Here is a 72,089-nt window from a genome sequence, read left to right as displayed (position 1 = left end):
GATGAGATGCGTAGGCATAAGACACGATGTCTTATCGAGCACACTTCTCTTTCGCCCATAGGTAGCCGAGCTACGAAGACTCTGATTCTCATACTCATATGAGATACGTAGGCAGTGGATGCGACATCCTTGCGAGTCATTTTCTTTTTGACCTTCCTTTACTAGATAGTACATTAGATATACACACACCCTTTAGACTAGAACAACAAGAGTGGATCCCGTAGAGTACTACGGATGCGTAGGGGTGCTAATACCTTCCCTTCGCATAATCGACTCCCGAACCCTAGATTTGGTTGCGAGACCTTGTCTTTTCCTTTCTCTTCAGGTTTTCTTCGATCGTTTCCTTTCCCTCCTTTGGGATAAATAACAAACGGTGGCGACTCTTCTGTTTCTTCTTTTTTTTCGCCGGTTATTTTTTTTCGCATCCAGTTGCGACACACGTCCACACACTCATGTAGTAATTCGACTAATCTTTTCTTTACATATTTGTTCAAAGAAGCGTCGACGTTAACCTTTTTCTTGTCTTCTTCAGTTCCCAGATTGATCACGTCCACTGGTTCCTTAGGAGGTTGGATCCTTTTGTCTTCTTATTTCAATAGTATGACTAACTCTACAAGAAGCTCACAATTGTCCTCACCGTCTTCTTCTTCTTGGTTAATTGGGAATTTAAAGTCATAAAGGATCATAACAATGTTATTTTCAGTGGTTTGATTATTAATCTGCATGAGGATGATTTTTTTGTTTTTAGGAATGATAGAAATGGAAAAGAAGAGAGGTAAATGTGGATGGAACATTGCCTTATTTTTTTAACTATAAAAATGAAAGAAAATGAGCTAAGTTGAACACAAAATGCAATTTTATTGATAAATAAGTCATTTAAACAAAATGTGGACTTACAAAGTTATGCCTTTTCCTCAGGCTGAGCAAAGGTTTAAAAAAACAGTAAATTACTTTGAAAAGGAAATGACCTATGAAATCTCCACAGCTTTCCAGCTATTGAGAATAGTATATGGGAGACAATGGCACACCAAGTTGGCTAACTCTTTGTTCACATCTTCAATGGAATTGATGAATAAACCAGGGTGTCCAAGCAATTGATTATTCTTCACATTTGGACCTAATTATTTGAAGGTTAGTAGTTTGACGTCAATCAGCTCTTGTACTTTATATTTCAGGGCCTTACAGTTGTCGACGATATGCCCAGGTGACCCATCATGATATCCATATTTAGCGTTCTCATCAAAATTTGGTGGATATGGTGGTATCATAAGGGCAAGAGCCTTAGGTGTAACCCATCCTTTATGAATTAGGTATGGGAGAATCTGGCTATACGACAAAGGCATTGGGTCAACCCGGGGAGGCCTTATCTCATAATTATTTCTCATCCTCGGTTGGTTCCTTGGGGGATACCTTATTTCTTGTTGATGTTAATTCTGTTAAGGTAGGTTGCTAGTGTGGGGGAGCAGGAAATGCCCATGGTAGATATTTCCCGGAAGCAGTAACTGCTACATATAGGTATGGGTAGTAAATCACTTGAGTTAAGGGTACTTTACGAGGCCCCATTAGCGTATTAGTATCACCTTCATTCTTTTTTGAATTAAAGTTTAAGAATTTCTTTTACCAGTCTGGCCACTAGATACCCCTTGTATCTTACCATTTTTCAAATCGTTCTCAATTTGTTCTCCAACGATTACCAGATCGGAGAACCCATATGAAATGCTCTCTAGTATCCTTTCATAATATTAACTTTGTAGAGTACCCATAAATATATCCACTAACTCTCTTTCCAAGAGTGGCGGTTGCACATGAGCAACCATCTCCCTCCATCTTTGTGCATACTCCTTGAAAGACTCATGATTTTGTTGCGCATGATTCTACAACTGCATGTAATTATGAGACATATCCAAATTATATTTGTATTGTCATAGGAAAGCATTAGAAAGGTCTTCCCACGTTCGGACGTGAGTCCGCTCAGGTTGCATGTACCAATCAAAGGATGCCTTACTTAGGCTATCTTGGAAATAATGGATGATTAGTTTCTCATTATAGGTATAAGCAACCATCTTTCTATAGAACATCCTTAAGTGATTCCTTGGACAATTGATGCCTTTATACTTTTCAAAGTTAAGTAATTTGAATTTTGGAGGTATTACCACATTGGGAACCAAATACGTGTCGAGAGCATCAGTGTCAAATACATTGAAACCTTCTATAACCCTTAGTATTTCTTCAAGTACTTTGTACTTGTCAGTTACCTTGGATTCTTCAACAATGCCCCTAGGGTATGCCCCTAGTTTTGGCGCGTGAGTTATGTTGTCTAAGTCTTTGTCTCCATATTGCAAGCCCAAGTTCATAAAACTGTCATCGACAGAAGGATTAACAACCGGTATCTGTAGAGTGCGTGGTACCTTATTCTTCATAGGTGGTGGAATGAGCCCTTAATGAGGTGGCATGTTTGTTTCTGGCAGAGTCACGTTGGCCTCAATAGGCTTGTAACCATGAATGAACCATAGTACGGGGTTATTGTCCATGGGAGTGCCAATAGTATTGGCATGAGCAGTGTCTCTGAATGAGGCTTTACGGTCCTCGTTTTGCCTTGCTAATAGATTATTCAAGGCATACATCACTTGATCCACACTTTCTTTCACTTTGTCAATATTTCCCTTCATCGAGTCCAGGTCCTCTTTGAAGGCAACTTAGTTTTTCTCTATATGCTTCATTGCTTTCTCGTGTCAAGCTCTTGTCAACGGAGGTTGGAAAATCGGCTTTTTTCCATCAAGTCTGGAGGGAAGATGGGAAAAATGAATTTTTTCAACAAGTCTGACCGATGGAGGAATGAAGGAAGATAACAAGGTCGAACTGAATTGACCAAACCAATCACGTGGAGACTGTTTCAACCCATAAAAAGAGCGATGAAACCGACAAACAAGTCTTGAATTGCCAGGAACCGTAAAACCTGGAGGTTAATCCATATACACTTCATACTCCAATTCTCCATGTAAAAAGGAAATTTTAATGTGTAACTGGTGAAGTGACCAATGAATAATAACAACCATTGCAAGGAAGAGACGAATTAAACTAATCTTGGCCAATGGGGAAAAGTGTTACCATAATCAAGGCCAAATATTTGTATGTACCCCGTGGCTACCAAACAATCTTTGAAACAATTAATTTGACCATCTATTCCAACTTTCAATATATAAACCCGTCGACATCCTAGTGTAGTTTTTTTGGAAGGTAAAGTAATAATGTCCCAAGTGTTATTTGAATGCAATGCAACCATTTCTTCCACCATCACCTGATGCCAATTGGGATCAATCATAGCTTCACTTATAGACTTAGGAATAAACACAAAATCCAAAGCAAGAACAAAAGAAACATATGAAGTAGAAAGATGATCATAATTTAAAACACAAGCATATTTAAGATTTGGGTTATGAGATCAAATACCTTTTCGTAATGCTATTGGAAGGTCAAGTTCAGGTGACATAGTTGGAGGAACAGTTGGAGTATGAGGTGATGTTGGTGGATTAATATCATCTCTAACTTCAGATGGACGGGGTGCCCATCGTTGGTAGACCTACAATGGGGGTTTAATGGGCGTGGGAATGACAGAAGATATATCTCGAATATCTGACTTACAAATCTAATCGGATGACACTGAGGCAGAGAAAAAAGGGAACCTTCAAAGAATGTAACATCAGAGGAAATAATGTATCATTAAAGTTAAGGATAAGAACAACAATATCCCTTTTGTATAAGCGAGTAGCCTAGAAAAATACATTTGAGAGATTTTACGGAAAGTTTGTATTTACCTAGACTAAGATCATGAACAAAGCATGTGCAACCAAAAACGCGAAGAGGAATGGAGTAAAGATCATATTGTGGATCCAAGGTAAAGTATGGAATCTGATCTTGAAGGACCGATGAAGGCATTCAGTTGATAAGGTGAGATTCTGTGAGAAGAACATCACCCCAAAAACGATAAGGTACATTGTGGTGAAATAAAATAGTTCATGCAGTTTCAACTAAATGACGATTCTTCCGTTCAACAATATTGTTCTATTATGGTGTATGAGAAAATGATGATTGATGAATAATTCTCTATTATATTAAAAGGGATTGAAATTGGGATAACATATATTTATGAGCGTTATCAGTGCATAAATTTTTAATGGAAATGTTAAACTGGTTTTTAATTTCAGCATAAAACTATTGAAATATATGAAAGACATCTGAACAATTTTTCATTAGAAATAACCAAGTGCATTAAGAGAAATCATCAATGAAAGTTACAAATTAATAATATCCTAAAGTAGACTTCACACGACTAAGACCCTGAATATCAGAATCAAAGCAAATGGTGATGTAACAATTTTATGTACTCATTGCCAATAAGTATTACGAGTATGTTTGCATAATTGACATGACTGACACTCAAAAGATGAAAGCTTAGAAAAACTAGGAACTAAAAAACGCATTTTATAAAGACTAGGGTGACCCAAACATTGATGTGTAAGGTCTTGAGAGGCAATAGAAGTACATGCCACCGATGGAGATAGATGGTATATTCCTCCAGATTCACTTTGTGCTCCAATCGTCCGTCTTGTACGTCGATCCTGGACATAAACAAATTTATCATTAAAAAAGATTGAACAATTAAGAGTGAGAGTAAGCTTGTGAGCATATATTAGATTAAAAGGACAAGTGCCACGATCATGAAATACTTACTTTGTTGTTCAACATAAGTTGCTGCATTTTTTGTAAAAGGCATTAGGATTGTGAAATTTGCCTTTAACGCGCTAAGCTTACTCGGATAAGCTTACATATCCATATTCTCCATTTCAAAGAGTTGAATTTGGTGATGGCATTGTAAATATTGTGTACATCATTAGATAAGACTTTTTTAGCCTTTTCCCAAACCTCGTAGCAAATGGTAAAGGCTTGATATTGTGATTGGAGATTAGTTATTATGGAAAACCATAACACAATGCATAAATAAGTGTCATTTTATTTCCACTTTTCGCGTTTGACGATGTGAATACTATCATATTTTGTAGTTAAGTGATCTTTATATCCTTAACCGTGAAACCACATTTTGATAGCACCAACCCATATGTTATAGTTGTCTATTCCAATCAGTTTGTCACACAAGATAAGTGGAACCTTAGCGAGCGTGACGAAATCAGTATCACACATGATATTTGATGGCTTGGAACAAAAAACTAATAGCAAATCTGGTGAGAGCGCAAAAAGGAGATGCTGACAATGAAAATGGCGATGGCAGGGGCGACGAGACGCGCAACCATGCAAGGCTGGTAGGGCATGTGAGATTCATGTGAGGGTTGCGGAAGGGAGCGTGAGGGCGCGTCAGATGGAGGATCACAACGGGATTTTCGGATTCGGGCCAATCAGGATGAGATGAATCTGACGATATGGTTATCTCGTCAGAATGTCTTTGGGAGCGGTGGAGCGCTCGTGTTAGTGCTCTGATACCATGTTGTAATTGTATCTATGTGTATGTCGAATATGATCACACATGTTGTATATTTATATGCAAACGAGGTATAAACAATATGTAATAATATAATTTACACGTATAACTAGTTGAATATCCATCAATACTAATGGATTGATAATAGATTCTCAACACTTCCTATCCGATTTTTTCAAATTGAGAAAAAACATGTAGTTAGGAAGAGACAATGACATTTATCTTACTCTAAATTTGAATAATAAATATAGTGAGAGAATACTTTAACAATGTGAACAAATGAATTAAAGAGGAAGAAATGTCTTTGATTTTTTAAACATATTTATTAATTATTATTAGAGATTTTTATTTAGGGTAAGTTTTTAGAACTATTAAGGAAAATTTAAGAAGTCAATATCTATGATTTTATCACTGCTATGAATTGCACATTTAATAGTCGAATCAGACATATAACCACAGTTGATGGTCCATGATAAAGTAGTGTGTGGTAGTAAGAGAACTACTTACCACCACGATCTATATGGTCATGTTAATAAGCTGAGAAACACTCCACATATCACCACATCTGTAATAAAACAATTGTTTAGAAAAACTAAAAGGTCTTAGGTTCGATACCCAACAATGCTATTTTTGACGTTTATTAATCTTAATAACACACTACATATAACCACGGTTGAAAGAATCAACCGTGGTTAAAAAATGTTTTTTTTAATATAGTTTTTTTGATTTAACAAAATTCACATTTATATTTTTGTGAATCATAAATATACGAGAAACAAAAAAATAAATCATTTGTGAACTACACTTACAATTGACAACTATTGAGAACCAAAAATTATATTATATAAAAATTAAAATGACACAAAATAATATACAATTTACACATTATTACATCAAATAATATCTACAATGTGAGGAATATGTCTTGTCTCTTGGTGTCCAGACTTTAAAGACCTATAAGATCAAATAATAATACTTGTTAGTAAATAACCTTAAAAATTATACCATAAAATAAATTATGAATAAAGAATAAAATATATTTACTTGTTAATTTTCCCATATGCCTACTTCATGATCATTACGAATAATATGCACTTGAACTCTATCAACTTCTTTATATGAAATAAGCACTTGTGTTGCGTAAGAAGGAGTCGAAAGAATGTCAAAATTTAAATCATATTTTTCATCATTATGAGAAATGTATTTTCTCTGAAGAATAATTTATCATATTTTGTCAAAAGGGTCAGTCCCATAAAACATTTGTGTTTGCTTGGATAACCATGATGAATGGTTCAGTCATATAAGTCATGTTGCAAAGGTCAACCCTGTTGGGTTTGAACAGAAGTATAAAAACGATAAAGAGGAAGAGTGAATAGATCCTTCTTAAAATATTCAACCGCCTTTTCAAAAATATAATATCAGAGGTTTTTTAAAAATGCATGCAAAAGGTTTGAAGCGAAAAATATGAACACCATGCTTTTTGAAACTTAATCACATTAATGCTTAATCAATCTACAAAACCAAATTAATGATTTTATGATGATACACAAATGTATTAAATTGATTTAGTTGTATATTCAACCCGGTGTGTTTATACAACGATTCAATATCGATGAACTCTAACCTCAATTGTTTATTAGAATTTAATCACCAATTCAACTCGATTAAATACCAATTATAACAAAACCTAATCTTACGTAATAAATCACTACTAATGAATAAACGATAAACTACACTAGAATTGAAACACCTAAGCATGCAAATCCTACGAAAAGTAAATGCACGAGTAATGGAGAGATATGACACTAAGGTTTATAGTGCTTCGACCTTTGTCTTCGCTCTACCTACGTGGACTATTCAATTATTTCCCATTAAACCTACATTATTTCTTTTTATTTTGAAAAATATTGCAAGAGTTCACACAATCACCAATCTACAATAATGTTGAGAAAAATAAAAACTTATATCTGGATCTTGACTTGCATACAATATAATACCAAACTCTTATGCATACTCTTTACTCGATTAACACTATTTAAATCTTCCAATATCATAAATCAGCAAGCCTTCATGTGTAACAATCACCCATCGATACTATCAGTTCCTTGACCGATGCATTGTCCGAAGATTTGAGAAGAACTCCGCCTTGTCTTTAACCTTCCACACAACAACTACCAAGACAATTTAGAGAGAAAAATCTCATCGGAATTTATCAGCATCAATGACAACAACCTCAATCTTACAAGCTACCTGAATCTCTTAACCAAATCTTTAAGAAAAAATAGTTTTAAGACACCGTCTCCCTCAATCAATTACACATCTCTCATTATCAAAATCTGAGATTAAACTCGAGGTTGAAGAAGAAAGAAATTTAATTGCAAGAGTTTTTGAACTTTCAAAAGTGAGAGGGTGTTGGTTTAACAAAAAATCACAATGTTGATTATGAGATTCTTTCATGAAAAATTATGATAACAACATTTGATATCTCCTGAAGATGAAACACAAAAAAATGGATGGAAAATGTTAGTTAGATTCGAGTCAAGTGCATTTAATGATTTAAGTCGAGTGAGCAAGTAGTGTGAAACAATACCACATAATGAAAGTGACTCATTTTTCTGTAATTTAACTGTGATTCGAGACACACAGGTTCATGATTCGAATCATGTGTTAAGCCTGATTTGAATCAAACAAGACAGTGGCAAATAAAAAGTTTGTGATTCGAATCACATAGTTAAATGATTCAAATCAAATGTAATATGTGATTCGAATCACTGACACCAAAACTTTCATGTTTTATCTCTGTTTTGCTTGATTCGAGTCATGGATTGTGAGTGATTCGAATCACACACAAGAAATCTCAATTTTTAAGTTTTTTAAAATAGTTTGAGATTTCACTTCCCACATGACTTGAGTTGATATCACATATGAGTCTTGTTTCATTAACTTAGGCAGTACACTTAAACCATCATGATCAAAACTTAAATATAACAATTGGTTTATTCATGCTAAAAAAATGAATCATTTTAAACCAATGTTGAATGTAGCTAATATGTTTTTGGTTTATAATTTTCTTTTCAATAATTTTCATATTTAAATTACTCTAATATTATATTAAAATAAATTTTTTAAAAATATTAATAATTTATAAAATAAAAACAATTAATTTTAATTAAAAATAGCATAAAATCTGACAATAGTATTATTGTAGCAGTGTTCAACGTCATTAATATTGACATATCCAATGAAAATTAAAAAACATACAATTCACGGATAAAAAAATTATTTTTAAAATAGAAATAAAAAATTTAAAAACATAGATAAAAAAAATGCATTTAAACTTCAAAACTATTAAATAAAGAATTTAATTGAAATACACTGACAGTGTAAAAAAATTTTACACCGTCAGTTAATCTTAGACGTTGGATATTGAAATAAGTTTAATCAATCTAATGCTTAATCATACTTTTTGAAACTTAATCACATTAATGCTTAATCAATCTACAAAACCAAATTAATGATTTTATGATGATACACAAATGTATTAAATTGATTTAGTTGTATATTCAACCCGGTGTGTTTATACAACGATTCAATATCGATGAACTCTAACCTCAATTGTTTATTAGCAAAACCTAATCTTACGTAATAAATCACTACTAATGAATAAACGATAAACTACACTAGAATTGAAACACCTAAGCATGCAAATCATACGAAAAGTAAATGCACGAGTAATGGAGAGATATGACACTAAGGTTTATAGTGCTTCGACCTTTGTCTTCGCTCTACCTACGTGGACTATTCAATTATTTCCCATTAAACCTACATTATTTCTTTTTATTTTGAAAAATATTGCAAGAGTTCATACAATCACCAATCTACAATAATGTTGAGAAAAATAAAATCTTCTATCTCGATCTTGATTTGCATACAATGTAATACCAAACTCTTATGCGTAATCTTTACTCGATTAACACTATTTAAATCTTCCAATATCAGAAATCAGCAAGCCTTCATGTGTAACAATCACCCATCGATTCTATCAGTTCCTTGACCGATGCATTGTCCGAAGATTTGAGAAGAACTCCGCCTTGTCTTTAACCTTCCACACAACAACTACCAAGACAATTTAGAGAGAAAAATCTCATCGGAATTTATCAGCATCAATGACAACAACCCCAATCTTACAAGCTACCTGAATATCTTAACCAAATCTTTAAGAAAAAATAGTTTTAAGACACCGTCTCCCTCAATCAATTACACATCTCTCATTATCAAAATCTGAGATTAAACTCGAGGTTGAAAAAGAAAGAAATTTGATTGCAAGAGTTTTTGAACTTTCAAAAGTGAGAGGGTGTTGGTTTAACAAAAAATCACAATGTTGATTATGAGATTCTTTCATGAAAAATTATGCTAACAAGATTTTATATCTGCTTAAGATGAAACACAAAAAAATGGATGGAAAATGTTAGTTAGATTCGAGTCAAATGCATTTAATGATTTAAGTCGAGTGAGCAAGTAGTGTGACACAATACCACATAATGAAAGTGACTCATTTTTCTGTAATTTAACTGTGATTCGAGACACACAGGTTCATGATTCGAATCATGTGTTAAGCCTGATTTGAATCAAACAAGACAGTGGCAAATAAAAAGTTTGTGATTCGAATCACATAGTTAAATGATTCAAATCAAATGTAATATGTGATTCGAATCACTGACACCAAAACTTTCATGTTTTATCTCTGTTTTGCTTGATTCGAGTCATGGATTGTGAGTGATTCGAATCACACACAAGAAATCTCAATTTTTAAGTTTTTTAAAATAGTTTGAGATTTCACTTCCCACATGACTTGAATTGATATCACATATGAGTCTTGTTTCATTAACTTAGGCAGTACACTTAAACCATCATGATCAAAACATAAATATAATAATTGGTTTATTCATGCTAAAAAAATGAATCATTTTAAGCCAATGTTGAATGTAGCTAATATGTTTTTGGTTTATAATTTTCTTTTCAATAATTTTCATATTTAAATTACTCTAATATTATATTAAAGTAAAAATTTAAAAAATATTAATAATTTATAAAATAAAAACAATTAATTTTAATTAAAAATAGCATAAAATCTAACAATAGTATTATTGTAGCAGTGTTCAACGTCATTAATATTGACTTATCCAATGAAAATTAAAAAACATACAATTCATGAATAAAAAATTTATTTTTAAAATAGAAATAAAATGCATTTAAACTTCAAAACTATTAAATAAAGAATTTAATTGAAATACACTGACAGTGTAAAAGAATTTTACACCGTCAGTTAATCTTAGACGTTGGATATTGAAATAAGTTTAATCAATCTAATGCTTAATCATACTTTTTGAAGCTTAATCACATTAATGCTTAATCAATCTACAAAAACAAATTAATGATTTTATGATGATACACAAATGTATTAAATTGATTTAGTTGTATATTCAACCAGGTGTGTTTATACAACGATTCAATATCGATGAACTCTAACCTCAATTGTTTATTAGAATTTAATCACCAATTCAACTCGATTAGATACCAATTATAACAAAACCTAATCTTACGTAATAAATCACTACTAATGAATAAACAATAAACTACACTAGAATCGAAACACCTAAGCATGCAAATCCTACGAAAAGTAAATGCAGGAGTAATGGAGAGATACGACACTAAGATTTATAGTGCTTCGACCTTTGTCTTCGCTCTACCTACGTGGACTATTCAATTATTTCCCATTAAACCTACATTATTTCTTTTTATTTTGAAAAATATTGCAAGAGTTCATACAATCACCAATCTACAATAATGTTGAGAAAAATAAAATCTTCTATCTGGATCTTGACTTGCATACAATGTAATACCAAACTCTTATGCGTAATCTTTACTCGATTAACACTATTTAAATCTTCCAATATCAGAAATCAGCAAGCCTTCATGTGTAACAATCACCCATCGATTCTATCAGTTCCTTGACCGATGCATTGTCCGAAGATTTGAGAAGAACTCCGCCTTGTCTTTAACCTTCCACACAATAACTACCAAGACAATTTAGAGAGAAAAATCTCATTGGAATTTATCAGCATCAATGACAACAACCTCAATCTTACAAGCTACCTGAATATCTTAACCAAATCTTTAAGAAAAAATAGTTTTAAGACACCGTCTCCCTCAATCAATTAAACATCTCTCATTATCAAAATCTGAGATTAAACTCGAGGATGAAGAAGAAAGAAATTTGATTGCAAGAGTTTTTGAACTTTCAAAAGTGAGAGGGTGTTGGTTTAACAAAAAATCACAATGTTGATTATGAGATTCTTTCATGAAAAATTATGATAACAAGATTTTATATCTGCTTAAGATGAAACACAAAAAAATGGATGGAAAATGTTAGTTAGATTCGAGTTAAGTGCATTTAATGATTTAAGTCGAGTGAGCAAGTAGTGTGAAACAATACCACATAATGAAAGTGACTCATTTTTGTGTAATTTAACTGTGATTCGAGACACACAGGTTCATGATTCGAATCATGTGTTAAGTCTGATTTGAATCAAACAAGACAGTGGCAAATAAAAAGTTTGTGATTCGAATCACATAGTTAAATGATTCAAATCAAATGTAATATGTGATTCGAATCACTGACACCAAAACTTTTATGTTTTATCTCTGTTTTGCTTGATTCGAGTCATGGATTGTGAGTGATTCGAATCACACACAAGAAAATCTCAATTTTTAAGTTTTTTAAAATAGTTTGAGATTTCACTTCCCACATGACTTGAATTGATATCACGTTTGAGTCTTGTTTCATTAACTTAGGCAGTACACTGAAACCATCATGATCAAAACTTAAATATAATAATTGGTTTATTCATGCTAAAAAAATGAATCATTTTAAACCAATGTTGAATGTAGCTAATATATTTTTTGTTTATAATTTTCTTTTCAATAATTTTCATATTTAAATTACTCTAATATTATATTAAAATAATTTTTTTAAAAATATTAATAATTTATAAAATAAAAACAATTAATTTTAATTAAAAATAGCATAAAATCTGACAATAGTATTATTGTAGTAGTGTTCAACGTCATTAATATTGACATATCCAATGAAAATTAAAAAACATACAATTTAGGGATACAAAAATTATTTTTAAAATAGAAATAAAAATTTAATATTGAAAAGAAAATAATGATTAATGTATTTAAATTTCAAAACTATTAAATAAAGAATTTAATTGAAATACACTGACAGTGTAAAAGAATTTTACACCGTCAGTTAATCTTAAACGTTGGATATTGAAATAAGTTTAATCAATCTAATGCTTAATCGTACTTTTTGAAACTTAATCACATTAATGCTTAATCAATCTAAAAAACAAATTAATGATTTTATGATGATACACAAATGTATTAAATTGATTTAGTTGTATATTCAACCAGGTGTGTTTATACAACGATTCAATATCGATGAACTCTAACCTCAATTGTTTATTAGAATTTAATCACCAATTCAACTCGATTAGATACCAATTATAACAAAACCTAATCTTACGTAACAAATCACTACTAGTGAATAAACGATAAACTACACTAGAATTGAAACACCTAAGCATGCAAATCCTACGAAAAGTAAATGCAAGAGTAATGGAGAGATATGACACTAAGATTTATAGTGCTTCGACCTTTGTCTTCGCTCTACCTACGTGGACTATTCAATTATTTCCCATTAAACCTACATTATTTCTTTTTATTTTGAAAAATATTGCAAGAGTTCATACAATCACCAATCTACAATAATGTTGAGAAAAATAAAATCTTCTATCTGGATCTTGACTTGCATACAATGTAATACCAAACTCTTATGCGTAATCTTTACTCGATTAACACTATTTAAATCTTTCAGTATCAGAAATCAGCAAGCCTTCATGTGTAACAATCACCCATCGATTCTATCAGTTCCTTGACCGATGCATTGTTCGAAGATTTGAGAAGAACTCCGCCTTGTCTTTAACCTTCCACACAACAACTACCAAGACAATTTAGAGAGAAAAATCTCATTGGAATTTATCAGCATCAATGACAACAACCTCAATCTTACAAGCTATCTGAATATCTTAACCAAATCTTTAAGAAAAAATAATTTTAAGACACCGTCTCCCTCAATCAATTACACATCTCTCATTATCAAAATCTGAGATTAAACTCGAGGTTAAAGAAGAAAGAAATTTGATTGCAAGAGTTTTTGAACTTTCAAAAGTGAGAGGGTGTTGGTTTAACAAAATATCACAATGTTGATTATGAGATTCTTTCATGAAAAATTATGATAACAAGATTTTATATCTGCTTAAGATGAAACACAAAAAAATGGATGGAAAATGTTAGTTAAATTCGAGTCAAGTGATTTTAATGATTTAAGTCGAGTGAGCAAGTAGTGTGAACAATACCACATAATGAAAGTGACTCATTTTTCTGTAATTTAACTGTGATTCGAGACACACAGGTTCATGATTCGAATCATGTGTTAAGCCTGATTTGAATCAAACAAGACAGTGGCAAATAAAAAGTTTGTGATTCGAATCACATAGTTAAATGATTCAAATCAAATGTAATATGTGATTCGAATCACTGACACAAAAACTTTCATGTTTTATCTTTGTTTTGCTTGATTTCGAGTCATGGATTGTGAATGATTCGAATCACACACAAGAAATCTCAATTTTTAAGTTTTTTAAAATAGTTTGAGATTTCACTTCCGACGTGATTTGAATTGATATCATATATGAGTATTGTTTCATTAACTTAGGCAGTACACTTAAACCATCATGATCAAAACTTAAATATAATAATTGGTTTATTCATGCTAAAAAAATGAATCATTTTAAACTCGATCCTGATGTTACTCTTAATGAAAAATGTGTATTGTTTATTGAATTTGATGCAAATTTTACTCTTAAACAAATTTCATATCGATTTTTTTTTCCAAAATATACAAAAATGTAGCTAACCTGTGTCCTAGGGGCACAAGATAACAAACCCATTTATAGAAATTTGAATTGGAAAAAATAAATAAATTAATTTTATACTTTTATTAAAATCAATACACAATTTTCGACTCAACATTATTTTTTTTAATTATTAATTTGTGCCTCTAAGACACAAGTTAGCATTACCCTAACTTTTATTTTAAAAACCTATAAAATAATGCAAATGGATGATGGTGATGAATCAATAGTGTAAAACTTTTTATGTGAAAAGTGTATAGTAATTAATCCCATAAATAAAATTTAGAAATTTCATATTTATAATTTTGTGTTAAATGGTTAAATAAATAAAACCCTAAAACCCTAACCAACACAAAACTCAGCAAGCTCGGCTCTTCCGTTTTCAACAGAGACGCCGCAGAGACTCTCACAAAACTCAGCATCTCCATCAAGTTGCTCAACTCGCCGGTAAACGAAAGGTAGCCGGAGTTTCTCACCGGCCTCAGAATCAGTGTGAATTCGTCCATATTCATCTTATATATTTACATTTTACAATTAATTGGTGTTTCATATTATTCATATTGTTCAGCGTTTCTGCTGCTATTGATTTTGATTGTCCATTTAGTAAAGGTTTTATGTTTTCTGGATGTGTTGATGACCATTTTATTTCAATTCCTCTTTTGTTTCAGCTTGAACTTGCAAAATTGCTAATGTTAACGAGTCTTTTATTCAAAAGAAAAATAATGTGTTTTCAATTTTTTTTAAGGGTTTTGTGGGTATTGTTTATAACTTTTAGATGGAAAACAGGTTCTAGTTAGTGTCTTCTATCTATATGAAGTTGTGATGCCATGGAGATTATTTATATAGTTGTTACTATTGTTCTATACTTTTGGACCAATTATCTTTAAATTCTTTTTTTGACAAAGTTACAGATGAATTCTAAAATTCTGATTTAGTTTAGCATATGCTTTTATTGTTCCAGATAATTCCAGTTCAAGTCAATTTCTTATGCCCATCTATAAAGTCATCAGTTTAAAAACAGAAAAAGTTGCGTTTTATTACGATTAATTGGTGTTTCTGATATATGTTATGTGGCAGATTTGTAGCCAAAAAACATGGGGAAGAAGAGAAAGCGCAGCGAGAAGGCTCAAGCTGCGGCGGTTCCCAAAAAGGATGATGTTGCTCCCGAGAGACCGGTTAGGACTCTTTTGGGATGGAAGAATAAGAAAGAGAATGAGAATGAAAATGAAGTTGAGGTGAAGGATAATGGTTCTTCACCTATATTCAGGAACAAAGAGAAAGTTTTGGTCACTTGCTCTAGGCGTATTGTTTTCAGGTATAAACTACAAAACACAATTATATATTTTTGTATTCAATGTGTTTGTGCTTGTTTTGAGTTTGGATTTGTTTATTTCGTGCCCAGTAGAATAATATGTAAACAGAATGCTTTTATTCATGTGTGGAATTAACATTGTTGTTAAATAGTGGTGATATCGGAGTTTGAACAAACCACTATTGCTATATGAAACACTATTAAGTAGAAGATGTTGTCAAACAAAGTGGTTGTAGTAATGTTGCTTAGGAAATTTGATCAAACTTTGAATTTTTGTCATTCCCATTTGACAACACTAGGAATTATGCATAATGAACATTTTGTGTTTATCGTCGGTTAGATCTTGATTATGGTTTATTGATGAGGTGGAGTGTTTTTCATTAACTTATTATAGGTACCGACATTTGATGTTGAACATAGTATCACTTCTACCTCATTGCAAGAAGGATAACAAGGTTGAATCAAAAGAAACTAAAGGCGCCACATTGAACGAGCTTGTTGAGCTCAAAAACTGTTCGTCTTGTTTATTTTTTGAGGTATTATTTGTAACTTTTTTAGGCTATTAGGTTTTTAGTGCCAACTGTGGATTGTGCTATTAGCTATGCTACTGTTGTTGAGTTAGAAAACTCACTGCATATGTGTGGTGTTAGGAGTTATTTTATTTGTTGCAAATGTTGTTATTTAGATAGATTCAATGCATTGTTGATGGGTAGTTTCAAACACATAACATCTCTTTTCTGTTTGAGATTAATTGTACATTTGATTCTTTTATATTTTATGGATTTTTGTTTTAACCATATTAACTTTTAAAGTATAGCATACCTGCGCTCCTTCAATTTCTTTCCCAAATTGGCTTTTCTTCTGTAATTAAGCAGTTTGTTCAATTTGAAATCTGATTGTTGGAGCACCATTTTCCACTTAATCTTTGAGTTTGAGCTCCAGTTCTTAATCTTGGCCAAGTCTAGTCAACTTGTGTGATTCGGATAACTGTCTTACTTTCCCATTCTCTATATGAATTTCAGTGCAGGAAGGCAAAAGATCTTTATCTTTGGATGTCAAAATGCCCGAATGGCCCATCTGTTAAATTTTTAGTTAGTGCCGGTAATATTCTTATCTGATTGTTATCTCCAGGTTACTATAGACACCAATTTTGCTGATATGATTATATAGTATTGGTATCAGTATATAGTTCTTCATTCTTCCTTTTGAATTATGGTTAACTCTTTTTCTGAGGCCAATTTACTAGTTTCTCTTTTGCCCTCACTATTTTCCAGTGCACACAATGGAGGAATTGAAGCTAACTGGGAATCACCTAAAAGGTTCCCGCCCACTTTTGACATTTTCATCAAATTTTGAAAAAGATGCACACTGGAAACTACTGAAGGAGATGCTGTTACAGGTATTCAGTTCATCACTCTTCTATGAACTGTTTTGGATTAAAAAATAACAGTTATTTCAATAATATAATCTTACTTTGGTGCTTTGTGCTGTATGAATTGATGTTGTGATTGATAATTGCTTAATTTGCACTTTTCTGATGTTTATGTGATCTAGCAGTGTAGCTGTTATATATCTTAGGAATTTTCTAAGCTGTCAACTGTTTACCTTAGAAATTCTATTATCGTTATGTTTGGCTCTAGTCATATTTTAAATAGAGTAGAATGTGGACCAATCAAATGTTCACATATACAATTTTATCTAATTTTGGTTCTTGTACCTGAGATATGCATGAAAAGGGTCAGTGGTTAGTTGATTATTAGAATAATAAGTATACACAATTTTGAATATTGCTGACATACTCTTTCTTTGCTTCATTCAGATATTTGAAACACCAAAGGACCATAGAAAGGCTAAGCCTTTCCATGACCATGTTTTTGTTTTCTCAATAGTTGATGACCACATATGGTTCCGAAATTATCAGGTTTGTGTTTGCATTTGCACAAGATATAAATAATTGGCATACTGTTTTGCGAACATGGCTTTGCAATGTTTGTCTCATTCTACTTCATGATGTTTATTGAGCAATTTTAAATAAACCACATCTTTATTCCCATGCAGATCTCTGTTCCTCATAATGAGTCAGACAAATTACCTCGAGGAGGCCTTGATAAAATGACATTAATTGAGGTATGCAAGCTTGCTTATCAATTTTATATATTGATTTGTCGATTCCTAAAATTTCCTTTAACCTATTTGTGCAAATACTTGCTTAGGTTGGTCCACGGTTCTGCTTGAACCCAATTAAAATATTTGGTGGCAGTTTTGGAGGTCCAACTCTATATGAGAATCCATTCTACGTGTCGCCAAACCAGGTACCAACCAACGTGATCTCAATTTATACTCTTAATTTCTCTAGTTTTTTTACTGAAAATAACTACATCTTGTTTGTGTTTTTTAATCTTTTATGTCGGTTGCTGTAGATACGAGCTTTGCAGAAGAAGAAAAAGGCTGGAACATTTGCAAAGAAGGTCAAAGCAAAGACAAGGAGGAAAAGGCATGAGATGGCGAATCCTCTGGAGCCTGATGAGTTTGCAGATATGTGGAAAGATTAAACTTAAATTCACCTGCTTCTTTTCACCAAATATAAGAATGGGTTATTCACCTTAGAGTGGTTTTGTTTGGCAGCCCATTCTTTATATTGGTTTTGATGTTGAGAATCGCTTCATGTGTTGGATTGGAGATTTAGGATGTGTACTATGTTACCATCAAACTATCATCTGTATCACAAAAGATAGATTACCGTGATTCTGTAATATTTTCTTTAATTTATGTGGGGACTATTTCAGGATTTGCTCTACCCTTCCTTGTGCTATAACTATATTATAATGCTTGGATGTTAGTATAAATTAACAACTGATTTCCTTTTTAAAGTCAGTAGTTTGTTTAACAAAATGAAAAGAGATAGTCTTTTCCTTAGGGTTCTATTTCAACTTGTTTTATTTTTCATCTTCTATATAAGGAACATACAAATGGTTGATTATTGTTGCCAAGATGTGGTTTTTACACCACAACAGCTCTTTGCAAGATATATTGGTCTTCTTGTTTGCACAATATTTTGAATTACACTTTGTTTGGAGAAGCTCTATTTTGAATGAACTACCATTATATCATAAACTAGAAGGAGATTGTTCATTTCTCAGCTTTATTTGTTTCTAACATATTAGCAACATGAACAAAACAATTTTCTTTTCTATATATATGGTTCACAGACCTCATAAATATAATAAAATAATCACCGATCCTTTTAACAACTCTAACCAATCATATGGATACATATTCTATGAGTACATGTAACAGATGGGTAAGTTATAATAAACCCACACTACAAGTTGGAGGGAGATCACAAATAATTATTCTTAAAATTGTGCAGTTGCATGTACTCTAGTAACAATCCTGAGAGAGGAGAATGTGTGCACTAGATGGTACTAGTTAGAAGAGTCGTCTAACTTGGCCATAAAATCAACATATTGGTTGCCTTTATGGAAGGTATGAGTGATTTTGAGTTGATCATTTTCAAATAACCGTACCCTTGATGGCCACATGCTTGTGGTACTTATTTGCGAGAGTCTAAACAAGGTTGATACAAAGTAAATAATGTGTAAAAAACTGAGTCATTTGTTACTATACTCGTAGTGATGGAAAAGTCGTAATAGATGATATAAATCAGTGCCTGAAAAATATTCAATGAGCTTGATACCTTGTTTTAAAGTCATCCATGCCAAGATTTAGAGGAGTTTTTGATGATTCTGCCGAAAACAATAAAAAAGAGAATAAAAAAAGAAACGGGAAGAGAAATAAAATGACAAATTTATAAGCAACAAAGGGTATTTTTTATATATAATAGAGGTATTTTTTAATAAATAATAGAGGTATAATAGAAGTTTAGTTATACAAACAAAGCTTAAATGACATTTTTACCCAGTACCATTCTTTTTCGAAGTTGAGGACTTTCGATATCACTCTCATGTCGTTATCGGCAGAAAGGGAAACCCCTTCGTTTCGCGGTTCTGAACCTCACAATAATCTTCAAAGAATTCTCCAATCATGCCCTAAAGTGAGTTCATTTTTTCAACCTCTACTTTTTTTCTGCTCACCGTAAATTTGGATTGTTTGAGATTTCAATTTATTTGAAACTGTTAGGAGTTATGTTAGTGTCAATTTGGAGGTTGATCAACGATGATTATGCAATGCCTTTTGATTTTAGGTTTATTTCGCTCATGTCAGTATAGTTAATAACTTAATTAAGTGCTTAAAACATAAGCGCTTATCACAAAGTCAAGCTTTTTCTGATAAGTTGTTTTCATAGGTTATCCAGGAGAACTTATGGAAATTAACTCAAAATAATTTATCAACATGCCATAAGTTGTTTCTATAAGTAGTATAAGTGCTTGTATTGGTAGATAAGCTCAAATAAGTCAATTCATAAAGGGCATTATTGTGCTAAGTAGCAAGAAAAAAAGTTGAAAGGATAAAAATGGATGATTGTTTGTCTTGTTAGTTAGTTGAAAGGTTATTAACTTGCTGTTGACAGTGATGATTTTATATGCTTGGTAGTTGGCCGAAGTTGGAGATTCGAATGAGTCTAAAAACACCATCTCCGACCTTGTTAATTTCCTTGATTCTTTATTGGATGCGACTCTGTCTGATCCAGACAATGAATATAAAGAAAACAGTGCATTTGAAGCTCTGTCCGAGATCCATCAGTACATCTGTTCTCCGTCTCTTGACCAGGTGAGTTTACTCTTTTAGTCATGTTTTATAATCATTTCACTGTCATATAATATAGGGGGTGTTTGGAGTTTGGACACTTGTTCAATTTCAATAAGTGCTTGTCATATATGTGTCTGATTGTATTGATTTATTTGTGTTTATCTATTGTGATAAGCACCTGTGAGATTATATGAAAGAGTTAATGCAACCAACTTCTGACAGGTCCATAAGCTGTTTTCAGCTTATGACATTTCCATAAGTTGTTTTTAACTTATTTCCTCAAGCTTTCCAAGACAGATTATGAAAATACGCTCAAAGCTGTTTCTTTGCTTGTCATAAACTATTTTTATCAGCTCTTTTGATTAGCTACACAAGTGTTTGTGATATAAGCCCGAATAGAATTATTTCAAACGCCCCTATAGTCTTAGAATATAGAAACCAAACAACACGAGACACGGCATTATTATTCGGAGCATGATTATTTGGTGATTTGACAGGAAGTTGTTGATGCTCTTTCCTTTGAACTGCCAAAGGCGGTTTCAAAATTTGCTGGCATTTCAAGAAAGTTTTTGGACATGGCAATTAGCATCATTGATCAGTTTATAGTGAAATGTGGTCCAAGGGATATGCTTTCAATTCTCTGTGATGTAAGTCTATGTCTTTACTTATTTAAATTCCATCCGTTTCATCCTTTTAGGTACCGATTTGATATCCCTGTAAGAATTTATTTTACAGCATTAATAAGGGACCCATTTGATGTAATTTTCTTTGAATCATATCACAGTAAACATGTGAAAAACTAGAGTTCAGTGCTACTGTGACATTTATTTGTTTTTGGTTAATGTCTTGATCCTATGCTTCTGTAAATTTATTTGAAACAGACATTAGGTTACTCAAGTAAGGTGACCAACGCTGCCAGTTACATTGTCCCTCCTTTATCAGGGCTCTCAAAGGGTAATTTTGCAGTGAACTTTTTAATTACTGGATACCATGTATATCTTTAACCTTTGTTCAACAAAGAACAATGTCAGCATCATCTTGTAAATTCCTTGCTAATGCAGGGTTTTGACGGATTGTGTTATTTTTCTTGTTTCTTTTAGCATTTGAAACTCCTGATTGGATTAGTTTTATGGGCACATTTTTGGTTATCTTTAATCTTAGTTGCTTTGGGCTTAATATAAAGAAAACCCACCCTTTCTGACCATTACAAGCCAGGCTCGTTTTGGTTTTGATGACCACAGTAGCATCAAATTGATCATTACATTAATATTGATAAAGTTGAATACAATATATATTTTTTGGTAAGATTCATCGTATATATATATGATTTTTTTCCCACTCATACTAGCTAAGCAAATTATAAGATCAATTTGAAAGAGATGTATTAAGATGGGTAGATGCTGTGTATTAAAGTTTGGTCACATGTCTAAGTGACATAATGAAACAAGAGTAATTTCTTAGAAGATATTATGGGTGTGCTTCAGTATTTGTTTGAGTATTTCGTTTGTTTTTGAGCGAAAATGTTCAATATACATTTGGATGATATTCAAGTTGTTGTTTGTATCTGGGATGAGAGAGCGTAAATGAAATATGAATTTCAACCTTCCAATACAGTGAGGATTAAAAAAGTCATATTTTGAAATTAGAATTTTATATCAAACCACCCAATAATTTAAGGCTACTTGAAAATTTTCATTCATACCTACTTTTCCTTTTCAGTCCTTATTTCCATCCGGAGGCGTCAGTTTGAGCAAGTAAAAGAAACCGTTCCTATAATTCTTAATGTTTTGAAGGCTGTGTGTTTGGAGCCAGATGAAGAAGAACTTGATAACGTCTTTGACAGAGCTGTTGAGATTGCAAATTCTATATATGAAGTTTGTGACAAGTTGGTGGTCTGTCTGTTTTAACATTTCATTCTTTTTTTTTGTTAGGAGAACATAAATTATTGATTTATTTTCCATTTTTTCAATTTTCTTGCTGACATTTTTTCACTTATTCAACAGGATAATGCTGCAAGGGAGAAACTCCGAGCTCTCCTTGGTTTATATGTCCTGCAATGCTTGGTAGTTTCTTTGTACTATAAATTTTTTAATTTTTCTTAATTGTCTTTCTTTCATATCCATTGTAGTAAAATTCATTATTCACATTGCTATCTACTGTAGTATGATTTAATATGTTCTCGTGCACTGTTCAGGCTCTTGTTTCGGCTAGGATAGACTACAAAGCTTCCAGTTGTCATTCATTAGTATCACAACTATCACGAATTTCATCCTATTGTGGTTTGTCTTATCTCAGTCTAGTAACAACTTATGATTCCGATGCTGTGGCTAGCACCGTTTTTGGAGGTAGTACTCTTGGGTTACTCTGTATGGTCTGCTGTTAATTTTTTTTTAATGTTCACTTAGCGCGGTTTACACCACTTTTTTAATCTGTGTCAATTACTCAGAAAATAAAGATGATTGTATGGGCTGTTTATCTCATGTCAAGAATGGTGCCGCTCTATCAGGTTTGTGTTAGGAAAATTACTATTATTAAATAATTGTCTTTTGTTTTATGCATTCATTTTCACTACCCCATCAAATTCCATTTTCTTTTCTAGTTATTTGGGGGCATGTCTCAGAGGAGGTTGCTCAAGCTGCTAAAGAAGATATGATTGCGGTCAAGGATGAGTTACGTGATAACCAGATCAAAAGGTGGCAAGCAATAGTAGCATTAAAACACGTACTTTCCTTTGTAAGTCTGCCGTGGGAGTTAAAGAAACATACTATCAACTTCTTGCTTTGCATCACAGATGGAGATATCCGTGGAAAATGCGAGGATGAACGTTCCCAGTGGCCATCTTATATGCCAAATATTTTCTCAGCTCTACAAGTACTGCAGTTCCCGACTTCAGTTTGTTTGTCATTGCTCGATCTTTTACTTTTTCAACAAGATGCTGACATGCTCTTCACTTTTTATTACACTATAATCTTTCAGGCTGTTAAAATGGTTATCATGTATGCTCCGAACCCAGAACTTAGAAAAAATTCCTTTGCTGTGTTAAAAGGAGTGAGTTTCTTATACTATTTGAATTCCTTTGCATACAATATCTGATGGCATTTTGTGAAATTGGAATATAAGTTAATGTCTTGGCTGTATTTAGCTTTAATGTCATGTTCTCATGTTACTCAAAGGTACTCGCTGATATTCCAATTTCTCAAAGACTTGATATCTTGGAAGCATTGATTACAAATACCGACTCTTCCTCCATGGTAATTCTCTTCCGAGCATTTGTCTTCTCGAGGAGTGTTAGCAGCACCATCTAACCCTCCTTGTTCACCACATTCTCTTGTCTTTCCTATTGATGGTCTTGCTATTTTGGAAAAGGTTCTCACTAAATCATTGTCTTACATAAATTTGGCGGGACTCATAAACTTCAACCAATAGAAGAGTATTGAAAAAGGAATGTTAAAAGAGTGTTTCTAACATATATTTTCTCAATCACAGTTTGCATAACTACATTGTTTACTTATTTAACTGTCAGAGTAAAATCATCTAATGGCAATTTTTGCATCTCTGCGTAGATTGCCATTTTGGTCGATCTTGTTCGGAGGGAAATGCACACAGAAATCTACAATAGCACGTCAGTAGTAAAAGGCATCCAAGAGATTAATAGCAACAAACATTCAAATTTATCATTTTGGACTCCCAGCATCCTTGAGTTTGTGGAGCGGATTCTAAGACCTCCACAGGGCGGACCTCCTTCCCTACCAGATCAGAGTGACGCGGTACTCTTCCTGTTTCTTAGTAATCTATAAAATCCTGGTATCTTGTAATGCATCTATTTGAAAAGCATTATACGTTTTTCTGGTTTCTTTTTTTCGGTTATGCGTTGATTTGAATAGGTTATATGTCATAGCATTATGTTTACAACCTGCAGGTGTTATCAGCTCTCAACTTATACAGATTTGTATTAATGACAGAATCAACAGGTACGTAACATCAATGAATTATTATCTAAAGCAATCAAACGACGGTGATAACTACATTACACGAGTCCTTGTATTATTAAGGTTTCACAATAACTTTTTGTAACAGGAAAGACAAACTACACCGGAGTCTTGTCGAGAAGCAGTTTACCCAAGGTCTACAATGAATGGCTGCTTCCTTTACGTACCCTAGTGACAGGTATTATGGCAGAGAACAAGAGTGATTATGATGAACTTGCAGTTGACACTGTATGCACCTTAAATCCACTTGAGTTGGTGTTGTATCGGTGCATTGAGCTTGTAGAAGAGAAGCTAAAGCAAGTCACATGAATTTCTTGTTTGCAAATGTATCTTTGAAAGATTTTTTTAATACATGTTAGTTTTGAGACATTAAATTATTAATTCAAACCCATAATCTACCTAACATGTGATGACTGTTATTTTTTAACTCAATAGTCATATCATGTAATCTCACACAACTTTTCCAGGCACATGATTCTTAACTTCATGTCTACCCCAACTGCTCTTGTATTATATATATATAAAACCAGTGGTGTTTACTTATGTTAGATAGCATTTTGTTTTTAAGACAATTTGTTGGATTTTTATAATCCTAGATCTGTGACATTGACGTTTGAGTGTCACATTTTCCTACCAAATGGAAGAGGAAAATAATGTAGCAAGAGTATTACGCAATTGACTTATACAGACAGATAGATCTCAAACGTCATTATATACCAACGGCTAAAATTTTATACAATTATTATTATTTTTTGTACGAAAGAGGTAACTCGATTCTAATCTCTATATTCTGCCATACAAACAAAACATAATAGTAACACAAAAAATCCTACCTGCGACACTTTTTCAATTACATTCAAAATAATAATGGTTTATTAAATTTGGACGTTAGTGACTACATTAAGATCAAATAATTGGGGTTACAACTTCATGATTGAGGTAGGAGTTGAGTTATGAAACAACCTCGTTCCTTCTCTTGGACTAGACAATTAACATTAACACATATTCTCATAATTGAATTTGAATTTAAAATCTCTTATTTATGCCATTTCACTCAAATGTTTTTGAGTATTACACCTTTAATTTTATTGTATTTGCAATCATTTTGTCATTGTATAGAACCTCTTTGTTATAATTTCTTTAAAATGAGTTTTATAGTGTGAGTATTGGATCGAACTCTAGTATGGTTGAAGGGTAACTTTTTGGTTCGATAATCCGACAAGATCATTAACATGTTGTCGAAGTCTGCTCACATACTGTAGTCAAAGTATGTTAGAATTGTTAACACGTCGAATTGAACATGTTTGTTATGTCCAATTGTTTAAGTTAGTTTGTTCTCTAAGTTAGTTTGTAAAATGAGCCTGTGTAAAAGCCCATTAGTTTAGTGTGTTAGTTTTCTTATAAATATCATACTAGTCTCTCATCATTGCATAACGTAAATCCTAATTAGGTTGAGAGATATTATTTATTATTTTGTAACACTTATAATCTTGTTTCAAAGAGAAAGTAAAGAATATCAGTTTATAACCAATTTGTTGTATTCTTCTTGCTTCCCTTTTTCTATCCTTGTGGATTTCTTGTCAATCAAGAAACCAATTATACATTGTTATTCTGTTATCATTTTCACAACAAATTGGTGCGGTGAGTGTGGAAAAGATGCATTCAATAAAGTATGAGATTGAAAAGTTCACCGGAGTGAACGATTTCAGTATGTGGCACTTGAAGATAAAAGCCCTACTGGTACAACAATGTTGCTTAGAAACGTTGAAGGAAGCCGAAGCCATGGACGTTGCGTTAACAAATAAAGAAAAAACGATTATGATAGAGAAAGCCCACAATACCATCTTATTGAGCCTTGGTGATGAGGTTCTTCGACATGTTTCGAAGGAGACGACGACGTCAGGGTTATTGGTGAAACTCGAAAGTTTGTACATGACCAAATCGTTGGTCAACCGCCTCTACCTGAAGCAAGCTCTGTATTCATTCAATATTAGTGAAGACAAAGTTCTGGATGAGCAGTTAGATATGTTCAACAAACTAATCTTGATCTTGAAAATAAGGATGTCAAGATCGAGGATGAAGATCAAGCACTATTGTTGTTGTGTGTTTTGCCCAGATCACATGTTCAGTTCAAAGAAACTCTCTGCTATGGAAGAGAGTCTCTGACCTTTGAAGAAGTTCAATCAACCTTGTGTTCTAAGGAGTTGAACGAACGAAAGGAGCACAAGCCACCTTCTACTGGTGAAGGCTTGTCGATTAAGGCGAAATTCACAAAGAGAGATGGCAAGTTGGACAAGAAGAAGGGTAAAAGTCAGCAAAAGTCTTATAGTGGTGATGCATTTGGTATTCGACGTTATCAATGTAAGAAGGAAGGTCATACAAGAAAAGTGTGACCTGGACGCCTGAAAGATCATGGAGGTAAGGATAATGGCAATACAACCATTGTTCAAGATGATTTCGACTCATCTGATGTTCTTGTGGTTTCAAGCGACGACTCAAGTAAAGAGTGGATTGTGGATTCAAGTTGCACGTGGCACATGACTCAAAATAAAGACTTGTTCAATGAGAGAAAAGTATTCTAAAAGTCATGAAGAGGTCGAAGAAAGTCTTAAGAGGCGTGAAGAAACAAGGCTTGTATACCATTGAAGCTGAAGTAGTCAGTGGTTCTGTAGATGTTGCATCCATAAAACCTTTGTCGAAGACATAAATTTGACACATAAGATTGAGCCATGTCAGTGAAAGGGGTCGAGTCGAATTGGGGAAATAAAATCTACTTGGTGGAGACAAAGCCGAAAAGCTGAAGTTTTGTGAATGTCGTGTACTTGGAAAATCTTGCAGAGTGAAGTTCAATAAAGGCAAACAAATAACACATGGATCCCTTGATTACATTCATGCTGATCTTTGGGTGCCTGCAAGATATCCATGACAATGAAGAGTATCTGATAAATAGACGTCCTTCGACTGCGTTAGATATGAAAACACCTGAAGAATTTTGGTCGGGACACCCACCAGATCTCGACAAACTTAGAGTATTTAGCTGCATAGCCTATGCTCACATTAGGAAAGATAAGGTCGAACCTAGAGCTCTGAGATGCATGTTCGTAGGATACCCTGAAAGAGTCAAAGCTTATAGGCTATGGTGCCTAAAGCCATGTCATACGAGCTGTATCACCAATCGAGATGTAGTTTTCAATGAAGCTGAGTTGGATTTCTAGAAAATTGACGATGTTAGTCGAACTGCACAAATATTTGAAGAAGAGCTGGAACATGGAGATATTCCTGTTAGGGAGCATGTCGATGCTGAATTGTGTATCCCATATCAAATCGAAGAAGAAGCACAAGATACTGAGGAAGTTGAGGAAACTGTCGATGACTACCTATTGGCAAGAGATAGGTCGAGAAGAGTCATCAAGCCACCTCAAAGACTTGGGTATGCATATCTCATAGCTTATGCTTTAATCTCTGTAAGTGAGGTTCTAGATGAATAACCTAGAGACTATAAGGAAGTTATGAGAAGTTGAAATAAGACTAAATGGATGATAAGATGAAGTCTCTTCATGATAACCACACTTGGGAACTGACCAAGAAACCTCCCGGAACCTAGTTAGTCAGTTGTAAGTGGATTTTCAAAGTTAAGGAAAGAATCAAATGAGTGACATCGAAGAGATACAAGGGAAGATTAGTCACAAGGGGTTTCACTTAGAAAGAAGGTGTTGACTTCAATGATGTGTTATCTTCTATTGTGAAACACATGTCCATTTGAATGTTACTTGCTATGTTGGCACAGTTCGACCTATAACTGGAACAAATGGATGTGAAGACTGCTTTCTTGTATGGAGATCTAAATGAAACAGTCTTGATGAGGCAACCTAAAAGGTATGCAGAAAAGGGAAAGGAAGATTATGTGGGTAAGTTGAATAGATCTTTGTATGGACTGAAACAATCTCCTCGATAGTGGAATATGAGATTTGAAAAGTTCATGGCATACATAGGTTCATTAGAAGTCAGTTTGACCACTGTGTTTAATTCAGATTTTGACTTGGAAACTCATTTGTTATTTTGTTACTTTATGTGGATGTTATTCTCATAGCAAGCAACAACGTCGAGGATGTAATGAAGGTGAAGGTTGAACTCAGTAAGGAGTTCGATATGAAGGGTCCGGGAGCTGCATCCAGGATTCTTGGGATTGACATTCGAAGAGACAGAAAGCAGTCGAAATTATGCTTATCTCAAGAGACATACCTCCGGAAAATTCTCGACAAATTTGGTATGTCAAATTCAAAGCCTGTTGTGACTCTGACAAACTCTCAATTCAAGATGAGTACAGATCAATGTTCCATTACTGAGGTCGAAAGTGCTTTTATGAATAGCATCCCACATGTTAACATAATAGGTTCTTTAATGTATGTTATGGTTTGTACTAGACCCGACATAACATCTGCAGTGAGTCTTGTAAGTAGGTACATGACGAATCCTGGAAAGGCTCACTGGCAAGCATTGAAGTGGATTCTAAGGTACATAAATGGGTCTCTGAACAGAGTCCTGATTTATGGTGGAGCATGTGATGAAAATAGTAAAGCAGAAATCGAAGGGTATGTCGACTCTGATTATGCATGTTGTATGGATTCTAGAAAATCTATTTCTAGATATGTGTTCACTATGTTTGGCACATCAATTAGTTGGAAATCAATACTTCAGAAGTTTGTTGCCTTATCAACCATTTAAGTGGAATATATCGCTCTCACTGAAGCTGTGAAAGAAGCATTCTGACTTGAAGGTTTTGCTAAGGAGTTGAAATTTCAAGGTCGAGTTATCACTGTTAAATGTGATAGTCAAACTGCTATACACCTGTCGAAGAATTCAACTTATCATGAGCAAATCAAGTACATCAATGTGAGACTGCATTTCATCAGAGGGGTAATCGAACGTGGAGAAGTCCAAGTGCTGAAGGTTTCGACAGATCATAATGATGCTGATATATTCACCAAGACATTACCAAGTTGCAAGTTTTTCCATTGTATGTAGTTGATAAAGTTGCATGAAGAAAGCTAGTTTGTTCCCTTGATGTTATAGAGTTTGTTCCAAGGTAGAGATTTGTGAGATATTGGATCAAACTTTAGTATGGTCGAATGATAGCTTCTTGGTTCGACAATCCGACAGGATCATTAACATGTTGTCGAAGTCTAATAACATGTTGTAGTCGAAGTATGTTACGATTGTTAGCGTGTCGAATTGGACATGTTTGTTATGCCCAATTCTTTAAGTTAACTTGTTCTCTAAGTTAGCTTGTGAAATGAGTTTGTTTGTAAAAGCCCATTAGTTTAATGTGTTAGTTTTCTTATGAATAGCATATTAGTCTCTCATCATTGCATAATACAAATCTTAATTAAGGTGAGAGATGTTAGTTGCTATTCTGTAACACTTGTAATCTTGTTTCAAAGAGAAAGTAAAAAATATCAGTTTATAACCAATTTATTGTGTTTTTCTTGCTTCCCTTTTTCCACCCTTGTGGATTTCTTGTCAATCAAGAAATTGACTGTACTTTGTTATTTCGGTATCGTTTTGACAACATATAATATTAGATGTTTTTGTTAAAAATATTTTAAAAATTAATTTAAAAATTCAAATAATTTCTTATTTAAATATATTCTCATAAAAAAATATTTTAAGTATTTTATTCTTTTTCTATGATTTTTTATACAAACTTTATAAATTTAAATCTTTTGAGTAACTTTTCACAAAAATATATTTTTGAAATACGTTTTTTTAAGCATAATGTAATTTTATTATTTTAAAATATTTAATAATAAATATTTAACTTACTAGATGTTAGAATTATTCTTTTAACTAAAAAAAATTTTAAAATAACTTATATTTTTTCTTGAAATTTTCATATATTTTTTTAAAATAAAAAAAAAATACAATTTTTGTTAAATAACTTATACTCTTAATTGAATGTATGTTGTTCATTACATAATTTATTTCTCTTAAATCCTATTAATTTTTTAAAATTTATCCTTTTTACATCATCCAGATAATACAATTTGGACGCACTCTAATCAATCAACACTACATTGTTTATTTATATTTGTGAAACTATGTGTTTGCATATTTAATCAAAAATTGCTCAAAACTCATGTTTATCTCTAATAATATCATGGTTTTGATGATGACAATTCTTGAAGATGTGACATGCTTTAAAGTGATTTTGATGACAACAACAAACAAGTGCTAGAGCTAGTTCCAATGGTCAAAGATGGACAATATAGTTATCAAACTATTCCTCTGAATAAAGCTTAAGATTTAGGGTTTGATGATCACTAGTGTTATTCTCTAATGATGACATCTAACTTGAAGACATCTCAAGCCTCATCTACAAGAACATTCAAGTGAAGTATCTATATGATTGATATATCCGACAAAGGGACAAAATGTGAAAACTCGCATGATCGTGTATGTATGAGCGATGAATGTTTTGTAAAAACACAAAGGCGTTTTGTTTGCAAATTAGTATGACTAAATTACACACTCACTAAAACTTTTGAAGTCTCTATTTGTAATATCACATATCCTCTTAAATGTTAATTTCTCATTAAGTTGAACAAATTGAGTAATTAGTGAGTTAAAAAAATTAATTCTTAATCAATTCTTTTAATCCTTACTAATTAGTAAGAGAGGGCAATTTGATAATTTTGATAAGTGACATTTTAGAGAATATGAGGATTTCGCCAGGGTAGAATGATAAAAGCACAATTAAGTCCACTAAAGAACAAAAACTCATTATACATATCATTCCACTTCTCATTTCTTCATTAATTCTTCATTTTGCTAGTAAGAGAGAACGTGAAAAAGCGCTTGGAGTAAGAAGTTGAAGAAAGAAGAAAAACAAGGCTTGAATCAAAAAAGAAGAAAGGGATTTCACTTCATCTCATCACTAATTCATCATCTCATCCCTTCTAAGAGGCGGATTCTTAGTAATCATAGATTTTGGGAAAATTTTACATGAAAATTGGGTTTAAGGTTTTGGTAAATTCTTACTTGTTTGTGAAATAAATGATTGAAACATGATTCTTGCTATGTCTTTGTTATGGTTACTAAATTACGAAGTTATATGGTGGTGATTCTTGTACGGTTGATGTGTTATTATTGTATTGATGTTATGTTCATGTTGTATGATCATATGATGAAACTATGTTGTTTTTGTTGTTTCTTGATGTTGTTGTATGTTGATTACATGAGTTGTGTTGTTATGCTTAGAGTTGAGAAAACCATTCAATCACTTTAGTATCATAACATTTAATCTTGTAAAGATCATGATTTTCCATTATGTGATCATTGTGTAATGTTATGATGTGAAACTTGATCACTATATTGATTTGGACTTGTGTCGTGTGAAATGGCTGGAAAAATTGGTTTAATTGCATATCCCAAAATGTGAAATCGCACTTTTGAAACCCTTTTCTGAGCTCTGCTATGGGTACTAATAACTATTACGGATACTCGTAGCAGATCTCTGACTTTTATATGGGGAGAGGGCTTTCCTTTGCTATGCGTCATAATAGCTATTACGGGTACCCCTACCAGACCTCTGACTCGCCCATCTTGTGTAGTTTTGACCATAACTTGAGTTTCGTAATTCGGAATGAGACACACTTGGATTCGTTTGAAAGTTATTTCAATGTTCTAACGTAAAGTGAAGTAAAATCATGCTTGTATGCCTTATTTATAGCAGTAAGCTTGAAATTTTATGAATCTTAGTTGTATGATAGATGGTGTGATAACATGTTTGAATGTTTTATTCATGATTAATGATGACTAAATTATCATGTGAATTCCTCATTGGATTACTTAGTGTAGAGTTCTGTAATAGTATTAGAGATGTTATATCATGCATATATGTTGAATCCTTATTAAACCCTAATTAATCAAATTTTATGGTAATGAATCAGTTTAAACCTAGGATCTTAGTTAGGTTAAGATTGTAAGTAAAGATGAACTTGGGTTATAATGTTTAATTTATATTGTGATGCGCGATTATAAAAGGTACATCAGTGTGTACCTGTAGTGGTAAATTCATGATCATCAAGCTATGGATAAGCTAGAGATCAAATAACAAGAGTCGCCACCGCGCTTTTATTGTTTCCAAGGGAAAAGAGAAAAAGTACGAACAAAACCCAAAAGTAAGAAGTTTTCAAATAAAAACTAATAAAATGTTAGAGATTACAGGTAAGGGGGTTGGTTACACAGAGGGAAGGTGTTAGCATCCAAAGTGTCCTAGGTACTCCTAGGGAGCCCTTTTTGTGTGCATATGTATTTGGTACAAAAATGATGTTTACAAACAAATAGAATGGGGGGATGAGAAAATAATTCATTAATTATATTTTTGTGTTTGGCAAGACCTTCGGTCTTGTGCCTACGTACCAACATAAAAATGAGGGATCAAAACCTCGTAGTTCGTGATACAAATTTCAAAATGGATGCATTGTTTTTAACAAAAATTAAGTTTGAAAGGCACAAAGGCCTAAGAATGATTTGAATGAGTTAGTTCTTTTTGGCTTTTAAAAGTTTAAGTCAAGTATAGTTAAGTTTATTTACAAATTTGATTTAAGAAAATAAGTTTGAAAATTCAATGGCATAAGGCCAAAGTTTCTATCTTTTGCAAAGTGGTCAAAGTTTAGAATAAAATAAGTTCAATCAAAGAAGATTTTGAAAAAGGAGGGAGAGATTTTGAAATTAAAGAAATGGGGAGAAGATGAAGAGACTAATCCTATGCACAAAATTAAAAGTTGAGAGTTGAAAAGATTTGACCAAATGGGTAGCAATCCAATAGATAAGAATGTCAATAGAAACCCGGAATTCCCTTGGACATTTAGAAACAAGCAACACAAAAATGCACAATTATATTATCTTGAAGAGCAAGGCATCAAATAAAGATAGTCACATTCAAGCTTTATCCATTTCATGATCTTTTTCAAACTTAGCCCATGTAGCAGATGAATTTCACAAGTCACAGGTTTAAAATGACAGCTACATAATGATCATGTTGCAGATGAACTCAGAGGGATCTTGAATGATGTATTAGATGAAGTTTAAATTGCAAGCACTTGGTTTCTCAATAAGTTGGCATTGGCCAAGTCCTTTAGCATAGGAATGTTACCTAAATTCTAAGTCCATTTGTCCAAGATCAAGCCAAGAGTCCACACAAAAGTTTTTTAGGGTTTTTGTTGTTATTATGTGCATTAATGGTCAAAGACCACACAAACAAGCAAAGTATACACAAACAAGATATATCACACAATATGGTCAAAGTGGACAAAGTGAAAATTGCATTAACATAAAGAATTAGAATGATATGAACAATGGCAAATGTATAAAAGCTAGAATTAAATGATATTAAAGTAAATGGCTCGAAATTAAAAGTTAGTTGTTAATAGGTTAGAAGTTAGTATTGTTTTGCTTTTGCTTTTCATTTTTAGACATTCTTTGGAAAACACTCAACCCACTTATCACAAGCATAGATCCTTGAGCCAAGACATCTTCCAAAGGAAGGAAAAAAAGCTAAGTTTCCACACAATACCATGAAAGAGGGGAGACTTACAATCTCACTAACTAGAATGCTATGCCTTTTATGTCACAAATTTAGCGCTATGTTAAGCAATCATAATTGGACTTATGTAGAAGTCATAACTATTTGAGGTCGGGCAATAGAATTTTGGTGTTAATGCATGTTAGAGACATAGTATTATGCACTATGCTCATGAAACATACCACACACAAAAAGAATATGCAAAAGGTATGGCCTAATCTCATCCATACTCATGTTAATTTTTCAATCAACTAGCTTTAGGACTTTGAGATATCATAGGCCAAATGAGATGAATGCATAAAGAAGGGGAATGATATGAAGAGTGAGGGGAATGAATCAAAACTTAAATTGATCGAAGGAGGACTTTTACCTAATTAATATCATCCCTTCATTTTGGGAGATGGAATGCACATTCCATCAATCCCCTAAATCCAATGATATTAACTTGACAAAGTCAAATCAACATTGACTAATGCCCAACAACAAGGGTCAAACACAAACAATTCATCACAATTGGTCAACAAAATTATTTGGCATTTATTCAAATTAAAAATACTAAAATAATACATTTAAATTAAATATGGTTTGTCAAATTCCTAAAACCTCATCAAAACACCAAATAAATGGTCATGAGATTTATCATAGGTCAAACAAGGTCAAAGGACATTGGAGAAAAAATTTCAGAATTTTTAAAGACTTAAAAGTATTTTTAAACAATTAAAAACAAATGCAAAATCAATTAAATCATGAAAAATATTAATAATGATTCAAAAAATAATTTTAACTCAGAATATGAAAGAGGAAATTTTTTGAAATTTTTTGGTGAAACTCTCATATTTTTTGGATCAATATTAAAATTAATATGAATTAATGAAAATAAAGTAATTAAAATGAAATTCAAATAATCAGAAAAAACGTGGACCACTTGATCTCCCTCATTAATTGAGGTGGCAGATCAAGTGGCCACCAACGCGCGTTCCATGGTGGACTTGAGTCAACGCGGCATAAACTTGATATTTAAAAGCAACGCACGAGATAAAAACAATTTGAAAAGGATCAATGGCTCTGAACCATGCCAACACATCACCGGCGTCCAAGGGTCGGTCATCTTCTCCGGTGACCCTGGCCAGACTAGTTCACTCATCACCATCAAAAAAATGAAAAAGGAGGACATGATCTGAAAGAAAAAAGGGATAGAGCACGAATCTGACCTCAATTTTAACTAACTCCACATATATAGAAAGATATGAGGAGTTGAATTTTGAGGTGTGTCAACTGAGTTGCTTCGATTTGACCTCTAAGCAACTCAATCTTCTTGCCTACATTGGTGGGACTTCAGACAACCAAAGATCTAAGAGAATTGAGTGGAATTAAGAGAGAATCGAAGAGATGAAATTTTCTGGAAAATACCTTCAATGTAGGTCTGGATTCAACTGTTCTTGCTTTGGCTTGTGCTTAACCTTGCTCAGTATGCTTGCAGAAGTGGATTAGAATGCACAAAAGGTCTTGGATCCCTGGAGTTTTGAATCTCAAAACAGTGAGAATTCAACTCAATTTCCAATGGAAATTCTCAGGATTATCCTCTCAAATGGAAGGGTTAGGGGTTTAGGATCAAAGCTGGTGCAAATGTCTGTTGAATTCTGAGCATATGGAGCTCTATTTATAGTTGGATCATGTGATATTTGCACCTTCCAAATGACTTTCCAAAATTGGCAATGAGTGATGCATGGGTGCATGGGCGTGTACAGGCCCATGAAATCATTCCATTTGATCCACAATTGAGTGTGAGCAAGTCTGAAACCAACTTGGAATGCAAGGCAAATGTATATGGAAGTTTGAAGTTTGATCTTTGCCAAATGACGATATCATGTTCAAGCCATGCCCAGCCCTAGCAAATCTTGTCCAAAATGGATGAAATTGGACTTTTTGGAAAGGTTATATCAAGAAGAAGAACTTTCATGTTTAACACTTTTCCATTTGAAGCTTGTATAATGATGAATTTTGAGGTGGAAGTTTTGAAATTTCAACATATTGAAATTTTTTCTAAGTGTCAAGCCATATATCTCAATATTCCACCTTGCTTACCTTTTTATGTGAGCTTCAAATGAGAAAAATGTATTCACTAATGTTGTATATCTTTCAAAGACCTTCAAAATGGTCACCAATTTCATGTCATTTGGATTTGAAATGATAGAGTTATGCATTTTTGAAGTTTGGAAAAATCACTTGTTCAATGGTATAGGTCAAAAGTGACCTATAATGTAACCTCATATCACATGCTCATAAAAGTTGAATTATCTCTCACTCCAAACATAAAAGTTGAAGTAGACATCTTGAATTTTAGTGTGAAACTTGGAAATTTTTCATCTCATAAAAATTGAGCAGGTTATGGCCTTGGGAAGTTGACTTTCAAATTAGGGTTTATATAAAATGACCTATAATGTTTCAACATAGAAAATGATTTTCCAAGAAAAACTAGCTCTATGTCTCAACATAAAAGTTGTTTGGAATGTCATTTAGAGTAACTTTTCTCTTGGAATAATTTTTATATGGTGAAAATTGTAGGAGATAGCGTCTAGGGAGACCCAGTTTTGATTAGATGAATTCATCTGGCCAACCACCATCAACCAACTTGCTAACCTTCAATTCCTTTGACTTTCGTGGCTTATTGTAGATCATATATGCATAAGATGATTAAATTTGAAGTGTCCCTTGAGAAATTTGATCAATTGGTGAAATAGTTTATTGGAGAAGTTACTCAAGATACCCAGTCAAACTAGGGTTTCCAAGGCAAATCACCCTCAAACTCTTGAAGAAATTTTGATCAATATAACATGTGGAATCAATGGAACTCATATATGATGCTCATAACCATTCTTGGATCAATTCATGGTTGTGCTCTTTGTCATGAGGGTCTCAAACCCTAGATATGATCTTGATAGATCAATGGAGATCATGCCCTACCTACAAAAGAGTTAGGCAAATGCAAAGACATATTTTTGGTATTTTGGTTAGTAAAAATGATAAAATATAAGTATGATACAATCACATGGTGCTTGGTGATCTCTCCCAAAACAAACCCAATGAAATAGGGGTAAGGAGGATGCCAAGGTATGACCCCAATGCTAATGCTTATGATGAAATTGCACGAGGGATCTTAGGGTCAAAATTGGGGTCTTACAGTACCCATGAACGAGTAGTCACTTGAGATGAATTGTTCCATCTACGAGAGTGACCGAATGGCATGATTGAGGAACGATAGTCTAGTTGCGCGTTAATGGGCTTTGTATGGAAAGATATTATGATATCGTGATTGATGAGGAAAATCATATATTGGGAATAACCCTTACTGGTGCTTATCCTGAGTTTGATTCTTATGTAAAGTAGTGATCGGGATAGACGAATAATTGAGATGGATATTGTGACCCGTGTCTTGACCCATGTAAGAGGTGCTTGTCGGAGAAAGTACTCTGATTATTGTGGGAAGTTTGTGACCCGTGTCTTGACCTATGTGATAGGCGCTTGTCGGGGAAAGACATTCCTCACAGAGCGGACATCCATGATCCATGTCCCATTTCTTAGACGTAGGATGTGACAGGGAAAGTTGTTCGATATGATAGAGATTTGTGACCCGTGTCCATAGTCTTAGACATGGGATCGGTCAGGAAAAAATACTATATATTTTCATTCTCGAGTATTGATGTATTGAGCTATTTGGACTCAAGTTTATATGTTTCCATATGAAGCAGAAATCCCATAGATACTTAAGTTGTCGTTCTATTGTGCGGATGACTTGAGTTAGAGTATCATATAATGATTCTTTAGAGCCGAGTGAACTCATAAGATAGAAGAACCCACTGAGATTATTATTCCACCAAATTATATTGTTGAATTTCAGGTAATTCAAAACAAGACAAAGGAAAAAGCAAGATTGTTTGAAGAAGTTCAAATATTTTTTGATGTTTCATAGTTGTTTCCATTGATTATATGTATATATTTTAGCATTTTGATTAGAACTCTTGTATATCATGTGTCATATGATGTATATTATATTTTGGACATGTATATATAAATGATGTCATTAGACACTTATGTTGTGTCAATACCAATTAACATCGTGTGTAATATTATTCTAGATGTATATTATATATGTGGGTGTTACAATTGGTAACAGAGCAGGTCGGTTCTCGACCCAACCTTGAAACATCATAAGTAAATCAAATTCTTCCTCATATGTGTATATTTCCAACATGATTTTTAATGTCTTTGAAGGTTCGAGAGGCATTGAGATTCATCGACTTCGTCAAGCGTCTATGGAAGTGGCGGAATATGCAAAAAGGTTTGAGGGTATGACTGCTTACTCCAAAAGAGTCGTTTATGAACCATACAAGGATAGAAGATAAACTAATTTGTTCCAGTCTTAGAAGGGAGATCATATGTAGGATAGTTCAACAGAAATTCAGTGTTAATCTGGGACCGTTATGGTAATGTTGAGTTGCCCAAGGAACAGTTGAAAAAGGTTCAGAGAGAGAGAGAGAGAGAGAGAGAGAGAGAGAGAGAGAGAGAGAGAGAGAGAGAGAGAGAGAGAGAGAGAGAGAGAGAGAGAGAGAGAGAGAGAGAGAATTCTGATAGAATTGTTTAATATTTGAAGCTAAGAGGATTGACATTCAAAGGGGCGTGTAACAAATGATTGTTCAAATCTGAAGATTCCTCTAGCACCAAATGAAGTAGAGAAAGTTATACCTTGAGTGTTAGGAAGACATGCATTAGTAATATCTTGGTCAACATGTATGTATGCTTGATTAACTTGTGTTGTTATAGCTGTAGAATATCACACTTCTTTGTTTTAGCAGACACATTTGGTGTCTTGGAATTTCGAGTATGCGATGAGTAGAGAGCTAGCCAAACTTGGATACGGAACTAAGTCACATGGACTCATAAATAGGTGGCAATTGTTGTCAGTTGTGAGTCTTCCAAATGTGTAACCTTTATGCGATGAAATGTATTGTGGATGTTAAGTTCTGAAAGGGAATCTAAGTCGGTAAGTATATGAGCATGTTAAGACTCATCGTGAGTGCGTATTATTTGATTGTCAGGAATAAGAGAGAATTATGTAGAAATCCTTTTGTTGATTATCTTTCGAAATAGTATTTGGGTTGTATGAACCGGAGCACGACATTCACACATTTTTGTTGAGAAAAACATGTTTCATAGTGCGACTCCACAAATCATAATTGTTGTCGTTCAAAGAAGGGATTAGAAGAGTCGCGCCTCATTTTTTAAAGGATGTGTGTAATATAAAGCGGTTTGATCAAGAGTCCGATTCATTAAAAAACTATTGATTGTTGAAGAAACATCTTGATTAAGAGAATTTTCCATCATTGAAGAATGATTTAAAAAGAAACTTTAATTTCGAAGAATTGAATCTTTCATATAAAAAATATATTCTACTACTAATACCATAATATAATTGTAGAAAGATAAGCAAATAACCATTGAACTTAGCTCATTTTGGGTTGATTGAAAAAAATGCACAAGTGAACATCATTTTGTTGCCGTTGCCATGATCCTAATATTAAATTTCAGCTGTCAATTGTTGTCACTGTCCCATTTTAGCTATAGCTGAGAAAACGATAGAAAAAAAATACACTTTTTAATTCACAACAAATACTGAAAAATGATAAGACAATAAGACACAGTGCACAAAAGTAGCTCAAAAGGAATTTTAATTACTCTTCCTTTTTTACATTCTTTTCAATCACTTCAATTCAAAACAATAAAACAATGCCACAAAAAGTTCAAATTAGGTGAATAACTATAATAAATTAATAATAATGATAAAATACTTATTATATTATTATTATTATTATTATTAGTCAAAAATATTTTAGTCAAAAATCCTTTTCCAACAAATGTGAAAAAGTTACACACAAAAAACACATTCACTTTCAGTGACTCACAAACTCTAAGCTAGCTAGAGCTCTCTCTCTCTCTCTCTGCGTGTGTGTTCCTTTTCATGCTTCACCTATACATTTGTTTATGTCTTTGATTGAATCTTTATCTTCATGTTTGAATAAAAACATAGAAACAAAACAATGACGATGAAGCTTCTTCTCATGTTTATCATGTTTCATATGTTCATCCTTATTCTCCACAAACCCATTTTGATTCTTGCTTCAGTTGTTCCCTCACCTCAAGTTTCACCCTTTCCTCCAATTCTCCCTTCAATGACAATGATTGCTTCCTCTCCAGGTCTTGAAAAATCATTTCTTGAACTTAATGCAAATAATGTACCATGGTGTTTTTTCTTAGCTTCTTCTCATTATTTGGATAATTGGATCCTACCCTTTTTCTTAAACTCTCTTATCTTGCTAATAATAGTTAGAAAATTGATAAAGTTTTGATTTTTAGGTATTCATGTGGGAGTTGAAGATGAAAAAATGGATTCACACAACAAAAAGGTAAAAGCTTTTGTGGTAGCTAGCACTGCACTTAGTGCTATCATTTTGTGTCTGTTAAGCTTCTGGATTTACTACATCATAAATGCTTCAAAACCCAACAGGAAGAAAAACCTTCAAAACTCAGGTATTTTTACTTCAAGAAACTTCTAAAAAACATTACTTTTTTGCTTGGGATTATTGTTTGAGAATTGTTTTTTTTTTAATGGCTAGATTCTGAGAAAGGACTTGGTTTTGCACCAATTTTGAGTAAATTCAATTCTGTGAAGAAGGTTGGTAAGAAAGGGTGTGTTCCAATCATTGACTATGAGCAAATAGAAAAAGGCACTGAAAATTTCAAGGAAAGTAACATCTTAGGTGAAGGTGGTTTTGGATGTGTTTACAAGGCTAGTTTGGATGATAATTTGGTGGTTGCAATCAAGAGGTTGAACTGTGAATGTCAATACGCAGAAAGAGAGTATGAGGTAATTTAGTTTCTGTTAATAATTTGTTCATTTTTGTTATAAAAAGTTGTTTTGATGAATAGTTGGATGAATTTGCAGAATGAGGTGGAATTGTTAAGTGAAATTCAACATCCAAATGTAATTTCTCTACTTGGTTGTGGAACTCATGAGGATTCAAGGTTTATTATCTATGAGTTGATGCAAAATGGATCATTGGAAACTCAATTACATGGTAAAAAAATAGTTTATAGTAATGCTTTTGTTTTATTAAAATGAGTAACACTAATCACTTATTTTCCAAATTTTGATTATGTGAAGGACCTTCTCATGGCTCTGCATTGACATGGCACATGAGAATGAAGATTGCTCTTGACACAGCAAGGTGATTGACCTCTCTGTAGCACCGACACCTCTAAAAAAAGATGTGTCCGTGTGCCTGTGTCCGTGTCATTGTCAGACACTGACACGACATTGCTTTCTATTGTATTTTTCTTAACATATGCTAGTATTGATGAATGTTAAATTGTTAATCAGAGGCTTAAAGTATCTGCATGAGCACTGTTACCCTGCAGTGATCCATAGAGATCTGAAGTCTTCTAATATTCTCTTAGATGCAAACTTCAGTGCCAAGGTAAAGGAAAAAAAATACCATGTTGAAGTTGATGTATAAATCATTTTCCTTATATTGCTATACATTTATGATATTCACTGTGTGACTGTATGAGTTGATGAATTCAGCTTTCTGATTTTGGTCTCGCAATAATTGATGGGTCCCAAAACAAGAATAACATCAAGCTTTCAGGGACATTGGGGTATGTAGCACCAGAGTATCTTTTAGATGGTATGCCAACTCAACTTAGTACAATTTCAATGCTCCATATGCATTTGTCACACAACTTGATCTATGAATATATATAGTTAAATAAATTTCAACTGACCAGATCCAAGATGTTGCTTGTTGTCACTTATAACAAGATATTAATATTAATAGTCACAATAATAATAATAATAATGAATAAAAATAAACAATATCTTGAGAGTAAGGACTATAATTTGTTCATGACACTACTGTGACAGCAAGCAACAGTGAGGTGGAATTGATTCTTGTCTGAAAGATAGGAAACATTGAAGGGTTTTTCCTAGATCAATTATTCAGTTGAAACTTAATTTTAATTATTAAGACATTTTTATGAATTATATAGTACATATTTTAATATGGGATTAATATAAATGAAATGAATCGCATCTGCAATGATTTTTGGAGAGCATGGAGAAGAAAAACTTGAATTATTTACTGAGGAAATTGTATTCAAATTATATTTACAGGTAAATTGACTGATAAAAGTGATGTCTATGCTTTTGGAGTTGTGCTTCTTGAGCTTCTATTAGGAAGGAAGCCTGTGGAAAAACTGAGTTCATCTCAATGCCAATCTATTGTCACATGGGTATGGATTGTTTGATCAAATTAGATCATAGGGTTGATATGAGAAATGAATGAAAATAAGCTATAAGCTATTTTCTGATGTTTGCAGGCAATGCCACAGCTCACAGACAGATCTAAACTTCCAAACATTGTGGATAATGTGATTAAGAATACAATGGATCCTAAACACTTATTCCAGGTTTGAGAATATTCAATGTTTTTGTAGCATGTTATTCTGCTTAACTGCTACCTGCTACCTGAACTTTATGTACTTTATAGGTTGCTGCAGTGGCTGTGTTATGCGTGCAACCAGAGCCATGTTACCGCCCGCTGATTGCAGATGTTCTACACTCCCTTATCCCTCTTGTACCTGTTGAGCTTGGAGGAACTCTCCGAGTTTCACACATGACTCAGCAACCTCCAAATTCTAGTTAATATAGTAACCATCGATTTCAGACAACATTCTTGCATTGAGAATCCAGGCCATGTTTTCATGATGCTGCCGAACCAGTGAAGCTTTCTCAAAGGTCGGATTTGCAGACAGATTCATAACCACGTTGTTCATGTAATAATACATGTGGTTTAGGAGTTTGGCAATGAAGCATAGACACATTCATATGGAAAAAGGGTTAGGCCTAAATGATTGAAGACCTTGGGATTGTTAATGATAAATGCGAAGAATTTAATTTCGATTTCATGAAAATAGTTCTGTATAGTGCAGTGATTTTATGGAACAATGTATTGGTCAAAAGGGATCTGATGTCATCTTTCACTACCTCTTTTGACGGTATGTATTCAATAAACCGGGTTACAAATAATTCATAGAGAAACTGTTATTCTGCTAAGATCACATGTTTTGTGTGATCTAATACTATCATTAAACCGGTCATCAATTCTGTTAAGAAACTCATGCATGATCCACGTGATGTGATTTTAATTGGATTTGACAAATTATGTGAACAGCTGTTCAGTACCCCTGATATGGGTCAACAAAAATCCGGCTCATACGTGAATGCATGTTTCCCTTGACGGCAGGCATATAAATCCCTTTCAATGCGAGTGAATAATTTATGTTTATACAAAGCCTCAAGTGCTTCGACCCATGTCATCTATTGGTGTTGGTGTCGGCAATTTAGAAGAACCAAACGTTAAATGATGGACTGCAGTAGAGTTACAACAATAAGAAACATACTATAAATGTATACATCAACACTTTGATTCAACTTATTCAAGGTTACAACAGAATTCCCAAAGGGACTATCAGGTACATATGTATGACAATCAATGCATACATAACAGAATTATTGTCATGTGCCGATAATAATGATTTGGTATAATACTCACCAAAAATATATGCTTGCTTCAAAAGCACGTCTCACTGAGTTTCAGCTGACATTATGATAAGAATCGATAATAGCATCTGCAAGGTATTCACTTTTGGCCAGCGATAATCCTGCGAGGGAAATCCTTCCATCCTTTGTCATGTATATATGCCACTTATTTGTCATATTGTCACTCTGATAAGATGAAAGATACAACAAAGTCAACAGCGCAATACATTAAATACATAGATAGAGTTCATGACATAGGACTAAAGATAATGAATGTGTAAAAGCCATAAGTTGATCAAACGAAAGAAGTCAATAACCTGATTCTTGTTCAAGCCTGTGAATGAGAACATGCCGATTTGCTTAAGTATGAACGACCAATCCTTTCCACTTTTGTCTTTTGAAGAAATACTATCATATAGCGCCTGTCTAACAGTTTTTATCCTTCCAGCCATCATTTCCATTTCTGCCTTCCATTCACCGAAGAGGGTTGGATCCCCAACAATATTAGCAACAATTCTAGCCCCGTGAACAGGTGGATTAGAGTACATTGGTCGAGCAAGCCTTTTCAATTGGCTCTTCACCCTGAAATAAGTAGTTATCAAAAGTTGACCAAGACAGAATGTTTACATTGGCATATGTCGCGTTGGTCAAGTTGAATATAGATCATAGGTGCTCGTGTATTAGATGAGAGAGCTTTCAAAAAAGTCAATTTGTGAAAGTTCATTTCAATTTTTTCAGGAAGTGATTATCAAAGAGACTTTTGGCAATTACAAGATTATTTCAACTGTTCTGTACCTAAAAATGCTTATTGTGAAGATTATTTGGAATGAGTCTTGATAAAATGAACTATTAACTTTTCTAGAAAAAGGAATCAAAATGCATGAAAAGAGAAGAGTAGACAAATTCAATCTTTTCTTAGAATTGTGCATTCAATTTCAAATATGAGAGAGCACCGCGCAATTTACAGTACCTTACTGCAGATTCTGGTGATGAGGAAATGACGTTGATAGCCCCAACCCTTTCAGCATAAAGACCGAGATTTTTACTGTATGACTGAGCTACAAAAACCTCCATGCCACGTGACACAAACAATCTCACAGATGCTGCATCTTCATCAAGGCTTCCACTAGCAAACCCCTGAAATTTTCGACGCAGCTTAGTATATCGTAAAATATATTCAGGGTTACTGCTCGATATCTACCAGTTCAAGTTGTATCCATATCATTCGTTGTACAGTTTATTTATCATAGTTTCAATTATGTTAATGGTGTTCTAACACGCTGTCCAGAAATTTACCAAAACGATAGCTCATTTACCCAAAAGATTGTGTACCTGGTAAGCAACATCGAAAAATGGAAAGTGGTTCTTTTGTTGAATCACATCAGCTATTTTTTCCCACTGTTCTGGTGTTGGATCAATACCAGTAGGGTTATGAGCGCATCCATGAAGTAACACAAAAGTTCCTTCGGGAGCTGACTATAAAAACGGCAAACAGGTAAAATTAGATAGAATTCGATATTATTTAGAATTGAATGAATATCTTCTTCAGGATGTTGACCTTGATATCTTCTAGCATGCCCTCAAAATCCAATCCAACTGTCTTGGGATCATAGTATCGGTACTCAGACCATGGTACTCTGGCGTCATTGAAAATATTCTTGTGATTACCTGCAAAACAATGTTTCCTCTTGTGATATATGAACTCCCTCGAAACAACTATCATGACCAAATTAAACAGAGAAAGGAAAAAATGCACACCCCACGTAGGATTTGATATCAAAACTTTTGCCTCGGGGAAATATCGTTCGATGAAAGCTGCACCAAGTCGCAGAGAACCAGTTCCGGAAAGACCTTGGACAGTAGCAACCTGGGTGCCAATCGAATAATGCAAACAAAAAATTACGAATAAAAAAATGATTTCGTTCTATGCTCACAGCCAATAAATGTTACATCCTTCAAAACAATTATATTTTGTAAATCAAGTGCATACTCTTTGTTGTTTGATTGCTGGATTGTCTGCTCCAAGTAACAATTCTGCAGTTGCCTTGTTAAATGCAGCCAAACCTTCAATAGGGAGATACTGCATTTCCAAGATAAATCACCTTCAACAATCGAAAAGCCAACAGTTTTAAGCCACAAATAATCGCATACAACCTAAAGAAAATTACCTCCTTGTTCTCCCCTCTCTCCAGCATAAGATTCTCTGCCTAAAAAACAAGAATTTCATCAAAATCAATATCGACTCGATTGAAAAAATAGTCCTCAGGTTTGTGAACGAAAAGTTAAACTAGAAATCGATGCATGACATGGGTAATGCGCAGACTATAAAAAAAACCATAGCATCAAATACCTTTTTTACAACATTAAGCACATATGGCTGTAGTTCTTCAGTTCTATACGCGCCAACTCCAAGATTGAGCTTAGCATCACTTGTATCCGCTCTAAATGCTTCAGAAACTCCAAGAATCGGATCAGCAGGAGCCATCGGAATACCCTCAAACCGAGAAACATTAACCGTAGCAACCATAGAGATCCGACCAGAAGACTGAATTAACTAAAATCAACATGCATGAGATAAGAACACACACCCAATCACAGAATGAAAATGTTCATGGTACTAGATCCTATCCACCTCCTAATTAACCACTTTCAAATGCAATTTTGAAACTTTTCTTCAATCAATCAAAACCCAATAACAATCCTACTCAATTGATCCTAAAGCAATTAACATCTTTAAAAAAAATTGAAACTTGAAATGATAACAAGCTTAGTTACTGATGAACACTACCTTGCTAAATCTCAGACCGTTGATTCCAAACTTGCTCTTTCCCTGTTGAAAAACAAAACTTTTGATTAAATCATAAAAAGGGTAACGATTGAATGAGGTGTGAAGTGGGAGAAAGAATTACCTTGATGGTGGTTTCAAGCAATGGAAGTGAAGCAGAGTGTGAAGCTACAGAGAGTACGGAAGAAACCATTTTTTCTGCAGAGGAGAAAACGACACGAACCAACAGAGAAATGAAGAAATTGTTGATTGGTTTTTGTAGTAACGATTTGGGATGAGACGAAAGGAGTGATAGTGAAACCGCGGATCCTATGGGCTACGACAACTACGAAGTGGTTTTAAACACGACAGAGTTTTAAGATCACTTTTTAATAAAGATAATAAAATAACGATTCTTGTATAAAGTCATTTATTTCATTAACACCAATTTTTAAATTCAACGAATAATCAATTTATAAAAGAAAATTGATAAATAGATTGATCATTCGATTCAATGAATTTAAAATGAAATTTTTTTTTAGGGGATGTTTGTTTAGTGTATACAAATATTATTGTTTAGAAGATTTTTTTTTAAGGAATGTTGGTTTCAAGGATATAAATATTGTTTTTGAAAAAGATAATGTTAATTTATGTCTCAAAAGAGATAAGTGAAGAGATAAATATAAAAAAAATAATAAAAATTATGTATTGAATTTATTAAAATTTACTATTCATAATTTTATTGATTTTTAAATACAAAATTTTTCATTTGTGAGTCTTAACATATATTTTGAGCACAAATTAACATTATCCTTTCGAGAATGTGGTATTGAAATTTATATATTTTTTTGTTTGTTTTAAATTTTGATAATTTATGTTCAAATATTTTTTATTCTTAAAAATATATTTTATTCATGAATTTTTTATTTTTTATTTTCATGTCATTCTTGTGAGAATATAAAATAGAGATTAATCAATATACACTGTCAATGTAAAAAGTTTTACATTATCGATTCATCATCATCATCTGTTTGCATTACTTTATAGATTTTAAAAATAAAAGTCAAACTTGTTCCAATATCCAACGATTATAATTTACTGCATGTGTAAAATTCTTTTGTTATTTTAACATATTTAATTTTTTTATTTTTAAAATTCAGTGTATATCAATTAAATTCTATAAAATAACCAACCATAATTTCTAACTCTTTTGTTATTTTAACATTTTTAATTTTTTTTAATTTTTAAAATTTAATTAAAATAAAGTTTAAAAATATTCCTTGAAACTTTATTCATTTGTCAAACACATTTATGAGAATAAAGTTTTCGACAATAATACATCTAAGAATGATATTTCTGAGATTATAACTTTAACCCACCAAACAAGCACACTCTTACAATTAAAAATTGAGTTTTCTCCGTACTCGCACATGGCCCGACTAAATCAGTTTTTCCCATAGGGTGGGGGCATATTTTTTTTCCATGCTTAAGTGTGAGTTCATTCATTATGTTTCCTTCAAACAAATATTATTTCATCCACATATATTTATATCGTCGTTGACACTTTTACTACATCACAAAAGTTTCAACAAGACATGCCGTCTAACCACCACCTCTTTAGAAAGACCTTCGATGTAAGGAGTTGGTCCCTTACTCGAATCATCAGCTCGGATACCACCTATGAATGACCATGAGAGAAAACATCAACATTGAGTCAAAGACTCATCCAAACAAATTAGAAAAATATCATATATTCACTAAAAACTCTAAGATATATATAAATCATCTCATTTATAAAATATTTAACTTTTATTTTTTTAAACAATCTAATAATTTAAATTCACACTATTAACACTATGTAAGTTGTAGGTCAATATAGCGCAGCAATAAGTAAATCCTGATAGTTAAGAAAAACAAGGAAAAAACAATTACCACTACCTAGAAGGGGAATGCATTCCTTATAATAATAACATGACCGATTCAAATCAATAGTTGAAATTGGTTAAAATGATTTCCTCCAATTTGTAATATCGTATGAGCAAGATTGATGGAAACATGTAACAAAAAAGTAATACTATTCTACCATAGAAACAAGAAATAGCTATTTTTTCACATAAACAAAACCACTTTATTTTCCTTACGTCACATTTTCTTGTTTTTATATATATTAACCTATAAAATAAAAAGTCGTGTATTTTATTCAAAGACTTTTTAACATGAACATATATTTTAAAATATGCAATAAAGTTGTTAGCATCTTTTCACTTCTTAATATATTTTGTAACCCGGCTCTTCAATACATTTCATAGTTTTATATAAAATAAAGAGATTAATTATTATATATTATCGGTATAAAAAATTTTATACTATCGATTCATCATTACCACCCGTTTGCATTATTTTATAGATTTTTAAAATAAAATTCAAACTTATTACAAGATCTGGTTATAATTAATTGACGGTGTAAAATTATTTTACACTGTCAGTATATTTCAATTAAATTCTAAAATAAAATAATAAAAAATTATTATTCTCACATGTGATTTTTATTAGTTAATAATAGAATCAGCATCAAGTATACGCGGCAAGAAGACGTCGTAGTCTATTTAGATCATGTGGTGCGTGGAGTTGCTTCTCTTGTTTATCCATACATTACCAAATTATGACACTATAACTATACAAGATCAAACCAATGATCTATTGAATTTTAAAATCAAATTCATTGAGTTGAATTGATTATTTTTTTTATGTTAAGGTCCAAACTTATCAAACACAAGTTTTGGATATATTTAGATTGACTTATTTCAGTTTATTTATTGACATAATATAGAACGGTTTAAAAAATGTTATCGAAATTCAAAACAACTCGTGACATTTTTCATACAGATTTTTTAGTTTAATTTTATAAGTTTTTCAAGAGTTTATAAACAGAACTTATAGCATATAAAAAACAGCTTAAATTTATTTGTTTCTTTTGTTATAAAAATAGTTTATACAAATAATCTAACCAGTTATCACTGAAGTTGCAATAGATTATTAGAAATGGTGTGATTGATTATCACTGAAACTGAATTAATTTGTTTTAATTTCAATGTCAGGTGTAATCGGTTACCTGTTTTGACGTAACTGGTTATATACCCGAGTTTTTGTTTTTTCTACTATTGTAGTTGGTCAAATCACATTTCAATCATTGTGTAACTTGTATATAGTTAATAATGGTATTCTCTCTCTCTCTCTCTCTCTCTCTCTCTCTCTCTCTCTCTCTCTCTCTCTCCACACACACACCAAAATTACTCCACCATCCTTTCATCAACTTTGTGGTTGTTCGTTCTAACATTTAACATCAAGAGTCTGGTTCAGATCCACAAGCACCATGTTTGCAACATGAATTCAGTTTCCAATGAAAGAATCCCTGAAAATTTACACATTCTTGATGCGAAAAACTACGACAGGTGGTGCAAGAAAATGAATATGTTATTTGGCTACCAAGATGTTCTTAAGGTGATCAAGAATGATGTTACTCCTCTTGTTCAGAATGCTACTGAAGCGCAATAAGCAACACATAAAGAAGAGAAGAATTAGGATTACAAACCGTTGTTCTTGATTTATTAATGTGTTGATGGCGACAACTTTGAAAAGGTTGGTGATTGCGATCCGTCGAAGCAAGCTTGGGAGATCTTAGAGAAAGCTTATGCAGGGGATGACAAAGCAAAGGCGGTGAGGTTACAAACTCACAAACGACAGCTCGAATTGATTCAAATGGAGGAAAAAGAAACAATTAACGATTTTGCAACGAGAATCACTCAGTTGGTGAACCAAGTGAAGGTGTGTCGAGAAACCATTATGAGGCAGTATGTCGTTGCTAAGATCTTGTGTTCTTTAAGACCAAGATTCGACAACATAGTTATGGCGATTGAGGAGTCGGGGGATCTTGCGACAATGAGAAAATACGAGCTGCAAAGTTCACTTGAGGCTCATGAGTAAGGGATGGAGGAGAGGAATAACGATAAGGCGTTTTAATGATAAGGACAAGAGATTGAAAGGAAAATGACCCTTGAAGAACAAAGGGAATTTTAAAAAATTTGGTGGAAAAGAGTCCCAAAATTTAAAGAATTCAATGAGTCAAAGGGGTGAGAGCAGCTAAAACATGGTGGTCATGGCAATTTAGAGGCGAAAGAAAGAGATTTGACATAAGCAAAGAGCAATGCTACAAGTGTCAATAGTTTGGTCATTTTGCGAAAGAATGCAATGCAAATAAGAAGGAATCTTAAGGGGGTGAAGTCAAGGTTGCAAGGCAAGAGTTTGATGAAGATAATACATTTTTTATCATGATCACAAAAGCGAATTGTAGCAATATATAGCTGCAAGACAACAGTTGCAGCAACTCGAAGAATACAGAAAAATTGAGCTGCAGGATACGGTTGACCGGTTGCGTGAAGAGGAAGACGTCACGATGAGTATGAAAGGAGTTTAAAGCAGTGAAGAGTGGTATTTGGACTCAGGTTGTTTAACTCATATGACGGGAAGAAAGGATTGGTTTGTCAAAATCAATTGTGCCATGAAAAACAAAGTAAAGTTTGCGGATGACACCACTCTAATGGTCGACGGTATTGGTGATGTTTTGATCATGAGAATGGATGGTAGACATTCCTTGATTAAAGATGTCTTGTATATTTAGGGAATTAAATGTAACCTTCTAAGCATTGGTCATTTGCTTGAGAAGGGGTACAAGATTCATATGGAAAATAAGGGGCTGCGCATTTTGGATGCAAAGGGAGTTTTGGTCCTTAAAGCGCTTATGGCTGTCAATAGAACCTTCAAGGTTGAGTTAAAGGTTATGGAGAATAGATGTCTTGCTAATGCAGCAAGTAGAGAAGAGTGAATATGGAAATATCGTCTTGGGCATCTCAATTTTAGAGATCTCAAGAATTTGCAAAAGAACTGTATTGTAACGGGGCTACCATTTATCAACATACCAGCTAAAATGCGTGAAGAATGTGTGTAAGCTAAGCAGCATAAGGCAAAATTCAGTAATGATATAGATCAGAGAACCAAGAATCATCTTGACGTGGTGTATTCAGATGTTTGGGGACCAATGCAAGTAGATTTCATTGGTGGTAATAAATATTGTCACTTTTATTGATCATTATAGTAGGAAGCTATGGGCATACCTAATCAAGAGAAAGGATGAGATATTTGAAGTGTTCAATAAGTTCAAGTCCATGGTGGAAAGGAAAAATGGTCACAAGCTTAAAGTGCTCAAAACGGGTGGTGGAGGCGAATATGTCTCAAATGACTTTGGGAAGATTTGTGATCAAGAAGGGATTGTACATGAGGTAGTACCACCCTATACACCACAGTAAAATGGTGTAGCCGAAGGGAAGAATCGGTTGATTATGAACATGGTGAGAAGCATATTGAAAGGGGAGAACTTGTTGAGGGAGTTATGGGGAGAAGCGATATCCACAACTGCCTATTTAATTGAATAGGTGCCCTAAAATAGAAGTTGGAAATGTAACACCATAGGAAGTATGGTCGGGGTTCAAGCCAAATATGAACCATTTGAAAGTTTTTGGTTCCATTGCATACTGACATGTTCCCGGTCAACTTAGAAAGAAGTTGGATGATAAGGGGGTGATGATTTTTGTTAGATATCACTTTATCGGTGGTTATAAATTGTTTGATGTTGTTAATAGGAGGATTGTAATAAGACGGGATGTTGTAGTTGATGAAATGAAGTAGCTGAAATATGGTATAACCGGTTACCAGCAGGCTGTAATTGGTTACATGTAGGCTGTCACTGGTTTCCAAAATCCTATAACCGATTACAGGTACGAAATTTTGGATTTTAAGGTAGTGGGAAGTACAAAACAGCATGTCATCGAAGCCCAAGATGAAGGAAATGTCAAGAGGTCAACAATGCAAAGGGGTTTGCCTTAGAGATTTCAAGATTATGAATTGTTTCGTGACAATGAGGTCAATGATGATGGTGATTTCGTTCAGTTTACACTTATGGACGAATCTAAACCCGTCAATGCAGATGAGGCCTTAAGTGATCCAAAGTGGATTTGTGCTATGAAAGAGGAGATGGAATCCATTGAAAAAAACATTACTTGGTGTCCCAAAATTTGCCATACCTCCTCATTCAATTTGTCTGACTTATGATTTTGTTTATTTGCATAGACTTGTCTATTTGATTATGCATTTAGATCATTCATCGATATTTGCTTATTGTAACAATTTTAGGCCAAAGGTTCGACAATAATAAATTTATTCAGTTTAAGTGGATTTTTGAGGTGTATATTATATGGTAATTATTCAGGTTTATTACTCATATTACATGTGGTGGGGATCATCTATTGTCATGGTTAGCTGGGAGATTGAAATGATTGTTACTTAATTCGGATGATTGCTTGGATTCAAGGAAAAGGACAAAGTTGGAATAAAAGAAAGATTTCATTCATTTATTGGAAATTCACGTTACAATGCATATTTCTTGAGATACAGATCAAGATAATGGATTGCAAAGATAGAGGATAAGAATTACATCAATTTGGTAAAGTTGACTTTTTGGTCAACTGTTGACTTTTACTCAACTTTTGATCATCAACTTGATTTTGACTCCTAAGTTCCCCTATACCTACCCTATAAGCATTTGATCAAAAGAATCATCATTCTTCATCAAAAATCAAGAATTTCATGGTTGTGTTACATGTTACATAATGCAAGTTTCCAACAATTTTTCATCTTCCATGAAACTTCATTTCCATGGCTCTATCTTCACTTTCTGATGTCGCCTCGAGACTATTCTTCCTCCCCAATGCTCACTTTTCTACAAAGAAGAAGATACACCAAATTAATCATCAATATCATGGATTGAAATCATCCAAAAGTCACGAGAAAAATTATGCACTTAGGAAAAAATTTGCATTATAACCTTTGCTTTTTCAACATTTCTTAACTTTGTTTTAAGCCATTTCATGCACAAAATATCCGATTTTGGATCCGTGAATTTACACCACTCAAAATTACTTATTTTAAACATAAGACCACTTCCCAAAAGCACTTAAGTCCATGGTTTGATTCATAAAAAAAAGCATGGAAAAAATGGCAAAAATCCAAAGTAAATTCAAGTCAATTTCAAATTCTAACCAAGTGACCATTTACCTTACCCCCTAACTTGGTATTTATGCAAAAACCAAACATGAATCGTCTCTAACTACCATTAACTACCTATTTCTCCACAAGTAATTCATTTACCTAATTACCTTAACTTCTCTAACTTTCAAACTAACACAAAACTTCCAAACAAACACAAATCTCAACTTTAATTTTTTCATTTAATCTTATCCACTCTTGACAATTAAACCTATGGTTGAAATTTGTGATCCACAACTAAGGATTAAATTAACGTATAACCATTGATAAACTCATTACTTGGATCACAATCCAAGGATGGCCATTCATCTACCAAATCTATATAAACATGTTATTTCTCACAATTTTAGGGCGCTAACATAATTAACTAACATAACTTAGAAAATTCACAATTAACTACTATTTCCACCATTTTTTCTTCTCAATTCATCTTATGTCTCACCCTCACCAAAGTCCATCTTCATCGTCATTTAAAACTTTACATTGAAGTTCTAAAATGGTGGAACTTAACCACAATCCAACTTCAACAAATCACCAATAAAAAATTCAAGCATTATCATCAATAATCATCATCTAAAGTTTATTAAGTTTCATCAACAATCATCATCTAAATATTATCAAGATTCGTCAACAATCATCATCCAAAGTTCATCAATTCAAGTTTATTCATTAATATTCTACATTATCTTCGATGTTCATCCATCATCAATAATAATCATCAACCCTTGGAAGTTAATTGGATTAAAGGAGCTTATTCTTGAAGTTTATTGTATTTCTCTTCGACACTTCGATTTTCAATACTAACCGGAGCAAATATCTGCCTCGTCGGTGACCTTTTATCTCTTCCACATTCTTGCCATGAATTATTTGATGTTTGCTTGTTGATTTAGCTTAATCTATTGTTTTGGAATTGCTTATTAGATAATCACTTATTTTTGTATAAGACACATAAACTTGAAAATAGTGATGTTTTAATTCTTAACCGTTAATTATATCTGAATATATCATTAGAAGCGCGTCACGATTTTGAATATGTGATTTTTTTCACGAATCATTATAACAAATGGGAATCGATCGATTATTTGCACACTTTATTTTTCACATTTTTGCATGATTCTCCAAAACATGTGACTCGTTTGCAAAATTCGATCACATATTTGAGTTCCTTGCGAAAAATCAAGTCGGATGGTATATAATTTACATATTTTGTATTGAGTTTAATATTTTTTAATAGATCAAAATTCATGAATATGTGAAAAATGAAGAACATTAATGCAAGATTTAGAATGCACAGTCTTATGGCATGTGTCACAACCAGTTTTCATTTTTCTCTCTCCCTGCACCACATGGTGCAGTCCTGTTGGATACAACATGTGCATGTAAGACAAAACATCTACAGGACAAAATAGGAGAATCATGTCCAACATATGTATCATGCATGCGCACATCACAGATGTGTGATCTAACACAGGACCATTAGACGGTCCAGATTGTATCCTGCATTATCTCTCCCACTTTTTTTGTTGACAACCAAATTTTTTGTTTGACCTTGCCATTTGACTTATTTTTTGGCGCCTGTTGGACTCCTTTCTCACTTTCAGCACCTTATTTTAGGGTCATACACCCCCTAGTTGTGGTTTTTCTTTTAATTATTGCTTTGTTTTTTTTCCTTAATATTTTATTGATAGATACATAAAAAAAATACATCATTTTTATACATTGAAATTCTTGAAAAAATATAATACATGTCAATCTTAAATTTTAATTAGCATCTAATTAGAACTAGTTTTTTTTAATTAAATTTTCAATTAACTTCATTAGAAATTAGCATGTTCCTTTCCATTTTTATGCTTTTATTATTCAATTAAAATCCATGTGTTTTGTGTATATTTTTTGCATAATAATCACCTTTGATTAGTTGATCAAATTCAATTTTGATTAATTAACTACATGTCTTGAATTAGACTTGTCTTAAACTTTGCATAAACTATTGCAGGCTCCCTAAGATTGTCATCCACATTTAAGTAATCACAAGTCCTTTGATAACTTAAATTGGATTAGATCTTTGACTTGATTCCATACTTGATCCTTTAGATCAACCATTTATTCTCTCACTTTTCAAAATCGTATAACCAATGCACAATGACATAGTGTTTTACCCCATTCATTTCCTTTATCTTATTCATTTAAGACTAAAATATTTTTACAAATAAATTCAAAAACACTTAATAAATACAATGCAACTTGTGAGTCATGAGCCTTAAGCAGTGGAGAAGTGAGATGGAGTATTCCTATCCTCATTCTGAATATCTTTGGATACATGACAAATGACCCAGTTGTTCAAAGTATTCACCTTCATTCATAGATTTTAGTGCAATTCAAATCAAGGCAATTTCCACATTTGTCTTCGGAATTTAAATTAATCACAACCAATCAAATATATTTTTACGCCTTAGGGCAGCATTCAAACCTTTCATCATTCAAATACAACAAAAAAGACTCTTCTTTCAACACCTTAATACTTTGATAATAACCACCTCAACACTTGTCTCTTTGGACAAAACACTGCACTATTTGGCTTCCATACATTTTATGGATTAATCACCTAATGGTTAAATAACCATTTCTAAATCAATAACTTAACGCATTGCCTAGTGGAGCCTCATGCTCTGGCACCCTTCATGCATTGCCATATGGAGCCTCATGCTCTGTAAAACCCTTTTCTATTATTTTTTCCTATGAAGCATCATGCTCTGGCAACTCTCATGCATTGCTTTATGGAGTTTCATACTCTGGAAACCTTCATGCATTGCCTCGTGGAGCCTCATGCTCTGGAAACTTTCATATCTTACCATGTGGAGCCTCATGCTCTAACAACCCCATTTGTAGGTCTTGATCCTTGGATCTATGCAAAATCCTACATTTTTGTATTAGCCATTTTTTGATTCAGGTACACCTCCATGTGGATTCCAAGCAACACAATCAATGGTCCAAACAATATTGTCATCACACTTTCATAAACCTCTTTAACATTTTCTATTCAAGTAAGTTCTCTCTTTTAGTGCAAATTTAATCAACTATTTCCTTTTCTTTTATCACACAAACCTTTTTTAAAACAATTTTCTTTCTTTTCAGAAAAGAAATTTTATAATTTGTTGCTTAGCAGTCAGACTAAAAGCTTGGAGCATCCGAACTAGGATAAAATCAGCTAACGTCTACACACTTCTAGGATACGATTATAATTGTTCCCTAAAAACAACCAACACGTATGTATTTTCTACCACGAACTATGGAGCTCTGATTTTCTCATTGCACTATGAGAATACATAGGCACAAGGGTTTGAATCCTTGGTGATCACATTAATTATTAAACCTTTTTTCCCTTTTGTCATTCACAGGTGACCTTTAGATAGTAACACCCATTCGAGTAAAAAACAATCAAAATGGTTCCCGTTGAGTACAAAGGATGTGAAGGATGCTAATACCTTCCCCTTGCATAACTAATTTCCTTACTCGTTTATATTCCCCTTGAGTTTTATCGATATTTTCCCTTTCCTTAAGGAATATATAAAGTTTTGTGGTGACTTTGTTGTATCTTCGAGCCTGCAACGTGTTCAGGTATTTTTTGCGACGCGACAGTTGGAGACTCTGTTGGGGAGTCCATAAGTAAGTCGAGCTTAGTTTCGTTTGTTTCCTTATTCTTTTGGGTGTTTATCTTCATGATTTACTTTTTTTATCTTTATGTTATTTATCACATTCTTTATTGCTTTAAGTATTCACTATATGTTGGGTATCTACTATATTCTTTGTTGTGGGCTGAGATGATGTTACATGAGAGAAAAGCTATATACCCGAGCTTTAGCATAAACACATGATAATATGTGGAAAGAGTCGTGATTGAACTACTTAGAGTTATTCCTTAATTAGGTTTGGCACGAGACGTCACACCTATAGTAGATCCTTTTGGGAGCATCATTGTCCGACGAGTCATTCATCCTAGGCAGTGGTATCTCAAAATGGGTCCTTGACTCTAGGGACATTTTTATGATTGTTTCTTTTCAGATGATAATAATAATGAAATAAACATGCATATTTTAATTAAATCCATTCATATTCACTCATATTTTGTTTATAAGTATCAAACTATTTTTCAGGCAAAATCAAAAGAGAATGATGCAAATGGATGCGCGAGATCGCTATCTATATGCTTTTGAATAAAATTGTGCTGGTGATGTAAGACATTGTTCAAATCCCTAAACACCGGAGATATAAGGAAGATAGTCCCTAGTAAACCTCTTTGGGCCTTAAAGTGGGAGTTTATTTCTTTACATACATAAAACCCACAATTTTAACCAAGGGCATGGTAGTCTTCAACTAGTTTGACCTTGCGTTCGAAATTGAGAAAGAGAATATCTAATGAAGTGATCAATAATCTCATATCCCTCTCAAGAGGAATAAATCACAAATTCAAAATGGTTATCACATACCAACAAAAAGTATGGTACAATCACGACCCTTGCAATGAATCAAGCAAGCAAATGTCACAGGATTTACTCTATTACAAAAAAAGATGAGAATTGAAAAAAAAAATCAAAATCAAAAGCCCATTAAGTCAAAAGCTTGAAAACAAGTGACTTAGGAAAACGTTAGGGCATCCCGGTGGACTGTAAATCCCAAAGGATCGATCCGGGAAAAAATAAGGGAAGATACAAAATAAAAGAACAAGAGGATCAATAACAAATTCCTTAGTAAGAGCATATATGTGAGGCTGCGAACAAAAACAGGACGTGAGTGACTGTCACTCCAAACTCTCATTGGGTTCCATAACCGTCATTGTTAATATTAAAAATCCTTTTCTAAAAGATGAATGTTTGTTTAAGCTAACTTAATGTAGGACTTAAGAACATCACAAAGAACGAGTGAGTTAATGACAATCATTTTATCCCCAACCTTATAGTTGATGACAATCATTTTATCCCCAACCTCAAAGTTCACGACAATCATTTTTTACCAACCTCCACTACGCCAAAAATGACTTTTAACAGCGCATCTTAGACAGCGCTTTTAAAAGAAAGCGCTGTCTAAGGTTAAAATTAAAATAAAACACGGAAAATGTTCCAAAAAAATAATGAAAGCGCTGTCTAAGGGGGGGTCTTAGACAGCGCTTTCTAAAAGCGCTGTCTAAGACCCCCCCCTTAGACAGCGCTTTTAAATATAGACCTTAGTCAGCGCTTTTGATAAAGCGCTGTCTAAAGTCTTTAAATTAAAAAAAAATTAAAACCAAAAGCGCTGTCTAAGGGGGGGTTTAGAAAGCGCTTTTGGAAAGCGCTGTCTACGGCATACCTTAGAAAGCGCTTTCCACAAAAGCGCTGTCTAAGGTCTAATTAAAATAAAATTTCAGACTCCATTTCAATTTTCGTTCTCTGTTCTTTTGTTTTCCCTCCTGCGAACGCTGAAACCCTATCAGCGAAAACCATAACAGCGAACACGAATACACTTCCATTTTTCGGTTTCAATCATTGAACGTGTTTGAAGAATCGTACGTGTCTCGACATTTGGGTGTTGACTTCGTTTTTCGTTTCTACTGTTCTTCATTTCTTGCGGTATGTTCTTCAATATTTCTTCATTTCTTCGTTTCTACTGTATAATCTTGTTGAGAATGTTGAGAATGTTTATAATCTTGTTGAGAATGTTTATAATCTTGCGGTAGTTTACTAATGTTGAGAATGTGCATAATCTTGTTGACTGAGTTTAGTGTATTATTCTTGTTGAAGTTGTTTTGATTCATAAAAACTGAGTTTAGAAGTTGACAATAGAAAAATGTTGATGTTTGTAAGGAAAACAATAAGGTACATTGTTGTTGTTATGTTTGATTAGAAAACTGAGTTTGTAAAAACTGAGTTCATAAGGTACATTGTTGTTGTTATGTTTGATAAGTAATAATGTTGATAATAGAAAAATGTTGATAATAGAATAATGTTGATAAGAGAAAAGTAATGGAAGAAAAAGTTTGATTCTTGTAATAGAAAAAATGAAAGTGATGAGGTAATTAAAGTTGTTATGTTTGATAAGTAATAATGTTGTAATAGAAAATTAAAGTTAGTTATAGAAAAATTAACGTGTTATAGGTATAGTTATAGGTATATTGTAATAGAAAAAGTTTGATTCTTGTAATATAAAAAATGAAAGTGATGAGGTAATTAAAGTTGGTATATTGGCGTATCGGATACGTTATTGAAGTTTATATTAACATTGGTTATGTATAGGTTTTTGAAGTTTAAAATGAATTGAACTTTATAATTGTTAGGATATTCAAAGATACTACCTTAGTTATGTATTTTCGTCTGGATTAATTGTTTACTTTAATAAGTAGGAAAACCATGGATAAAACATGGATCTGTGCCGATCGAATGACCAAAGAGTACGAGAGTGGGGTTGCGGAAGTCGTTAAGTATGCTGTTCAACACGCTGAAAACCCCAGACGAATGCATTGTCCTTGCTTGCGTTGTTGTTATATTGGTAAGGTTGACGCACATGGATTGAAATCGCATTTGCTAAGGCATGGAATTGATCAAAGTTATCAGTGTTGGATATTTCATGGTGAGAAAATTAACGAGAATGTTGAATCGAGTGGAAAAAGTAATACGACCTATGCTTCATACGACAAAGACACGGAAACATACGATTGTGATCGAGTTGAAGAGATTATAGAAGCACTGGAAGAAGATCTTCATGATTGTCCTGAAATGTTTGAGAGGATGGTAAGCGATGCAGAGAAACCGTTGTACAAAGGTTGCACTAAATTCTCAAGACTTTCTGCGGTATTAAAGTTGTACAACTTAAAGGCGGGCAATGGATGGTCGGATAAAAGTTTCACAGAGTTGTTGGCCCTTATGAGAGAAATGCTACCGGATGATAATGTTCTTCCTAATCGAACCTATGAGGCAAAAAAAATGTTGTGCTCTATTGGCATGAGCTATGATAAGATACATGCTTGTCCTAACGATTGCATTTTGTTTCGTAACGAATATGCAATGTTAACTGAGTGCCCTAAATGCGGTTTGTCTCGATATAAGAAAAGATTATCTCCCGCAAAAGTCTTATGGTATTTTCCGATAATTCCGAGATTTAGGCGCATGTTTCGTAGTGAAACCGATGCAAGACATCTTACTTGGCATGCAGATGAAAGAATTATTGATGGAAAGTATTGGCATCCGGCTGATTCACCACAGTGGTCGAAGATTGATAATGATTATCCTGAGTTTGGATCAGAAGCAAGAAACTTTCGATTGGCATTATCTACTGATGGAATGAACCCACATGGTCTTCAAAGTATCTCACATACCACATGGCCTGTGATTCTTATGATTTATAACCTACCTCCGTGGCTATGTATGAAGCGTAAGTACATGATGTTATCTATGTTAATCTCTGGGCCTAAACAACCAGGGAATGACATAGACGTATACTTGACACCTCTGATCGAAGATTTAAAGATTTTGTGGGAGAACGGTGTGGAGGTTTATGATGGATATAGGAAAGAAAGTTTCAATTTGAGGGCGATGTTGTTTGGCACAATTAATGATTTTCCAGCATACGGGAATCTATCTGGGTATAGCATTAAAGGTCAACGTGCGTGTCCTGTTTGTGAAGACGGAACCGATACGATTCGATTGGAACTTTGCCAGAAGAATGTGTTTCTCGGTCATCGTAGATTCTTACATTCTAAACATCACTACCGTGGGTGGAGAAAAGCATTCAATGGAGACACCGAACATCGTAGAGCTCCACCCGCATTGTCAGGTGAACAAGTTTTTGAAAAGGTGAAAGATGTGCGTACTGAGTTTGGCAAGCCTTTTGCACATAAGATTGTGAAAGGTGGGTGGAAGAAAAGGTCGATATTTTTTGAATTGCCATATTGGAAGTCTTTGTACGTGAGACATTTTCTCGATGTTATGCATATTGAAAAAAACGTATTTGAAAGTGTTATCGGTACATTACTCAATATAAAAGGCAAGTCTAAGGATGGCCTTAAAGCAAGGGAGGACATGTTAAAAATGGGAATGAGAACTGAATTAGCACCCGTGAAGAAAGGAAGACGAACATATCTACCACCTGCTGCTTTTACTTTATCTAGAAAGGAGAAAAAAAATTTGTGTAAGTCTCTGAGTGAAGTTAAGGTTCCAGAAGGATACTCATCTGATATCAGAAGACTTGTTTCTATGAAAGACCTCAAGTTGAAGAATTTGAAGACACATGATTGCCATGTTATAATGGAACATTTTCTACCGATAGGTATACGTTCTATTTTGTCAGAAAAAGTAAGAAGGGCCATAACTAAATTGTGTTTTTTCTTTAGGTCAATTTGTAGTAAGGTGATCGATCCCGAGATCTTACCAACACTACAAAAAGAGATTGCAATTACCTTGTGTGAGCTTGAAATGTATTTTCCTCCGTCTTTTTTTGACATAATGGTTCATTTAGTTGTTCATCTTGTGAAAGAGACACAGTTGTGTGGACCAGCTTATATGAGATGGATGTACCCTGCTGAACGGTATATGAAAATATTAAAAGGGTACGTGAAATCCCGAAGTCGACCAGAGGGTTGTATTGTTGAACGATACATTGTTGAAGAAGCTGTTGAGTTTTGTACTGAATATTTGTCTAACGTTCAATCGATTGGACTCCCCAGAGCTCAGATTTTCGAAAAAATGGAAGGTAAAAAATTAATTGGGAATAAAATTGTGACAATATCAAGGGATGAACGGGATCAAGTTCATTTGTATGTTCTGCACAATAATAATGAGGTTGAGCCATATGTTGAAATGCACAAGGATGTACTCCGAAGGTTAAATCCGAACAGAAATGAAAATTGGATAGTTATAGAGCACAATCAAAGTTTCATACAATGGTTGAAGGATCATATTTATTTGAAGCGCTCTTCAGATCCTTCTTCGGTAACAGAAAGGTTGAGATGTTTGGCATATGGTCCAAGTTTGCATGTGTTTTCTCATAGCGCATATTCAATTAATGGATACACATTTTATACCAAAGAACAAGATGATAAGAGTACTATGCAAAATAGTGGTGTCACCGTGCTAGCTGAAGCAATGCATATATCAAGTATGAAGGACTTAAACCCCAAATATGCAAATTTGTCATATTTTGGAGTTATTGAGCACATTTGGGTGTTTGATTACGAGAAGTTTCAGATTCCCATCTTTGGTTGCAAGTGGGTGAATAGTAGTGGCATACGAATGGATAAGTCTGGATTTTTGCAAGTTGATCTTACTAGGGTGGGGTACAAAGATGAACCTTTTATTCTAGCATCTCAAGTTAAACAAGTGTTCTATGTGAATGACCCGAAGAGTACAAAATGGTCTATAGTGCTTTTCTCTAACAAAGTGACTGATGATAACGGTGTCGATCAATGTGATATTGATGTTGAGAATGAGTCATGCATTAGACGGAATGAGTTGAATAAAAATGGTGAAGTTGAGGATCTTATACCGGATGAGTCATATATAAGAAACGATCATAATGAGGGAATTTGGATCAATTCATCCGTACGCATTGCTAAGAAACAAGTGATTAATATTCCAACAAAGAAAAGAAAGAGATGTTAGTGACTTAGGTAAATTATCCATGGTTTCTTTATTTTTTTTTTCAATTGTTTTGATTATAAGTTATATGTGATAATGCATGATTTCATTATATTTTTGTTTTCAATTGCTTTGATTATAAGTTATATCTGATAATGCATGATTTCTTTATTTTTTTGTTTTCAATTGCTTTGATTATAAGTTATATCTGATAATGCATGATTTCGTTATATTTTTGTTTTCAATTGCTTTGGTTATAAGTTATATCTGATAATGCATGATTTCTTTATTTTTTTTGTTTTCAATTGCTTTGATTATAAGTTATATTTGATATTTGATGGTTTCCTTGGTTTATTACAGGTTAGACATGGCTGATGACCAACATGAGGAAGTTAGTAAAAAAGTATCCGCGGAAGAAGAAATTCGAAGAGGCATCACAGTAATGAGAAGGGTGGTCCAAGGAAGATCTCGAGGCATCATACTAGATGTCTATTGGAACAACCAGGGACAGCTTATAGAACCTAATGGGCATACCTTAACTAGTTTTATCGGTGCACTAGTAAGGAATGAAATTCCCATTACATGTGATGATTGGAGAAACAAAGAGCTGAATGAGTCCAAAGAAAAAATTTGGAGTGAGATAAAGGTACAATCATTTGGCCCTTAATTATACGGTATCAATTATGTTTTTTCAATTACCGATACTAACTATCAATCTGTATGTTTTTCTTAGCGATGTTTTAACATCAAAGAAGAAAGAAGAGGTTTTTGTATGAAATTGGCCGGAAAGCTTCTAAGAGGGTTTCAGACATTTTTATCATCCAAGTTCCTTAAGGATGCGGATGGTAATTTTGTGGATGCGGAGCTTCCTAAAAAATATGAAAGTTTGATATCGGCTGAAGAATGGGAAGCTTTCAAATCCAAAAGACAAGACCCGGTTTTTCAAAGAATAAGTGCTACAAATCGGGAAAGAGCATCAAGTCCCGCATATCCGTACCGAAAAGGACGTGTCGGATATGGACGCTTAGAACAATCCATGGTAAGTATTTATAAATTGCGATAACAAATTTGTTCATCATATATTAGTTTTATCTGATCAAATTGTATGACTTAATGTGTAGCTGCAGAAGGAGGAAAGTTCAGAAACATCTCTTCCTGCACATGTTTTGTGGAAGGAAGCCCGTGTGGGCAAATCTGGAGTTCCTCAAGAAGAAGTTTTACACGTATACCAGAAATGTGTAAGTATAACATTTTTTCATTAATTGAATAACATTTTTATACACAAATATTTGACAAGTATACGGTATTCATCTGATTTTTCAGGAGGAGCTATCTCAGTCTTTATCTCCCGATGATACTAAGGGCATACTTAGTCGGGCATTAGATGTCCCTGAGTATTATGGTCGGGTGAGGGGTAAGGGATTTGGAGTCACTCCGACCTCCCTGAGTATTAAAAAAGGAAAGGCTCCTAGTAATCGGGAGCTTCGTGCAAGATTGGAAGCCATGCAAGCTGAGCTTGATGCATTGAGGAGAGAAAGAGAGGCTAGCGCCTCAACAGTATACAGAGATGCTTCGGACAAAGACAGTATCAACTGTACCTTTCAGCCGAACATTCCAGAGGTAATTACATATAATTGTCTTAAATTGAACTATTTGCTTAAATTATGTATTTGACATATATACACATTAACGATTTCTTGTTATTATTGGTTTTAGGGCATTTCCCATTGTCAGCTGTATTTGTCGTCACCATACTATCGGATGGTTGGCAAGGGAAAAGTGCATAACGTTAGCGGAGTATTACTCCACACTAGAGAGCTCCCTGCTGGATGTTTGAAGGTATCAGTTGATATTGCAGTTGAGCCGAATGCAACATTACCATATCCTAGCGATGATTCGGATGCAACAACGGTGCACGAAGCAGTAGGTTCGTTTGTTGCATGGCCGACAAACCTCATATGCGTAGGATATGAGGTATGCTTAAAACTTATGTTAACTTTAATGTGTATATTCAAAGTTTAAAATTTATGCTTAAAATTTTACTTACATATTTTCCTTGGTTATGTTAAATAGACTCCCACAAAATCCAAATCAAAAGATAATGCGATTCCACGGCATACCGAGTCCACGGTTTCAAGAAAAGAGGTAATATACAATTATATGACATATATTCATGGAAGTTGTTACATTCTTAATTTGATCTAACTATTTATATGACATGTAGCTTCAAGAAAATGAGGTTAGCAATGCCTCCGCACAACAAAAAAAGGAGGTTAGCAACGCCTCCGCACGGGTAAAAAGTTCTGGTGCTAAGAAGACCGTAGCTAGGAAAAAACCTACCACCAAGTATAGGTCGTGCCTCAGGACATTTCTAGAGATGACCGATATACCGACCGGAGGTGTTCGGACTGTACAGATGGAGGTAGGGATTTTCGGCTTTGATTACGACCAAATGATTGGTAATGAAGACTTCATGCAAGTTTTTAGTCATGAAGAAATCGGCGTCACCGTTGTCAATACATATATTAGGTAAATCCGGTCTACTTTGTTTTATTAATTAAACAACTTATGTTAATGATGTTTACTTTATGTTAATCCGGTTTACTTTATGTTTCAAAAGAGGTGTTAATGATGTTTTTATATTAGGTTTTTGTATGACAAATTGATGCGCCCCAATAGTTTGGACGTGTCATTCGGATTCTTAGCACCCGCGACCGTCAACTTAGGTTTAATCTTAAGTAGACCGGATACCGTGACGGAGTACGTTCTTCGGATCCTCATGGACAATAAAGATGCGGAGAAGTTGTTTTTTATACCGTTTAATACCGGGTTAGCATTTCATTCTAAATTCATCTATTATAATTATTTTCCAAGTTACCATCTAACATTTGCCTAATCATTACAGTGGACATTGGTTGTTGCTCGCAATCAATCCTATCCGAGAAATTGTGTATTATCTTGACTCGTTAGGAAATGATTGGACAACATACCCGGATATGAAGGTCCTAATTGACACGTAAGTGAGAATGTTCAAAAATTTTCTTAGTTTATGTGAATTGTTCTAATTGCTTCATTTTTATTTTATTAGCGTCCTACAAGCTTTTCGGGCCCAACGAGATATCCAAACCTCAAGGAGGGGCGCCAACTCCATTACATGGATTAAAGTGGCGATATATTTTTAATTACCACATTTTTTATTATATTAGTGATGACACTTGATAAAACTTAGGATTTATAATCCATATTTTTTTTTTCATATGTAGTGTCCTCAACAACGTAATCAAATAGATTGCGGGTATTTCATGTTGAGGTTTATGCGAGATACTCTTGCTTTGGGCCGATTAAAGATTCCCACCGATGTATGTATTTCTAACTTATGAGTTATTTTTATATTTACACATATCTCATATAATTAAATAGTTGGAATTAATTCAAAATATGTTATATTATTATGTAGTACTTTGAGGAATTCAAGTGTGCATTTTATACAAAGGATCAAGTGGACGAAATCAAAGAGGAGTGGTGTCAATTCATGATAGAGCTCAATGTTTGTTCATAAATTTGTGTAATTAATGTGTACATTTGTAGTATATGTAATGACTTGTAAATGCGTACATAAATTTGTATATATTTTGATACATTTAAGGCAAAATTGGTTTGAATTGGTATATATATATATTTGTTAGCCAAAAGTTGGTAGAAAAAAGGCCAAAATGGCATATATAAAATGTGATAATTGTCTGTCAAAATCTGGTTGAAAACAGGTAGAAATTCTGGTTTATAAACCTGGAAAAAATGTGGTTTAAAACAAAAGCTTCAAAAATTTTCGTATACCTAAGACAGCGCTTTTGTAAAAAGCGCTGTCTAAGGGGGGGATTAGAAAGCGCTTTAGGCAAAAGCGCTGTCTAAGGGGGGGATTAGAAAGCGCTTTAGGCAAAAGCGCTGTCTAAGGGGGGGATTAGAAAGCGCTTTAGGCAAAAGCGCTGTCTAAGGGGGGGGGGGGGGGGGCTTAGACAGCGCTTTTTGAAAAGCGTTGTCTAAGGTATACCTAAAAAAATTAAAATAGGAGGGTCTTAGAAAGCGCTTTTGGCCAAAGCGCTGTCTAAGGGGGTGGGGCTTAGACAGCGCTTTTCAAAAGCGCTGTCTAAGGTATACCTAAAAAATTTAAAATAAGAGGGTCTTATAAAGCGCTTTTGGCCAAAGCGCTGTCTAAGGGGGGGGGCTTAGACAGCGTTTTTAAGATTTAAAAAAGCGTTGTCTAAACCTTTAGCAGCGGAGGTTTAGACAGCGCTTTAAAGCGCTGTCTAAGGCTAAAAAAAGCGTTGTCTAAGGTCTTGTTTGTTGTAGTGCTCAAAGTTGATGACAATCATTTTATCCCCAACCTCATAGTTGATGACAATAATTTTTTTCAACCTCAAAGTTGATGTCAGTCATTTGTCACCCCAGTCACATAATTGATGTCGATCATCTTTTACCCCAACTGTAGAGTTGTTGTAATCATTCTTACCCCAACTGCATAGTTGTTGATAAATATTTATACCCGACCGTAAATTTGTTGATGAACATTTGTATCCCAGTCGGAGAACTGACGTCTATCATTCCTATCTCTAGTCGCAAAGATGATGTTAATCATATTTTGTCTCCAACCATAGAGTTGATGATGTCAAGTTTTTATCCCAGTTGTAATATTGATGTCAAATACAATTCTATCCCTAGTCACAGAACTGGTGACAATCATATTTTGTCTCCAACCGCAGAGTTGACGGTGTCCAAGTTTTACCCAGTCGCAATATTGATGTCAAATACATTTCTATCCCTAGTCGTAAAATTGATGTTAATCATATTTTGTCTCCAATCACAAAGTTGACGGTGTCCATTTTTTACCCTAGTCGCAATACTTATGTCAAATACATTTTTATCCATAGTCGAATAACTGTTGTCAATCATATATTGTCTCCAATCGCAGAGTTGATGGTGTCAGTTTTTACCTCAGTCGTAATACTGATGTCAAACACATTTCTATCCCCAACAGATAATGTTGGTCGTATTTATATCTCTAACCTCAAAGTTAATTCCATAATTTTGTTCCCAAACGTTGAGTTAATCAATGTGTCATTCTAGTCGACGTACTGATGTTGATCACTATTGTTCCTAGTCATCGTACTAATGTCATAAATTTTACTCTCCCAACCATAATGCTGATGAATAATATTTCTTCTAATGCCCACAATGTCTTTATTCCCCAACCAAGTCTCATTTGTCTTTATGGAACCCTGCAGAAATATATCAACCACCAATACTTGCCAAAGATCATTAGTGGAGGCAAAAGAAAATCATAAACACTTCTCTTCGAAGTGCAAATTTTTGGGTCTTTATATTTAATCCTCTTCCACCTCAAATGTCTAAAAGTCATTATTATTCATACCTTAAGGTTTAAAAAGATTAAATAGGGGCAACTATCATACCCCAAAATTTTTCCTACCTCCTCATTCAGTTCGTTTGACTTATGATTTTGTTCATTTGCATACGTTTGTCAATTTGATCATGCATTTAGGTCATTCATCTACATTTGCATATTGTAATAAATTTAGGCCAAATGTTTGACAATAATGAATTTATTCAGTTTAACTGGATTTTCGAGGTGTATATTATGTGGTAATTATTCAGGTTTATTTCCCATATTACCTGTGGTGCGGATCATCTATTTTCATTATTAGCTGGGAGATTGGAATGATTGTTACTTAATTCAAATAATTGTTTGGATTCAAGGAAAAAGACGAAGTTGGAATAAAAGGAATATTTCATTCATTTACTGGGATACAAATCAAAAGAATGGGTTACAAGTAAAGATGATAAAAATTACATCAATTTGGTAAAGTTGAGTTTTTGGTAAACTGTTGACTTTTTGGTCAACTGTTACCTTTTAGTCAACTTTTGACCATTTACTCGATTTTGACTCCTAAGTTTTCCTAGACCTACCCTATAAGCATTTGATCAAAAGAATAATCACTCTTCATCAAAAATTAAGAATTTCATTGTTGTGTTACATGTTACATAATGCAAGTTTCCAACAATTTTTCATCTTCCATGAAGCTTCATTTCCATGGCTCTATCTTCACTTTCCGATGTCACCTCGAGACCATTCTTCCACCCCAATGATCACTTTGCTACAAAGAAGAAAATATACCAAATTAATCATCAATATCATGGATTGAAGCCATCCAAAAGTCACGATAAAAAATTTGCACTTAGGAAAAATTTCGCACTTAGGAAAATTTTTGCATTATAATCTTTGTTTTTTCACCATTTTTCAACTTCGTTTTAGGTCATTTCATGCACAAAATATATGATTTTCGATCAGTGAATTTACACCGCTAAAAAGTACTTATTTTCAACACAAGACCACTCCCATAAAGCACTTAAGTCCATAGTTTGATTCATGAAAAAAATGGAAAAGTGGCAAAAATCCAAAGTAAAATCAAAATAAATTCAAGCTAATTTTAAGCTCTAACCAAGTGACAATTTACCTTACCCCCTAACTTGATACTTATGCAAAAACCAAACATGAATGGTCTCTAACTATCCTTAACTACATATTTCTTCACAAACCATCTATTTACCTAATTACCCCTAATTTCTCTAACTTCCAAACTAACATAAAACTTCCAAACAAAAACAAATCTCAACTTCCTTTTTTTTATTAATCCCAGCCACTCTCAATAATTAATCATATGGCAGAAATTAGTGATCCACAACTAAGAATTAAATTAACTTCTAACCATTGATAAGCTCATTACTTGGATCATAATCCAAGGGTGATCATTCACCTACAAAATCTATATAAACTTATTATTTCTCACAATTTTGGGGGCTAGCTAACATAACTAACCTAACTTAGAAAATTCACAATTAACTACTATTTTCCACCATTTTTTCTTCTTAATATCTCTCTTAATTCATCTTCTCTCTCACCCTTACCAAATTTCATCTTCATCATCATTTAGAACTTCATATTGAAGTTCTAAAATGGTGGAACTTAGCCACAATCTAATTTCAACAAATCACCAGTCAACAATTCAAGAATTATCATCAATAGTCATCATCTAAAGTTTATCAAGTTTCATCAACAATCATTATCTAAAGTTTATCAAGATTCATCAATAATCATCATCAAAAATTCATCAATTCAAATTTATTCATCAATATTCTACATTGTCTTCTATGTTCATCCATCATCAATAATAATCATCAAGCCTTGGAAGTTAATTGGATTAAAGAAACTTATTCTTGAAGTTTTCTGTATTTCTCTTCGACATTTCGATTTTCAACACTAACCGGAGCAAACCTCCGCTTTGTCGGTAATCCTTTATCTCTTTCATATTTTTGCCATATATTATTGAATGTTTATTGGTTGATTTAGCGTGAGCTACTGTTTTGGAATTTCTTATTAGATAATCACTTATTTTTGCATTAGACACATGAACTTGAAAATAGTGATTTTTTAATTCTTAAACGTTAATTACATGAGAATATACCATTAGAAGTGATTTTTTGTTGCGACTCTAAATATTTGATTATTTTTTCACGAATCATTATACTAAATGTGAATCAATCGATTCTTTGTACACTTTGTTTTTCATCTTTTCATCCGATTCTCCAAAATTCGTGGCTTATTTGTAAAATTCGATGATATATAATTGTAACACCTCAAAATTTGCCCTCCTCTCTTGGGACTAGCATTAACATATTGCATATCATTTTTAGGTCATTAGGCATTGCATATTGCATATCATGCGGTTACACTGTGCAAGCCATTCTCCCGAGTCTTGATCAGGAGATGAGAAAGTCAAAGTGCAAGCCTAGGGTTTATTGTTTGATCATTGGCCATCTGAGGATTGGGCTGTGAATTAGAGTTTTGTGATTCTCAAAGGGTATTGATCTTCATCTTGTTTGAAGTGATACATCATCATCATCATGGTTGGGTATCATCAGGAGATTGAAGCTCATTCCTTGAGATTAGGGTTTTGACCACTGGTCAACCCTAATCAGTTGCATTGGGCCAGTCAGGGCATAGTCAGGAGATGGGATCTATGATGGTTATGGGGTTCATTCTATGATTATATTGTGCTTATTGAGTCTAGGGTTTTACCCTTGAGCCATTTCAGTTGGAGATTGGGGCTTAATTTGATCTATGCATTGCCAATTTCATCTATCAGTTGAAAAAGTCAACTGTGGTCAACCGTACATGATCTGATGGATTTGGAGGTGGAAATGAGTTGGATACACTTCATTCATGTTGGAACAAGTGTTAAATGACATCTCAAAGCTTAAGAATGGAGAAAATCAAGTCAGAACAAAAACTGCCAAAAATAGAAAGTGACTTGTAATTGAAGTTTCCAAAAATGGAAAGTTTTTGACCTCAAGACCACGTGTCCAAGGAAGCTTCAAATGAAAAATTGTTCAGCATGAAAGTTGTAGATCTTGTTCTCACCTTTCCAAAAAGTCCAAGAACTTGAAAATCCCATGTGTGGTTGGAAAATTAGGGCTCAGTGAAATTCAAAAATGACCCATAATCAGGAGGCCATAACTTCCACATGGTTTGTCCAAATTGCAAGTTCTTTATATGCACAAACTCCATTTGACATGTACTTTCATGGTGCATAATTGGATTTTTCCAAAAGTGGTCAATGCAAAAGGTCAATTTTCAACTGGACAGTTAAATTGGACTAGGGGCAAAATGGTCCAACTTGTGAAATAATTGGAATTTTGAGATGG

At 33.6% G+C, this 72,089-nt stretch overlaps 4 protein-coding genes and 1 long non-coding RNA gene across 8 annotated transcripts; 3 read left to right on the top strand and 2 right to left on the bottom strand.

The window, feature by feature from the left end:
* Positions 1–14,846: 14,846 nt before the first annotated feature.
* On the top strand, positions 14,847–18,647 carry LOC127091297 (ribosome biogenesis protein BRX1 homolog 2). Of its 3 annotated transcripts, none has more exons than XM_051029906.1 (9): positions 14,847–14,996; positions 15,616–15,853; positions 16,245–16,386; positions 16,873–16,951; positions 17,125–17,249; positions 17,670–17,771; positions 17,909–17,977; positions 18,064–18,162; positions 18,271–18,647. In XM_051029906.1, exons 2-9 carry the CDS (start codon positions 15,633–15,635, stop codon positions 18,400–18,402), a joined length of 969 nt encoding a protein of 322 aa, XP_050885863.1. In that variant the 5' UTR covers positions 14,847–14,996; positions 15,616–15,632; the 3' UTR covers positions 18,403–18,647. The 3 variants fall into 3 exon arrangements, with proteins under 3 accessions (XP_050885863.1, XP_050885864.1, XP_050885865.1); XM_051029907.1 differs by having other exon boundaries at positions 14,855–14,985; XM_051029908.1 differs by having other exon boundaries at positions 14,862–15,028.
* A 303-nt stretch (positions 18,648–18,950) lies between these two features.
* On the bottom strand, positions 18,951–19,741 carry LOC127091298 (uncharacterized). Its single transcript, XR_007791906.1, has 2 exons — positions 19,548–19,741; positions 18,951–19,417 (listed from the first exon to the last, which is right to left on the bottom strand). It is a non-coding gene; the product is annotated as an uncharacterized LOC127091298 (long non-coding RNA).
* A 19-nt stretch (positions 19,742–19,760) lies between these two features.
* Positions 19,761–25,092, top strand: LOC127091296 (aberrant root formation protein 4). The gene is made up of 14 exons (XM_051029905.1): positions 19,761–19,904; positions 20,405–20,581; positions 21,058–21,207; positions 21,442–21,514; positions 22,280–22,452; positions 22,564–22,623; positions 22,755–22,905; positions 23,007–23,066; positions 23,160–23,431; positions 23,537–23,608; positions 23,734–23,811; positions 24,124–24,327; positions 24,480–24,531; positions 24,638–25,092. Exons 1-14 carry the CDS (start codon positions 19,815–19,817, stop codon positions 24,856–24,858), a joined length of 1,833 nt encoding a protein of 610 aa, XP_050885862.1. The 5' UTR covers positions 19,761–19,814; the 3' UTR covers positions 24,859–25,092.
* A 14,953-nt stretch (positions 25,093–40,045) lies between these two features.
* LOC127098048 (probable receptor-like protein kinase At1g80640) lies at positions 40,046–43,348 on the top strand. Its single transcript, XM_051036550.1, has 10 exons — positions 40,046–40,387; positions 40,547–40,720; positions 40,807–41,057; positions 41,136–41,268; positions 41,355–41,418; positions 41,571–41,667; positions 41,775–41,877; positions 42,363–42,481; positions 42,569–42,658; positions 42,739–43,348. Exons 1-10 carry the CDS (start codon positions 40,231–40,233, stop codon positions 42,892–42,894), a joined length of 1,344 nt encoding a protein of 447 aa, XP_050892507.1. The 5' UTR covers positions 40,046–40,230; the 3' UTR covers positions 42,895–43,348.
* A 282-nt stretch (positions 43,349–43,630) lies between these two features.
* Positions 43,631–46,943, bottom strand: LOC127098047 (aspartate aminotransferase P2, mitochondrial). Of its 2 annotated transcripts, none has more exons than XM_051036548.1 (11): positions 46,700–46,943; positions 46,579–46,620; positions 46,141–46,344; positions 45,959–45,997; positions 45,781–45,870; positions 45,549–45,657; positions 45,349–45,458; positions 45,123–45,266; positions 44,761–44,927; positions 44,108–44,372; positions 43,631–43,976 (listed from the first exon to the last, which is right to left on the bottom strand). In XM_051036548.1, exons 1-11 carry the CDS (start codon positions 46,766–46,768, stop codon positions 43,845–43,847), a joined length of 1,371 nt encoding a protein of 456 aa, XP_050892505.1. In that variant the 5' UTR covers positions 46,769–46,943; the 3' UTR covers positions 43,631–43,844. The 2 variants fall into 2 exon arrangements, with proteins under 2 accessions (XP_050892505.1, XP_050892506.1); XM_051036549.1 differs by having other exon boundaries at positions 46,141–46,335.
* Positions 46,944–72,089: the final 25,146 nt, after the last annotated feature.

Source organism: Lathyrus oleraceus, chromosome 6 (assembly GCF_024323335.1).
Source record: "Lathyrus oleraceus cultivar Zhongwan6 chromosome 6, CAAS_Psat_ZW6_1.0, whole genome shotgun sequence".
Classification (NCBI taxonomy): domain Eukaryota; kingdom Viridiplantae; phylum Streptophyta; class Magnoliopsida; order Fabales; family Fabaceae; genus Lathyrus; species Lathyrus oleraceus.
Note: the sequence above shows the minus strand (reverse complement) of the source record. Positions and strands in the feature narration are given on the sequence as shown.

Coding starts and splice junctions, on each gene's coding strand:
- LOC127091297 (XM_051029906.1), top strand. CDS start 15,633: ATGGGGAAGAAGAGAAAGCGCAGCGAGAAGGCTCAAGCTGCGGCGGTT. Junction 17,772..17,908: donor TATGGTTCCGAAATTATCAG/GTTTGTGTTTGC, acceptor ATTCCCATGCAG/ATCTCTGTTCCTCATAATGA. Junction 18,163..18,270: donor TCTACGTGTCGCCAAACCAG/GTACCAACCAAC, acceptor CGGTTGCTGTAG/ATACGAGCTTTGCAGAAGAA.
- LOC127098048 (XM_051036550.1), top strand. CDS start 40,231: ATGACGATGAAGCTTCTTCTCATGTTTATCATGTTTCATATGTTCATC. Junction 40,388..40,546: donor AATGATTGCTTCCTCTCCAG/GTCTTGAAAAAT, acceptor TTTGATTTTTAG/GTATTCATGTGGGAGTTGAA. Junction 42,482..42,568: donor GCCAATCTATTGTCACATGG/GTATGGATTGTT, acceptor TGATGTTTGCAG/GCAATGCCACAGCTCACAGA.
- LOC127098047 (XM_051036548.1), bottom strand. CDS start 46,768: ATGGTTTCTTCCGTACTCTCTGTAGCTTCACACTCTGCTTCACTTCCA. Junction 44,928..45,122: donor TTTTCGATGTTGCTTACCAG/GTACACAATCTT, acceptor CGAAAATTTCAG/GGGTTTGCTAGTGGAAGCCT. Junction 44,373..44,760: donor TCACCAGAATCTGCAGTAAG/GTACTGTAAATT, acceptor TACTTATTTCAG/GGTGAAGAGCCAATTGAAAA.
- LOC127091296 (XM_051029905.1), top strand. CDS start 19,815: ATGTCGTTATCGGCAGAAAGGGAAACCCCTTCGTTTCGCGGTTCTGAA. Junction 19,905..20,404: donor TTCTCCAATCATGCCCTAAA/GTGAGTTCATTT, acceptor TATGCTTGGTAG/TTGGCCGAAGTTGGAGATTC. Junction 21,515..22,279: donor TTTATCAGGGCTCTCAAAGG/GTAATTTTGCAG, acceptor TTTCCTTTTCAG/TCCTTATTTCCATCCGGAGG.